Raw genomic sequence first — 72,089 nt, 5'->3', positions numbered from 1 at the left:
TACTATTTATATCATGTTTTTGTCTTTTTCCTCTATCCCCCAATTAATATAAGTATCCCCTAATCGCGCGTTCTTTATATACCATTTCATTTGTCAATAGTAGAAATAAAAACAAATATTAATTAATTATTTAATTTTAACTTTTTGTTCTTTTTTATTGTAAAGTGAATTATTTTTATTAAATTATCAATTAAATGCTAAAGGAAATACATCACTCCATGACGGGTTCTTTCAAGAAGTTGGTTGGCACACGAGACACAAGTTGTGTGCCGATCTCTTTCTGATATTTTATCAAACACACCTTGATTGTTTTTTTAATCAGCTTTAACTGTAATTAATTAATTTTTTACTAAACGTCTAACTATTTTTTTCTCACAACACTGCATAACGCACTTCAGAATAGTACCTTTATAAAAGCCACAACGATACCAAACTAAGCCTGAATCAGTATCGGGGGTACCATTGAATCGTATCTGTATCTGTAAGGGCCAATGCTATCCGGATATGGTAAACCGTGATTTAGATTACCAACATGTGGTTTTTCTAGAAGTTCTTTTAGTTAAATTAATTACGTTTTTTTTTAAAAGGGACGTCAACTTTTGAATTAAAAATAGAGTGCACCTCGATTAATATAGTTAGATGGAAATTTTTGATTTTTTGTGGTTGTGGTATTACCAATAGATCTGCGCAAAATATGATTTTTTTTGGATGGCGACTGCATTGAGGTTTGTGATTCCATTCAGCACTGCATAAGTAACCTTATTAAGCTTGGACATGGCTATTCAAAACTTTGAAAGGGCATCTCCTCTTTTCGCTTTCATGATATTTCTATTGTTTAAATTTTGTTTATGTCTTCGCTAGAGTCTTAGACGTTTTAATCAAAACTAGTCCCGAGTTAACTAATGGCTTTGTTTGGCAAAATTTATGATTATCTATTTATGATTATAGATAATCAAAAATAGATAAATGATTTTAGTATAATTATTTTTATAATAAATTTTCACAAACACCTTTATCAAATAATTGATTATCTTTAAAAAATGCTCCCTAAAAGTAGTGGAAAAAATAATGATCTAGAACTTTTTTCTAAGTTCCCTAGTGTTTTTTTAACCCTCTCTTGATAGTTTATAGGAAATAAGAGGAATAAACACAACTCAATTTTATTAAGAAAAAATAATTGATTATAATAATTTTTAAACAACTTTTTTCTGTTTATGGAAATAATGGATTTTTTCAATTATAATTAAAATAAGCAATTATTATAATGGTTACCAAACGCATATATAATCCATTATAATCTGCATAATGGATTATGGGATGATAATCCATTACAGGACTGTATACGGTGCAGTGCACGTATGACCTAGTCATTTGTTGCACCACCCTATCAGCTTAAATTTATAATTATAACAAGCCAACACTATTAATTTCGTAATGTTGTGGCTTTTGTAAAAGCGCTTTTTGTTGTATTTTGCTGTGCTGTGCAAAAAAAAGTTGTAGGTAAACCACATATTAAAAGTTAAAGCTGATTAAAAAAATGACCAAATTGTGTTTGGTAAAATATAGGTTCATTTATTATAGGCTAATTTAGCCTAGATAAAGAGTGGTCAAGATTTATCTAGGAAAAAGATAAATTTATGGTTGTGGTTTGTTCAACTTAACAATTATAAATGCTTTATTAATTAGTGTCTCATTAATTAAAAAAAAGTTTGTCTCATTAATTGCTTATAATGAATGATTAGTTAATGTTTTATTATAAACGTCCCCTTAGTCTCATAAATACATGTTTTTATTAATCATTAATTTTACAAAAAAGCATACTATTACTAAATGGTGGTAGTGGAAGAAGTAACAGGTGGTAGAAATGGCGGCGGGTGTTTGTGAGTGTTGGAGGCGGTAAATTACTGGTGGTGGAAGAAATGGTGGCGGTGGCTGGTTTTTATGGTGGTAGGTATTGGTGAATAGTAGTGGACAATAATTGTTTTGTGTACGTCTTTACAAAACATGCAATATTATATTGTGAAAGATGTGGTTGACTGCTTTTAGCACGATTGTTAAGGACAAAAACCAAATATTCGATGATGGTACCGGGTCATGACCGCTTTATCACCCAAATGGTATCCCTACTATATATGGTACCCGATCGAATATGACAATATAAAATAAAATAAAAATAAAATTGATTACAATATAAAAAAAGAATGTGACAAAAAATAAATAATGGAATAAATTGATTGGCGACTTCAGTTTGTTCAGTCTTGATATTATACATGACGTTTGTGATTAAAAATTAAAAGCATGCCCAAGTGCGGAGGGTGGCAGCGGTGGTGGTGGAGGAAAAAAGTGGTATCAGGTGATTTCGTGGTGGTGGCGGGTGATGGTGAGTAATAATATATTATGTTAATTATGTGTCGCCACAACTCAGTTAACATTATAAAGCAAAGAAGATGTGATTGATTGTCTTAATGATAAAATAAATTCGGTTAGAATACATGAAAATTAAAAAAACATTGGAATGCCACGTTATATAACTGCTGCAAACGATCGGTATGAGTCAAAATCAGTACACAATAAAGTAGCTTATTATTGAGTCGTACTGTTACGACACGATTTATATCCTATCTAGGTGATCTTTTTTCTGTTTCTTTGTTCTGTATTATAAAACAAAGTTGGCCTAAGTTAGTCAACATAAAATGCAATCTTGATTTGCCTTCCAATTGATAAATCCATGGTTGTGGTCGATTCTATGAATACACGCTTTAACTGAGAAATAATGCATTACATGTTCTCTTTTTACCATCACAAAAGTCAGAAACAAAGCGGAGAATTTGATCGACTGAAAATAATAAACCTACATTCCCATAAAACTAAAGAATTGATTCTCTCACTCTCATCCGGTATGAGAAGTGGATTGAAAAACTTATATACTCACTTTCGTGCAAACCTAAATCAGAAATAAATTTGGGAAGGAGATATAGGCTATAGAAACAGAAGAACTTAAATCTAAGAACATACTTCCGCTCCACCTTCTTTCCTTGATGATTTAGTATCATCCTCGAAATATTTGATATTTGTCTTAATTTATCAATTGTTTTTGGTATCGTCCTCAAGATTTGTTTAGTGAGAAGATAAATCAATGGTTCTTTACGTAAGTGTTTATAAGTGACTGTATGATTGAATGTTAGGAATTCATCCATCGGTCTAAATCTTTGATTGTGTATATCATCATTGTCTCATTAATTTCTCATAATAAATATTTTGTTAATCCCTCATAATAAATGTCTTATTAATTATCATAATAAATATATACTACCAATAAACAACTTTGTTAATAATTACATCAATATATATTAGGGATGATCAGGGTGGAATTTGTGAGTGGTGGTGCATGGAGCCGGTGGCGATAATGATGCTGGTGGAAAAGGTAGTGGTAATGGGTGGTTATGGTGGTGGTACTACAGTTGGTCAATGTAATAGTGTGCGATGTTTAGTGTCGCCATGACACTAGCAACACCATATTATGGAAGTTGTGCTTGACTTTTTTAGTGTTAAAATAAGCTCGGTTATTATATAAAGAAAAAAATAATAAAAAATTATGAATAATAATTGTGACTTTATATAGTAACAACAAATGAATGACACCAGTCGAAATTGACATAAGTTTTTTTACTTATTTTCGAAGTCGTGCCGTTACGGCACGGGTCAAGTTCTAGTAAACAAATATAATATAGTTTTATTCTATTTTATGGGATTTAAACATAATTAGATATTTATATATATATTGTGAGTAACTATTTTTTATTATACGATAAAAAACATTAAACTAAAATCAAATATTTATTTAATGTTGGCTCTTATTTTTATTTTTCTAACTGAAATGATATACAAAATATAATTTGAAAGTGAAAATAATAATCTTTAAAGAATGTGACATAATTAAAATAACAATCTTTAAAGAATATGATATGGAGAATAAGAAATTGATTATCAAAAATTTAAGGGTAATTTTGGTCATTTATATAATATAGTAGGGATATAAAACAAAAATCATTCATTAAAATAAGATGGGACCAAAACTTATGCTTTTAGAGCTTTTAAAAGGCTCCTCTCCCCAGCTTTTAGAAGTTGGGGAATTTTGGAAATGTTTTAGGTTAAAAGCACTTTAAAAATATTTTACCAAACACCATTATGAAAAGTAATTACTATGTATATATTTTTTGAAAGTGCTTTCTGAAGAAAAAAAAAAGCATTACCAAACCCAACCACTATGATAAGGTTGTTTCGCTTAGCAATAGCTTAATTGTAGCCAAGAGATAACCAAGCAAAAAACGATCAGGTCCTTTTTTCTTTTAGCTAATAGAGTTTCGGTTTATAAGAATTTTGGGTCTACACAATGAAGAGCAGAAATAGAGATTTAAATTATGGGCCCTAAAGCAAATTTTTAAATGGAAACGTAGCTTAAGGATGGGATCAAATGTGATCCACTCTTTAGTTAAGCGAAGGAATTTCGCCACACTAAGACTAAACGAAGCCCCATAACATTTGGTTTTCTCTATAAATAAGCTATAGCTAAGCGAAACTACTTATCATTGTGCTTGGCTTTAGGGATAACATCACGACAAGTTGTATAATCTGCAAACAAATTTACCATTTAAGATTAAAAAAAATCCGAAAGTAAACAGTTAATCACATTCATGCATAAACACAAAAACAACAATAAATAAATTTGGAACTTATATCAGCGAAGAAACAATTATACTTTGGGTTAATTGACGTTTGGTACTCAGATTTTGTCCAAAATTAGTGTTTGGTCCAACTTTTGTCCAACTTAGGGGTTGGTACCTGGACTTCACATTGACCATCTCTGACCAGATTTTAATTATTTTTGTAAACGGTCTGCGAGTTATAACTCCAGAGGTGTCACCATCCTTCCACAAAAAACCCATCAAAACAAAACTAACACAAAAACCCAACAAAACAAAATTAACACAAAAACCCCAAAATAAAATTTGATGAGACCAACATTTAAATTTGGGATTTTTGTATCAATTTTGTTTACGGTGGAGTTTTAATGGATCCCAACATTTGAGTGAGGTTTTTGTACCACAAGTTTGGTCACCTTGGGTTTTTATGACTAGTTTTGTTTCGTAAAATAAATTATACTGAGTTACAAATGTGCCCTTGGCGTGGCTTAGGATCCAACGACTCTAACAAAGCAACGAGCCAACGGTCTGGATAATTTAAGAAGAGATGCTATTGTAGGAAACCCTAAATCCCCCGTCTGTTCTTCTCTCAAAACCACTTGCAGCCATTACTGTTGCTTCTCTTTTCTTCAACCATTTTCAGAAACCTTCATTGTTGTTTATGTTTTCAGAACCACTATAGAGAAGGAAAACAACCCTACTCCATGGTATATAGATTCAAACCCAAATGATGTTAAAGCTTTAGCAGGAACGGAAGTAAAAAATCAAATCTGGAAAGAGAAACAAAAAAAAAAAGAAGAAGTTTTCCACCTAAAATCAAAATCTAAGGTTCTTTTACAAATTGAATCGTCAATCAGATTACTGGCGTCATCTTTTTCCGAGGATAAATCGAAGTTGAAATTACATTTACAGAAACAAATATTTGAAAAAGTTGTTTCCTCTATCAAATCTATGCTCATCGAAAATTATTTCTCTGCTTCTCCATCTCTTCGTAAATTGGTAAGTCAGACATCAATTTTTGTAGTAAACGTTGAAAAATTCTGGCAAATTTCAATTCGTTGTATGGAAAATTGAAATCAAGACGAAAATTAAATGATGGTAGAGCTTAATTTGTATGCAGTTGTGTAATTTAGAATTTGGGGATTAGGGATGAAATAGGTGTGATTGAGATGAATATTACATGGTTTGATCCAAGATATGGGGGTTACTTTTGAAGATTCTGGTTGAAATTAGTGTATGCGCTTCTTTAATGGACGAAATTGGTTTACTTGGAGTGATTGCATAGTGGATGCATTTTACGTTTACTTTTTTCTTTCTATTGTGTAATAGATGTTATATCGTTGTTCGTCAATGAGTTTTCTATAATATTCAGTCGACTCTGTAGAGGTGGAAGATAAAGTAGATAGATAAGTAAATGTTGGAAAAATAAAGGGCATTACAGTAAACTTTATAGTGATTTTTTTATATAATGTTTTTTTAATAATTATTGAACGGAAGTCAAAATTTTAACAAGTCAACGAGGGTCAACGTTATTTCCAAGTACCAACCCCTAAATTGGACAAAAGTTACACCAAATGCTAATATTGGACAAGATTGAAAAAGCGAGGGTTTAACAACAACACCCAACAATTCGTTTGGTAATCTGAGAGGACTTACTCCAATACACTTTCTAGAGAATCAACTAGACTAGGGATGCACAAGACCCCCCACGATACCCAAACCCATTCGTACCCGCTAAATCCGTGGGTTTTTAGTCCATACCCGCCCGCTGTGGGTGCGGGGTTGGTTATGGAAAAAAAACCCGTTGTCTGTGGGTGCGAGGTTGGTTGAAGCTAATACCCGCCCATACACGCCCAAAAAACCTGCAGATTATATACCATTAGATAAAACTAATCCTAGCCGTCCATTATGAAACCCTAATACTAGTAGATAGGATAACTGATAACCCTCATTCACTTTATACACTCTTCTCTCTGTTCGGCCTCTCCTCTTCTTCCTCCTCAGTTCTTCTTCTTCACCTACGAGCGACAATTACCAGAAATCTTCGCTAGAAATCGACAACAACAACTTCGAATCTTCACCAGAAATCGACAACAATCGAAAAATCAACAGATTCAACACTTAATCTTCATCTGTGAACTTCCTGGGTATGAATATTTTGGGGGTTTTGGTTTTTTTTCTCACTTAATCAAGGAGAATAGAAGTTACTCTAAATACTTGAATATAAAGCGGGTTTAAACCCGTTTAAACCCATACCCGCCCAACCCGTAGCGGGAGGGTGACAAAACCCGCCAGATGTTTGTGGGTGCGGGGTTGGTTATGAAAAAAAAACCCGCAGTTTGTGGGTGCGAGGTTGATTTTAGCTTATACCCGCCCATGTGCAGCCCTAAACTAGACAGTCAAACTCAATCTAGATAAAAGTATATCAAGGAGTTTAATATCTCTAACTCTTAATTCAATCCGTAATCAGCAAATAGAAATCTGCGAGCCCGATTGAATATAAGAGGAGTTAACTTGAACGGTACCAAAGACCAATATTCAAGTGTCAATCAATGTAAATCAACAAACAAAGGTTGGATATTCTAATTGATTGATCTTAACGCACAACCTGTATTATTTCAATTATATAAAATATAATGCGGAAAAGAAATAACACAGACACCAGAATTTTGTTAACGAGGAAACCGCAAATGCAGAAAAACCCCGGGACCTAGTCCAGATTGAACACCACACTATATTAAGCCTCTACATACACTAGCCTACTACCAATGAACTTCAGACTGGATTGTAGTTGAACCCTAATCAATCTCACACTAATTCAAGGTACAGTTGCGCTCCTTACGTCTCTGTTCCAGCAGGATACTACGCACTTGACTCCCTTAGTTGATCTCACTCACAAGCAAGAGTTGCTACGACCCAAAGTCGAAGACTTGATAAACAAATCTGTCTCATACATAAAAGTCTATAGGATTGAATAAATCTGTCTCCCACAGAAATACCCAAGAGTTTTTTTTTCCGTCTTTTGATAAATCAAGGTGAACAGGAACCAATTACTAAACCAGACTTATATTCCCGAAGAACAGCTTAGTATTATCAATCACCTCACAATAATCTAAATCGTATGATGGCGAAACTAGATATTATGGAATCACAAACCATGAGACGAAGATGTTTGTGATCACGTTTTATCTTGCCTATCGGAGAAATTAATCTCGAGCAAATCTTATAGAAGACAATACTCAAACGATAGAATCGGGCAAGATCAGAACACGCAATTACAAGAGAAATAGTTGGGTCTGGCTTCACAATCCCAATGAAGTCTTTCAAGTCATTAACCTACAAGGTTTAGGAAAACCTAAGGTTAAAGGAGAATCGACTCTAGCTTATGCAACTAGTAACACACAGAAGTGTGGTAATTAGGTTTCCCAGTTGCTAGAGTTCTCCTTTATATAGTTTTCAAATCAGGGTTTGCAATCCAAGTTACCTTGGTAACAAAGCATTCAATATTCACCGTTAGATGAAAAAACTGATTCAACCAAGCTAAAATTTTTCAACCGTTAGATCGAACTTAGTTTGTTACACGCAAATGAAATGTACCCTCATCTAGGTTTATGAAACGTACCCAAACGTGTACACCCATGTTGGCTCAACAATGGTCAACCGAAGTTAGCCATATGATAAGTCGCATATCAACTGTATTCATCTTATCCATAACTAGTTCAAATGACTCAAATGAAACTAGTTAAAAGAGTCGTTCAATTGTTATATTCTCATAGAAGTATACAAGAGCACAACTGAAACAAAATCGCTTTGATTCGCTCGAATCAATTCATGAACATTATAGCCACGGTTTGCAAAGATTGCATTCCTTATTATATAAATGTTTAAGTTCATGTACACAATCGATTTTAGAAAGTAACCCACTCAAGTACGCAAACGGGTACGCATACTTGAGTAGCCGGACTTGAGTTTGGTTACGCCAGTACGCGTACGGGTGTGCATACTTCAACACATTCCAAACTCCAGCATATTTTCACGGACGTGAACTTTCCGCCGGTATGTTTATGGGTACGCATACTTGCCCAGACATCAGTAACCACCAGTACGCGTACGGGTACGCATACTTCAGGTTCCCGGTTTTGGACTTGTACACTAATGTGATTAACACACTATGCTTATATCCAAACATGGTTACATGATTCTAAAATCTTTATTTCAATCATTGAAAATTTCTTGGAGGACTTTATATAGTTGTTGTTCACAAACTATTTTTCGTCAAAGCGATTTTCAAGTTATTGAAATTATCATAATGAAACATTCCAAGACAACACCAAATGATTGTATCACACAAACCATGTAAGATGTGACTCGACAATTTTCATATGATCTTATTCGGACTTTCATCACAAATGTAAGATGAATTCGGCCGAAGCGAAAGCTTGTCAACACATATTCCGATAAATATATAAGTGAAATAAACTCAACTCGAAATCTCAAATGTGTATAATAGAAAACTATATCGTAACACGACTTATGTCTCAATATAGGAGATAACGTAGAAATAGACTTTCCAAGTGATAGATAAGCTTCAGTCTCCATATACCTTTTGTCGATGAAGTTCCACAAGATCCCTTTAGTAGTTCTTCTTCTTCAAGAGATGAACGCCGTGAAGTCTAAAGCTCAACTACACAATCTATGTCCTAGTTCCGAGACATCTAAATAGGCTAGAAATCAAGACTTATAGTTTTGATCACTAACATTGACAAACATGCTTGAGATAGCAACGCATGCGAGTTCGACCGAGCAATGCTCTAACAAAAATGTAAGTATCAGATGTCAATTAACTGTTATGCTTTTCCAATTTGATTATATGATAATAAAATATCCAAATAATACAAGGACTCTAAATTAGACATGCAAGTGCAAATTTGTCACTTAGGACTCTAAATATGTTTTCTTCAACATTTATTTCATGACTTAATATTTTTCTCATGATATAAAAATCCACCATTGTTCTCGTGATCCAAATTTGTTTAACAACCTGAAATCTGCATGGTGACCCAGTTAACAAATTAGTTATCATGACAAAAAAATTACACCCAGTGTGATATTTCCTAATTAACCAAATCTTTCATTTGATTTGACACGGAGTCTGAGTTGTCCAAATTTTGCATGGTGACCCAAATCCCGGTTGTTACCTAAAATCAATTTCATGACTGAAAATCTGCTGCTTAACCAAAATACTTCATGTTATCTAGAATACGTAGTGTGATTTGAAATCTGTCATTATGTTCCAAAATTTGTTCCATAGATTTCGTGGCCCCAAAATTCCATTGTGACCTTAAAACTTCCGTAAAGGCTGAAATATACTTCATGACCCAAAATTCACATAGTAACCTAGATCCTACATCTTGCAAAAACTATTGAACATTGAGTTGGTATATATAATCATGAATATGTCTTGGAACTCAAAATACACATCTTAATCCAAAAGGTGAGTGTAACACTTTAAGAGCACAAATTTTCCTTAATTTATTTCTGGTGTTATGTGTTTGTTAATTGGAATGATAGTGTAATTGTCACACAAATGCGTGGAGCAATGAGGCAATCAGTTATACAAGTATATGATCGAATCAATTGACAACAATAAAGCAGTCCGTTCCACAAGTGATTTCTCAAAGATCTTCCAGGGTTGAAGATGCAACAATAAAAATGTCATTAAGAACTGGAGTCCAAAATAGAAGACATTGATACGTTGAAGATGATTTTCCTACTGTATGAAAACGAAGATATTCATAACTAGATTATCTCAATAAAAGAACATAAAGACTTTTAGGACTACATGGAAGAATCATATGAATCATAAGAATATGCATAAGTTAAGTAGTGTTTTATGGATAACAAGTTCAATGTAACATATGGAAAGGGTATGAACTAAAAAGGCATTGCAAAGACTTGAAATTGGACAGTCTAGAAACTATGAATGATGCGAAGCCAACTAGCAGTGCTGCAACTAGAATTGAACATTGGTTAAAAGTGTCGATGCATTTTCTAGAAGAACGTCATACCACTGAAACGCGAATTGATACTGATTTGACATGAGCGATCCCACTTCTAGGGGTCATAATGGATGCCGAAAAGGTCGACTCAGAATTCTCAGAGATAATCTGTGGAATATCTTTAACATATAGTTTTCATACTCTAATATATCTTTACAATTGAGAAACCATATTATGAAAAACTACGTATATAAGACAAGTTTTAGGTTTAAAGTCCTTCTAAAATACAATTTATAAGATGGAAGGCAAGCACTACAAGTGGCAAGGAAAGCTGAAAAACCAGGTTGACAGAAACACCCAAATTTAAGTTGTTACTGGCATTTTATCCCAATTCTGAAGGGATATTTTGCGATGCCTCAAAAATATAGAAAGGAGAAAGCTTATATTCAAATAAAATACGGTGAAACAAGAGCAAGAATGGCAAAGGAAAGTATATCAAATTTTGGAAATATATTTATGACCAAAGAAATGGGTGGTTACTACACCATATCATGTATTGTGCAACATTTCAAATTCGGGAGTGTGCAACGGATATTGACGTTACACTCTTTGAAACGTCTATATCCGTTGCACACTCGGATATACGTTGCGCAAAATAAATAGTATAGGTTTATTAAATGAAATTAATGGAGCAACGTTCTGAAGCGTGCAAAAACGTTGTACATAAATGGTAATTACGCAATATAAGCTATATTGACGGGTTATTAGGATTGAAAATATTTATTTGTTTTCTGATTTCAGTTTTAGTTAAAAAAAAAAACTTAGATAATTTGGAACTGAGTTCTTTCTCTCCAAAAACCCTTATTTTGAAAACCCGAGAACAACTCTTGAATCTGTTATGATTTCAGCTCAAAAACGAAAAATCGAAACATCATCCTTATATAGCTTAATTTGTAAACAACACTCATATACCAGAAATCTAGATCTATAAACCCAAGCTTTGCAATTTTTGTAACCCTAGAAAAATAAATCCTGAAATCGGAAACCTATGTACCAAAAATATGATAGCTGGTTGTGCTTACAACAATTTGTTTATCATCAGGTATGCTTTAATTTCAGTTTCATAAATTCTTAGGTTTAGTTTGTTTTGTTTTTATGAAGTTGTTCTGATTTTAGTGGTTACTTTGACCTAAATCTAAAGTTTAGGTTCGATTTCTCTTTTATTCCCTTATGCATCACTATAAATTCATATAAATCAATAGTTCTTTTTGTATTAGATTTATAGCTACTGATTTATGAAATTTGGGAGATAAATATATTTTGCTGGTGCAATAAGATTGATTTGGAAACCCTTGTTTTTTCAACTATAAGGTTTGTTGGGTTTGACATCTTTTGACCTGTTGATTCCTTCTTTACTCTCTTTTGGTTAATATTTCACAATTTATCAAGCCAAGGTTTTACATATTATGATCAATAATGTTTTTTTTTTTGGTTCGGTTGTTGTGAAGTAATTCACTGAGGCGCGACAGAAAAAGGAAGCTTCATTTTCTAGAGGATTTCGTTTTACCGACAACAGCTGCTAAAGGTATTACTATTAGGTGGTGACGATGGTGAGATTTGGTGGTGCAGATAGTCTAGGTAATTCACCCATGCTTCTTTTCTTTCTGCTGTTAATCTTGAGTTTTCGATAAATATAGATTTTGACTTGGGAAATGTATTTTTTTAAGGAAGGATTCGTGAACTAATTATAGAAGTTATGCCATATATGCTTGGCACTTTAACCACTCGGGAATGTATTATGTTTAAGGAATGAGACCTGAAATTTCATAACTAGCCTCGGATTTTTAAAGAAATCCTTAGGGGAGCACTAGTATGTATACATCTTTCGACTACAACTTTCTACCCCCACCAGGCATATATTTATCTGTATATTATTTTTCGGGGATCAACTAGAAGGGAGTTTAAAGGTCACTATGATGGTGTGGCATTCCTGGTGTCATGGAAATCACATCTCACATTTTCTTATACATAATTATGACCTGAGAAACTTTGTTTATATAGTTGCACTATTTATGTAGCTCTGCAGTAAGGCATAGAAGAAATCATAGGGAAACTGCAGATCTTTCTAGCGTTTAAGATCTCTTAAGCGAGGTTGATAGTAACTGTCATTCTGGTGAGTTACTTATTTTCTTGGAATTTGATCGGTTACAAGTTCAGGGTGTTTATGTTAGCTCTTCTTTTGTATAATTTCAGGTTTGCTGGACATCATCAAGCAATCGACATATGTCGGAATAATATATAGTGTCTTGGCTTTGCTTCAGCACAACAACCGCATGTATCTTGTTAATATAGTGAAATTGAGGTTAATTTTTATTAATAACTGCTCCATTATTAATGAATATTTACTGATTTTTTTTCCAAGAGATTCAACCAAGTTAATAAACCTGAAACTAGCGTTTTTTTTCTGTTTACTTATCTACTTCGACGTGTTAAACTATTTCCACGAGCAAAGCTAACAATTTGTAATCTAATAACATGTCTGTGCTACATCTCTTCTTTGGCCTTGTTATCCTCTTAATTATCAGAAGTTAATTAAATATTTTTTGTTGGTTGTGCTATAGCTTTGCGCAGCAAAGAGCTCATGTATCAGCAAGTTCAACGTCGATTCACCCATTTCAATGTTATTCAACTTAGTGATCCCTCCTTCCTTTTAAAACTATTGCATTAAAAGAAAAAGATATGGATTTTGAATCCAAAGCCGGTGAAGTGAAGCAGAAGATAGCAGAAGTAAGATACAATATTTTATGTTTGCAGTTGCTAGCTTTAATGATGTCATCAAAATTTCTATTTATCATTCCATTATATGCTGATGTTGGTGAGGGTTATAAGAACTTTAAATGAAGACTGGAGTTTTTAGAGCATTGCTCGGTCGAACTCACAAGTATTGTTATCTCAAGCTTGTTGTCCAATTTAGTTGTCAAAACTATATCTTGATTTCTATTCAACATTTAGTCAGTCTCGGATTAGGATAGAAATGTGTAGTTGAGATTTGGATATCATTGTGTTCTATCGTTTGAAGGAGAAGATCAACTGGAGCTCTGGAGAACTTCTTCAACAAAGGTAAGTAAAGACTGAACCACCTATTTCTCAAGTTTTCACCTTTCTATCTACGATACATTATCACATGACTAAACTAGACAGTTCATGCATAACAGAAATTTCGAGTCAAGTTTATCTTGAATATCATTCTCAAAATATGTTAAGCTTAAGAACGTTTGTTCATACTTGATAAGTTTGGTGAAAAGCAATTTATTGCTTATGACCTAATTATGACTCAAGATTTAATCATTTGAAATAGCGTGGAACCTGATATGTGTCATTGATGTTATTCAGGAATGTTTCATATTGATTATTAGAGAGATATATAACTACTGCAAATCTGGATACACGGCAGTATGCATACCAGTTCACATACTAGGAGAATTGTTATAGGTCCGGAGCCTCAGTACATGTACCCGGTACACATACCAGCGTAGCTATAGTTCGGCAACGACTTTTTGGTACGCATACCTGGTATCCATACCATAAAAATTTTGTGAACTCGTGAACTAGGAAAGGTACGCATACATAGTATTCAAACCGGAAAAGATCTGTTGGTTTCAAAACCAAATAAGGTACACATACCATAAAAGATCTGTGAGTTCCTGAACTCGTTTTTGTCTTAAGGGTACACATAGACAAGAATATTCACGAACCAGTATATTACACGTACCCGGTACACGTACTTACCTTGTCGAATATTTTCAGATGCATCAGAATTATTTCTATAAGATAATCGGCAGTTGAATAACTCTCTAAAAATACTATCTAGACATTTCTGATCATATGTGTGATTCAAGAAAAGTCTTAAAGTGTTATATGAAAAAGATTAAGCTTATTGTTCAAGTGGCTAGTATTGGCTAACCGTACATGAACAAGTCTTTGTACACGGTTCGATTATGGTTCATCGTAACCAAAGTGTTTATTCTTCTATGTTAATCTCAAGTATAGTTTTTCATCAAACAATGATTTTGATTCTTGGTTCCAAAGCTATCTTAGCTTAAAACCTAAAGCAAACTTGATCTTGAAAGTCCATATAAGGAGAAACTCAAACAACTGGGGATATTTGAATCCCTGGCACTATTCTTGTGTGTCCTAGTTGTAAGCTAGAGTATCCCTCTCCTTAAAACCCTTTTAGGGTTTAACGACTAAAAATACTTCATCTAGGGATTCGTGAATCTAGGTCCAACCATCTTTATCTTGATAATTTGTGTATCCTGATCTTGTTTTGATTGTCGAGCTTGATCCAACAAACAAGATAGATAGAAATCACAAAGTTTATTCGTCTCAGACTTTGTGATTCCACAAATTTATATTTTTTAGGTGAATAGTAATCTAGGATGCTCTTTAGAAGTCATAAGATCGGATTTTGAGGTTATCTAGACTTTATCTATTGCCATCGATTTTCTACCTCACCTTGATCTTTGATTTGAACAGAAATCACATATAGGCTTATATGTGGGAGGCATATTGGTTTAAAGTCTTCAATTAAGTTGAAGCAACTCTTAAGCTATAAAGGACGTCAATTAAGGGAATTAATTGCGCAGAGTCCTACTGGGATGCAAGAGGCGTAGGGAGCGCGACTGTAATTGAATTTCTATGACCGTTTAATTTGGTCTCAACTACATTCCAGTCCGAAGTTCTGATAGTAGGCTAGTGTCTGTAGTGGCTTAATATAGTTTGGTGTTCAAGTATGGACTAGGTCCCTGGGTTTTTCTGCATTTGCGGTTTCCTCATTAACAAAATTTTTGGTGTCTGTGTTATTTCTTTTCCGCATTATATTATTTATCTTTATAATTGAAATATCACAGGTTGTACGTAAATCAATCAAAGTAGATATATTCATCCTTGTTTGTTGGATACGACTTGATTGATTCTTGGATATTGATCTTTGAAATCGTCCAAGTACTCTCACACATAATTAGGTTCACGGACTTGGTTCTGTAAATATTCTAATTGTGTGTGTGTGAAAGAGAAATATAATCTCTTCATATATTTCCTGATTGAGATTCTTTAAGTTGAACTCTCAGAATTATATTTGAGTTTAGTTCATATAGGTTTCCTAAGAAAAGTTTGTGGTGTATTTTGGTACCCCCAACGTTTTCAATTGGTATTAGAGAAGGAAAACACGTTTAAGACCTAATAAGTCTGTGTTTGAAGCAATTTGACTATATGGACAGGAGTATAATCTCGATAAACGTACCAACAACCTTTGATGGCACAAATTACTTATGGTGGAAAATGGCTATGCATTTGATAAGTGCCTAAAATATATCATTTGTATATCAATTTCTCATGCTTTTTCTTAGTTATTTCTCTTGTATTTTTGTATATTACGCTTTGTTTACATTTTATAGGTATTTTGGAGTCATGTGACACGAAAGAAGGCAAATAAAGGTCGAATACATTGCTTGAGAAGCTTTGGCGTTGTTGGAGCTGAAGTTAAGAGGAGAGTACAAGTCTGGTGGCTTTGAAAACCAATAAGTGCTAAAGACAGACGTGAAGCTGATCAGGGCCACCATCCCCCTTATAATGTCAGAACAAGACCTAGCTCGAGCAACACTGGTTCATTCATGATTTTCTTTTTACATAGCCAGGCTCTGCACCAAGTCCTTCCGCCATCCAGCCATGGTTCGTGATATTCTCAATGGGTTAGGCACCAGGGAAAGTGTGAGAGTTTTGGTTCGGTTTGATTTATCACTGAAATACAGAAAAGAAGCACTGAAGTTTCTGCCATGGTTTAGGTTGTTTTCAGAAGGGTTTTGATTGATTTTTGATTCCTATAAACAAGGTTGAAATGAATGAGCTGATGCCATTGATTTGCAGTCAACTAAGAAGATATTCGAGTCCGTCATTGGGTTAGGATAAATGGGCTTCCCTGAATTCGCACTCTCAATCGAAAATTCAGTTGAAGAAAGAATCAGGAGTTGGTGTTGTACAGGTTCATTCCGTGAAATCAGTTGGACAATGGATTGTTGGTTTGTGATGAATGTCTTAGAGTTTGTGTTGAATTGCTTACAGGGAAGGAGATGGAATGATTTTAAGAATCAACAGCAAGTTTAATGTGTATCACCAGCTTCTAGCATACAAAGTGTTTGTAGAAAAGCCTCAGTGACCAGTTTCAGCCAAGCTTCTTGGCCTCTGCACCAAGTTCTTTGCGTCGGAATTACAGGGGTTGTGTTCAACTGGTCGGGACAGAATTTGAAGTTGATAAAGACACGGACTTTATGCGTCAGATTTGATAGAGTTTTGGGTCTCTCTTTGTGATTGGAAAACAGGGAAGAATACAAGTTTGCTGCCATTGAATCCCAAGTAAATAGAGGAGATAATTCATGAATTTGAGAAGATTTTGGAGATGGGTTTGTATCGAAAATATTGAACTTGCAAGCCCTGAAGTTAGAGAAGAAGAACAGTGAGAAAAGCTGCTGCAGATTGAAGTGTATTTCAGAGTATCAAGGTTGAGGAATTTGAATACAAGAGCAACACAAAGCCTTTGATAACCGAGTATGCGGGGAAGGAGGAATGGGTTTATATGCATCTGTCAATTGTTTGAAACACAGAAAGCAGGTGAGAAGAAAACAAGTCTTGCCATTGAAGATCTCAGACTCGCAATTATTTTTTTTTGCCATAAGTATCATGGTTGTTGGTCTGTGCCAAGGGTCAGAAGACAGGGTTTTGAGTTTGAGAACAACACGGAGTTATTGGTGTGAGTAATCTGTTAAGCTAGTTGTGTTGTTGCCGTGACCTTTGTGGGTTTGTACCAAGGGTTTGGATACGGTTCAGAGTCTGAGATGAACGCGGAGCAGGGAATTCGAGTTACAGATACGAGTGTTTTCTTGGCCGACAAAACAGGATCAGGAAAGTTGAAAGTTGAGTTTAAAAGGGAGCTGAAACCTACAGGAAGAGAAGATCCCATACCCCAGACCTCTCGCGATTGTTTTCATCTCAACAGAGAGTAGCTTTGCTCCTCTCCAAACCCTATAACCATCTGCATAATCACTCCATCAGCACAACACCTTCACAACACTTCATATCATCTTTTACATATCCACCTGCATCTCACTTTGCATCCCCAATACCATCTGCATCTCTATCCACCAGCACTCCACCTGTTCGCAGCAACTCCAGCAGCACTGGTTCAGTCCATATTCATCTCTACAGCAGCAGCATCCTACCACCAGACCGCAGTTCACATACCAGCTGCTGTTCCATCTATCTCCATCTCCTGCATCCCACCACGCCACAGCAACGAGGCAGCTTACTACAGGCAACAACATCAGCAGCAGTTTTACATCGCCATCACCATTCCGTTTATCGTCCAGTTGACTAGCTCGCGCCACTTTCGTTCCTCTTCAGCCACGACAATCCATCTTCACATCCACAAATCCACCTGCTGTTTGGTTTGCTTGTTTAGTATTGTTTTGCTTTGTTTTGCCATGAACTCTAGTAGCTAATTGCACCTTGATTAGGGACAATTTTGACGTCCGAACTTGAATTCACAATTGATATTTAAAATGCCTGTCTTCTTGCAATTATATTGTTATTGCTCATTCTCTACTATGCTAAAAGTGTTTATGAATTTATTTCTCAATCGTTTAAGTTGCGAATCGAATGGTTGTTTGATGATTCTATTGCTAGTTTTGGTTTTCTTCGACCCGTAATTGTATAGAGAATACAAACACAAGTAGTGATATATGGGTATTGACGATGGGACTTTGTTAAGTATCCATATGTGGAAATTGACACTAATAGGTAATTCATGCTTTTGATTTTATCACTAGGAGCGACCTTATCTCATAAAACTTAAAGCATTTGTTTAAGTCACACCTAGAGAGCGTACTTCTAGGAAACTTGGCAAGTAAAATCCGGTAGTCGAGCGCTTCCGTATCCGGTGAGCTTAGGAGATAATAACGGAATAGTTGGGCGTACTAATTATTCTAGGGTTGTTAGTAACAAGATACTTCGCAGAAACATAGCTATATTGATAAGATTCATGTTTTGTGGCTTAGAAAAAGTCCTTGATCATTCATCCTCATATTTGCATTATTCTTATTCAGAAATTGAGTTGGCAACTTAGACTCAACTCTCCCTTAGGAACGAACCTGCTTGTCATTGTACTACTAGTTAGTGTAAGAAAAGTAAGGAATTTATTTTTGCGAGTTCGACACCTCGTCAAAATTGGCGCCGCTGCCGGGGAGCAGTCGGTAGTTTGAGTTGTTATTTAATTTTCTGTTTTTGCATTTAGTTTTAATTATTTGCATTTACTAATTTATCTTTTTAGATTTTTATTTCCAGGTACAAACAATCATTCTTTTGGTGTGTGCACAATTGGGAACAAGAGGTAAGTCTCTAAACGAGTTTTGTGCATAATATTTCAAGATATTTCCTTTTAGGAACAACACATATGGTTCACAAGACCGTACATTTTATGGTGAGCAATTGAATTCTCATTCTTATGACTTCCAACCATACTTGGGATATAATCAAAACCAATCTTTTGGATATGATGAACGATCACAAGGATGGGAGGATAGTTGTACTTTTAATCAGTTTAATTCTTGAATGTGCAGATGCTCGATCACATTCTCTATGAGCTAAAGGGAGTGGGACAACTTGGTAGACAACCAACCGGACCTTGTTTCAATGAGTCTATCCCAACTCCTGATCGTATTTATGATCATTCACCCATTCAAAGGGATGAGACTTGGGCTGGAAACTATGAAAGTGGTGTGTATCCAAGTTTGGAGGAGGAATCTTCAAATCAGAAATTTGATAGTTTTGTTGAATCTGCTATTCCCGTGATGCAACAGATACTTCAAACAACAAAACAATTTTGTGAATTTCAGCTGAGCTACAATGAATCACTCCAAGAATTTCAACAGAATATAGACAACATCAGAAATGGCATGAATCAAATACAAGAAGATCGGAACAAGGAAGAGGTTCAAACTCATTCTAACATTCCCATGGAAGCCAATATTAAGTATGATGATTCCGAAGAAGACGAATACTTAAATATTGATAATGGTGGTGTAACTAGCTCAACTCTTGATCGTAATAATGATCATTCACCTATACAAAAGGAAGAAGTTGAGTCTAGAAATGCTAAAGTTATTAATGGTAAGACTTATGTTGTGTATGAGAGCGATGATGATGACTTCTTTGTGAATAACACCCCTAATTCAGAGATTGTGAATACTTTGAATGAGAAGTCTACTTGTGATGAAAACCGTAAGGATTACGATGACTTACTTGGAGCAAATTTCGATTCTGATGATGAAGATTTGGAAGTTATAGAAGAAACTGATGAAGAATGCTCGTAAAGAGTTTGAATGAGAATTGTCATACTTGTGATGTAGGAGAATCAATGGACTTTTTCAGAAGTACCGAGGATCCCGTAGTGCGTGAGATTATGCAAGGTTTGTCTAACCCTTTACATGAATCTTTATCTAATGATGATCCTCCCAAAATTGAAGTAGTTTCTCAAAGAGTTGGGAATCCATCTTTTAGGAAAATACCCCATTTGGGGCTAAAATTATGTGCTTCTAAAGTTCTTTCCGAATTTCTTGCTTCCAAGTATCCACTATGTGCGTTTGAGTTTCATACCATGCAGGTTTGCCAAGAGGAACGAATAGAAGTGCCTTCCTCTTATGTTTTGTATACACTTCCGAGTGTGGAAAATACTAAGTGTGGGGGTGACTCTCGTGGGATGATAGTTTCAATTTTCCCACTATTTGCTAATATTCGTGTGAAGCTTTTGCTATATATGCAGATTGTTTTGTGTGTGGATCCTCAAATTTTCAGATTGTTGATATATGGGGAGTCTATTTTGAATGTTATCCTTATGCGTCAATTAGGTGAACAATTCCAATTCTTATTTCCTTGTCTTTTTCAAGTATTCCTCTTATTCTTTTTGCAATGGTTTGAAACATTGAGGACAATGTTTGATTTAAGTGTGGGGGTAGGGTTCCATAAGACAAAAATTGACGTATACAAAAACTCTAACTTTTAGAGATTTTTGAACAATTTAAAATGAACACTAGCCTTTATAAGTAGATGACATTTTTTATTGACAATGAGGTATATTTTAGCTGAGTCGGGATTAGATGCCAACTAAATAGCTAGTTTAGTGCTTATTCTCTATTGTTCATAAGTAGCTATGAGTTGGAGTATCGGTTTATATAATTTGTATGTAATTTGTAGAGTTTGATGCCTTTAGTTATCAATAAATAAATAAATTTGTTTTATAAACTCCGAAATCTAGAAACTTGTGCCTTTAGGATGACACTACCAATTTTAGTGGATGGAACCATCTTGATTGCAGAAGTTGAGGAACCCGAAAATAGACTAAAAGGACAGAGCTCAGTTTTTAGAAATAACATGATAGTTGTTACCATATCTCGGAATCGTCACCATATCACTTTCTGTTTTTATTTTTGCAAATTTTTTGTTTCACTAACTGATTTGGTGGGTCACTAACATCGAGTTGTAATTGCTGTTAGGATGAAATAGAGTGATTGAGTTACTAAAAAAAAAAGGAGAGACCAGATAATTTGACCAATCAGAGTATATATACAAAAAAAAAATGACACTTGGATCACACTTGGATCAAAGTGTGGAATGCAGGATCCCTGTCTCCATCGCCTAAACAAGCGTGGAATGCAGGATCTACGGGAATTACCATGCAATCTGTTGACAAGAATCATGCGCTTGAATCAAAAGATCTAATCATGTTGTCAATTCGAAAAAAGAAAAAGAAAAAAAAAGTTATTATTATTATTGTTCAATTAATAAATCGACCGCTGGTTCCCTTGTATTTGCCAGTCGAGTTGATCTAGAATTAGGATTATCAATCACTGGTTCCCGTGTATATGCCAGTTGAGTTGATATTAGTATTCAGACCAGTATCTCAATCCATTAGGATTCATAGGTTCATCTTGGAAGTGACCTTCAGACAGATATAGGAAACACCGATCATTTTAGTCGACACTCGCAAACATCTACATTTATATCCATCTTCTTAATCTATTCATGTGTGATTGTGGTTAGTTAGATTCCGAGTATTGTGGTTTGTTCGACTTTCTGAGTAGAACTTTGTCACCTATATATGAATTTGATTTGCATCAAGGTACCTCCTCCTGTAGTCATTTTGGATTCGTTCATAGATTCTTCACAGGTAGTTGGAATTTGGAGTAAAAGGTTTTGTAGGTACACCTTTTGTAAACCTTCACGAGACTAAAACTCGTCCACTAGGGACACCTAGGGGTTTAAAGGCTTGTTGTTTATGCTAAAAGTAACCGTAGCCTTGACGACACGAAGTTGTTGTATTTTTGTTTTGTTTTGTTTGCTCGAGGACTAGCAAAGATTAAGTGTGGGGGAATTTGATAAGTGCCTAAAATATATCATTTGTATATCAATTTCTTATGTTTTTCTTAGTTATTTCTCTTGTATTTTTGTATATTACGCTTTGTTTATATTTTGTAGGTATTTTGGAATCATGTGACATGAAAGATGGAAAATAAAGGACGAATACATTGCTTGAGAAGCTTTGGCGTTGTTGGAGCTGAAGTTAAGAGGAGAGTACAAGTCTGGTGGCTTTGAAAACCAATAAGTGCTAAAGACAGACGTGAAGCTGATCAGGGCCACCATCCCCCTTATAATGCCAGAACAAGACCTAGCTCGAGCAAAACTGGTTCATTCATGATTTTCTTTTTACATAGCCAGGCTCTGCACCAAGTCCTTCCGCCATCCATCCATGGTTCGTGATATTCTCAATGGGTTAGGCACCAGGGAAAGTGTGAGAGTTTTGGTTCGGTTTGATTTATCACTGAAATACATAAAAGAAGCACTGAAGTTTTTTCCATGGTTTAGGTTGTTTTCAGAAGGGTTTTGATTGATTTTTGATGCCTAGAAACAAGGTTGAAATGAATGAGTTGATGCCATTGATTTGCAGTCAACTAAGAAGATATTCGAGTCCGTCATTGGGTTAGGATAAATGGGCTTCACTGAATTCGCACTCTCAATCGAAAATTCAGTTGGAGAAAGAATCAAGAGTTGGTGTTGTACAGGTTCATTCCGTGAAATCAGTTGGACAATGGATTGTTGGTTTGTGATGAATGTCTCAGAGTTTGTGTTGAATTGCTTACAGGGAAGGAGATGGAATGATTTTAAGAATCAACAACAAGTTTAATGTGTATCGCCAGCTTCTAGCATACAAAGTGTTTGTTGAAAAGCCTCAGTGACCAGTTTCAGCCAAGCTTCTTAGCCTCTGCACCAAGTTCTTTGCGTCGGAATTACAGGGGTTGTGTTCAACTGGTCGGGACATAATTTGAAGTTGATAAAGACACGGACTTTATGCGTCAGATTTGATAGAGTTTTGGGTCTCGCTTTGTGATTGGAAAACAGGGAAGAATACAAGTTTGCTGCCATTGAATCCCAAGTAAATGGAGGAGATAATTCATGAATTTGAGAAGATTTTGGAGATGGGTTTGTATCGAAAATATTGAACTTGCAATCCCTGAAGTTAGAAAAGAAGAACAGTGAGAAAAGCTGCTGCAGATTGAAGTGTATTTCAGAGTATCAAGGTTGAGGAATTTGAATACAAGAGCAATACAGAGCCTTTGATAACCGAGTATGCGGGGAAGGAGGAATGGGTTTATATGCATCTGTCAATTGTTTGAAACACAGAAAGCAGGTGAGAAGAAAAAAAGTCCTGCCATTGAAGATCTCAGAAGACAGGGTTTTGAGTTTGAGAAGGGTCAGAAGACAGGGTTTTGAGTTTGAGAACAACCTCTGATGTCAGCAAAGCCACATAATCGTGTTCCAGTGAAAAACACAGACAAAAAATATTCTGACGATGAGGATATGCCAGAGAGCTTCAAGTGTAAAGGGTTCAGCCACTTTTCCAATGAGTGCACAAATTGAAAGAAATACACTGGTAACAAGAGTTTTGCTGTAACGCTTGATGAAACATCTAACCATTATGATTCCAAAGAGGAGGATGGATCAAGTGTAGCACTCTTTGGTGAAATTATCAATCTTGATGGATGTAGCAATACTTATATCAATATTGATAATTTAGTTGATGAATCTTCATCAAAATCATTGGAGGATGTAATGGATTTTTCGTATATTAATGAAAACTCTGTTAATGTTTCAGGTATACTCTTTGTTTAGATGCTACTATCGTTCCTGAATCGATCTCCAAACCGACATGTCCTTATAGTACCATTGAGGGTCACATACTCACACAATGTTTCAAATAAAAACACAAACTAAGGTATGTCAACAAACTACAACGGAGGGCTAGTCGTTTGGCAAATGTGCTTAAACTTGTTCAAAAGTCCAACCCTGAGGTACCGTAAGTTAACTCTTGATAAGTGCATAATTTAATATTATTTTGTTATCAGTTCCATGCTTTTAGTTGCTATATTTCTTGCAATATACCTTGTATTACTATTATTTTCTTTTGTTTGTCTTATTTAGGTAGAAACATCCAAAATGAGCGAAAAGAGTGCTAAAGCGGACATAAAACGTGATCTTGGACTAAGAACCAGGAGGAACTCGACCAAATTCATGAGTATTCAACTTTATATTGTAGAGAATGAAGAGACAAAATAACACAAAAATAATGAGGTCATTCCGAGTTCGTATGCAAAAGTTATGAGCAAAACCGATTGGATCAAATAGGGCCCAATCCCTACCTACGTCTGGGAATAGGGTAGGACCGATCCATACCTCAAACAAGTGACGAAAATACTTGCCAAAATTGGTTTTCTTAGTTCCGAAATATTTCCAAACCCAAATATTCTTAGGTATATTTAAGGATACTTCCAAATATTTTTCAAGAGAGTTCCGAACAGAGATTTTATCAAGATGCGGAAGGGGAGACAAGAAGACAAGGAGCGACAGCTTGGGTTTTGGGGTTCTTACATTACCGAAAATATTTATCTTTGATTTTATCATATGTATATCATGGGTTTCACTAAATCCATGAGTAGCTAAACTCCTATGTGATTGAGAATGAATTCTAAGTTCTAAACATGATTTGATTTAATATATGAATCTATTTTGATTTCTTCATATGATTATCGTTTGTTTCCACTATGATGAATATTTATGATTGATTTATTGATTTATTTAGGAGACCTATTAAATTAATCCCTTAATTGATTTATTTTGTAACGGGTTAGGATATCCGTAATCGTTGAATAACCCTTACACAAGTAGAAAACGTGAGACCTTGCAGATGGATTCGGTAGAGAAATCGCGTGTAGGAACAATACTAGTAAGTGAATCGATCGTACTGAGTTTAATTGCTAGGACTGAACCTATATTCATAAACCATAAAACATTCGATTAAGTTATATCTTGTAAGTGTACCTCAAGGTGGATCAGATGGATAGAATCTGGTAGCTAAGCATACCTGTTAGCCAGTGATATTAGGATTCTTGGGGGTTGCTAAGTGTACATGTTACCCTATGGTTGGTGATAATCTATGATTAATGACAAATATATAATTATATTACTTTGATGAATGTTTAGTAACGAAAAAGGATTCCTCGATCATACTCCTCATTCTTGATTACATCTTAATTTGTTTGATTTATTTACTTTGTTGTATTTGCAATCTATAAACAAAACCCGCCATTTGTGATATTTGAAAACGGAAAATTCCATGCTCTTCGTATGAACGATCATTGCTTCGATTATATTACCAGTTAATTGTGTGGAAATAAGTGATTTAATGTGTTGCACTCACGACATGCACCAACTCTTCTTCTCCTAAAAGATTGAATGTTTCAAAGGAAAAGGTAAAATATTAAATGAAGAGAAGAGTTCGTGCTAAACGTTTTGTAAAGAAGGGTATTACAAATTCCATGCAGGAACCTAGTGGTGAGCACTTAACTGCTCACCTCAACACAAGTTAATTGTGTTGAAATGTGTATCTTGTCTCATGTGCCCTTAAAAAAGATAATAATTATGCACATTAAGGATTCATATCAAATTTTAATATTATTACTTGGATGTCCACCTTTTATTTGTTCATCCTAATATGTGTCTCAAGTAATGGCATTGAAAAATTTGATATATGTAGAAACTTAAGGAAGGATAAAAGTGACATTTCATTCTTCTTAGGTTTTATGTATGGTAAATATCTTCTTCATCAATACTCGTATCTCTTTCACAATAATTTGGCTTGTTGAGCAATATATTTGTGTTTTCACAAATCCATTTTATTCTTACAAATCATGGGGACTCCAAGCACAACATCTTCTCGTGAAATCTATGCTCCAATGGTTGTTGATGTTCATCCAACTAAAAAGGAACAAGAGATCTCCTATCCTTTTGACTCATCTCTTAAAAGGAAAAAGAGGAATATGAAGAAACCGAGAGCTGACCGCTCCAATAAGAAATGCTTTGCAACTCTTCTTGAAGAACTTAAGAAAACCAAGAAGGAGGTGCAGAGACTGAAAGTGATTCTACAAAAATCTCTTGAACTACAAGAAACAATTTCCAAATAATAACCTAACAGGTTTGGTGGAGTTAACTCTTTTCTTCATGAACCGTATGTTCCAATGCCTATTTTTGATAAGGAGTTCGGAGATGATAAAGAATTTTTCAAGGATTTTAAGTACTAGGAAACTTTTTGTGAGAATTTATTCTTGTGTTCAAGGACGATAACTAGGGTGTGGTATAGCAAATTGTGATTACGCAAGCTATTTCCAACGATCTTTCATCTTGCATGTTTTTAGATTTATTTATTTAAATTCTAGAGTTTTTGGAAGTTGAAGTTGCAGTAATTTTTGGAAGTTGAAGTTGCAGTATATAATCGTTATTGGTTTAATATATTGCAAAGTCTTATGAGATATATACGTCATTTAATTTTTGTAAATTTAACTGGTATCTCATATATGATCAAAAGTTAAATATATTGAGTTTTATAGACTGAAAATAGAACAGCTTTGTGAGAATTTTTCACAGTATTGATCTACTCTTGATCACAATTTTGTGAAATTACTGTACTATTCACTCTGTAATATTTTCTTATGTTGAGTCATACCGATTAAAATTATCTTTTTGTTCGTAACTGGCATTGAGGTTAATTTATGTCGATGTTCAGTATACAAATCCATGTGATTTGTAAATGTCCCACAAAATTCTTCTTTTTCATTAAAGTAATGTCGCTCATGTTGTTCTCTTGGGAATGACAACAAATGGGGGAGAGTTCTTAAATGAACTTGTGCTTAATCTTTATATCTTTGTGGGTGTGTGGCTGTGGAATTTACAGAGGATGCTTGCATCTTAAATCTCCTGGATGAGCACTAAGTATTTTATACTATGTGATATCGTCTAAATAAAAGTTGATACGTAATTCCTTTAAGTCTTGAAGTATCTTTTGATTGAATTCATTACGATCCCATAGTTTTCGTACCTTTGCCAATTTTTATTGACAAAAAAGGGGGAGAATTAATTAGTATTTTCGCACTACATACATATGGTTACGGATCATTATGTAAGGGGGAGTGCATCAATATCTATAGGTTTCACCTATTATGCAAAAGATGTAAGTATTGATTAAGGGGGAGAAACATATCACCATAGTATTACTTCGAAGTTGTGATACAATTGAACTTTGGAGAAGATAATAATACTATGTTTCTGTATAACGACAATTACAAATCTCTTTTCAAAGTTTTTATCCCTTCAACAACAACGATGTTGAGTTGAACACGTTCAAAATCATTGCAACTTAGAGTAACGAATAATTTAAGGAGTTGAAGAACCAAGGAAATCATGCATGGTGGATTTTGGAGTTTTGAAGCTTTATTTTATAAGCCATATGTATTGATAGTTTTGTCACTAAAATTGACAAAAGGGGAGATTGTTAGAGCTTTGGTCGGTCGAACTCACAAGTGTTGCTATATCAATCTTGTTGTCTAATCTAGTTGTCAAAACGATATCTTGATTTCTAGTCTACATTTAGTCAGTCTCAGATTAGGATAGAAATATGTAGTTGAGATTCGGATATCACTGCGTTCTACCATTTGAAGGCGAAGATCAACTGGAGATCTAGAGAACTTCTTCAATAAAGGTAAGTGAAGACTATACCACCTATTTCTCAAATCTTCACCTTTGTATCTATGATATATTGTCACATGACTAAACCATACAGTATATGCATAACAGAAATTTCGAGTCAAGTTTATCTTGAATATCATTCTGAAAATATGCTAAGATTAAGAACATTTGTTCATACTTGATGAATTTGGTGAAAAGCAATTTATTGCTTATGACCTAATTATGACTCAAGATTTAATCATTTGAAAATTAGTCTGGAACCTGATATGTGTTATTGATGTTATTCAGGAATGTTCCATATTGATTATTAGAGAGATGTATAACTACTGTAAATCTGGATACACGACAATATGCATGCCGGTTCACATACTAGGAGAACTACTATAGGTCCGTAGCCGCAGTACATGTACCAAGTACACGTACCGGCGTAGCTATAGTTCGTAAGTGACTTTTTGGTACGCATACCCGGTATCCATACCATATAAATTCTGTAAACTCGTGAACTAAGAAAGGTACGCATACCTAATATGCAAACCAGAAAACATTTGTTGGTTTCAAAACCAAATAAGGTACGCATACCATAAAAGATCTGTGAGTTCCTGAACTCGTTTTTGTCTTAAGGATACACATACCCGGTATACATACTATGACAAGAATATTGACGAACAAGTATAGTACACGTACTTACTCTGTCAAATATTTTCAAATGCATCAGAATTAATTCTATGAGATAATCGGCATTTGAATAACTCTTTAAAAACACTATCTAGACATTTTTGATCATATGTGTGATTCAAGAAAAGTCGTAAAGTGTTACATGAAAATGATTAAGCTTATTGTTCAAGTGGTTAGTATTGGCTAACCGTACATGAACAAGTCTTTGTACACGATTCGGTTATATATGGTTCATCGTAACCAAAGTGTATATTATTCTATGTTAATCTCAAGTAAAGTTTTTCATCTAACAATGATTATTGATTCTTGGTTCCAAAACTACTTAGCTTAAAAACCTAAAGCAAACTTGATCTTGAAAGTCTATATAAGGAGAAACTCAAACAACATGGATCTTTGAATCCATTCTTGTGTGTCATAGTTGTAAGCTAGAGTAGCCCTCTCTTTAAAACCATTTTAGGGTTTAGCGACTAAAAATACTTCATCTAGGGATTCGTGAAGCCATGTCCAACTATCTTTATCTTGATAGTTTGTGTATTCTGATCTTGTTTTGATTGTCGAGCTTTCTCCAACAAACAAGATAGATAGAAATCACAAAGTTTCTTCGTCTCAGACTTTATGATTCCACAAGTTTATACTTTTTCATAAAACCGGATTTTGAGGTTAGCTAGACTTTTTCTATTGCTATCGATTTCCTACCTCACCCTGATCTTTGATCAGAATGGAAATCACATATAGGCTTATCTATGGGAGGCAGATTGGTTTAAAGTCTTCAATTAAGTTGAATCAACTCTTTGGTTGTAAAGAATGTCAGCTAAGGGAATCAATTGCTCAGAGTAATGTTGGGATTCAAGAGGCGTAAAGAGCGCGCCTGTAACTGAATTGCTATGACGGTTTTAATTTGGTCTCAACTACATTCCAGTCCAAAGTTCTGATAGTAGGATAGTGTCTGTAGTGGCTTAATATAGTTTGGTGTTCAAGTCTGGATTAGGTCCCTGGGTTTTGTTGCATTTGCGGTTTCCCCGTTAACAAAATTTATGGTGTCTATGTTATTTCTTTTCCGCACTATATTTTTTATCTTTATAATTGAAGTATCACAGGTTGTACGTAAATCAATCAAAGTAGATATATCCATCCTTGTTTGTTGGATACGACTTGATTAATTCTTGGATATTGATCTTTGGACTTTCCCAAGTACTCTCGCACATAATTAGGTTCACAGACTTGGTTCTGTAAACATTCTAATTGTGTGTGAGAGAGAGAGATATAATCTCTTCATATCTTTCCTGATTGGGATTCATTAAGTTGAACTCTCGGAATTATATTTGAGTTTAATCCATATAGGTTGCCTAAGAAAAAGTTGGTGGTGTATTTTGGTACCCCCACGTTCTTAGAAGTTATCCTACAAAGCTTGCTTGAATATTAGTAAATGAAAAATGATGTTGTTTGGGTTCAAGTCCTCGAAGAAAAATACTTCTAAAATACTGATCCTTTGAAGAGTGATACAAAAATTGAAGGTATTTGGGAAGAGCATATGTGTTAGTCTGGACTGGATCAAAAAATTCTCTATTTGGAAGATTGGTAATGGAGTTAACATACACGTTTAGAGAGACAAATGGTTATCTGAAGAATATATAAATTGGGATAATTAGGACATAAATAATAATTGAAATATGGAGCTAAATGTAATAGAATTGGAAGACGAACACACCAAATTCTGGAATATCCAAATGTTGAACCAAACTCTTCAATCATGATATGCGAACCAATAAATTAAGCATTAAGCTAGTTGTGGATAAAAAAGATATTCTTAAATGATCACCTACAAAAACAGGTAACTTCACCATCAAGTCTATTTACAATGCAATTTTATATGATTAGGTAAATCAGTCAGCATGACATGGAAGACAGCAAAGATTGTCATCTCAAGATCTCTTACATGTGACAACTATGTTTATGAAGTTATCCTTTGATACCATTCATGTCAATATAAGAATTAGCATAAATGTGCGTAATCAAGAGACCACATGCAACATACCGTACGTAATGAAGATGATGAAATTACAACTCATCAGATCATCAATAGCCAATATAGTCGAAGTCTGGAGTTAGATCAAAACATCAGTAAGAGTATAAGCCAGGTGGAAAATTTGCAACCTTGGATAAAAACTTGGACTTATAGAGAATCCTGAATCTCCTTCATCAATCTTCATGCCATTAATATCATTTCCATCACAATGTGATGTCAATAGAAAACCAGATGTGAACTGGTCTTTAAGGATTCTCAAAAAAATCCTAGAAACTCACCACATGATTATGGAATTCTGCAGTAGCACTAAAATTAGTATAATTCAGCAAAACAGTAGACTAGTCAATAACAAGAATATTACACTGCAGAATGCTAGGAGAAACATAACATGAAGAAGACCCTTATATAACTGGGGAAAAAAATGAATGTAGATGCTTTTTACATTGATGATAACAATATTTGTTAAACGACTATAACTTTAAGGTACTTTTCAGGGAAATTGGTGGGGGCGAGAGTTCTGGTGAATTGAAGCAAATATTTTTAGCAACCTGAAGTTCAGATTATATTGGAAGCTGTTAAATAGTTGTTGTAGGTGTCAAAAAAAAAACAAAGTAAAAATGGGGGTATTACGTGAGTTCGGGATATCAAACTTGTACGAAACTCTTTTAAACCTAGAAATGGTCGTCCGAGCACCGCTTCAGTCACAAAGAGATGAGATGGGTTGATCTTAGTGGGAAAAGCAGATTAAGAGTGGGAAATCACGGTGGTGGTGTGATGATATGTGGTTTCCTCGAACTATGAGTATCAAGTTCTTAAACTTAGTTATTACTATATTGAGAATTCTCTGATCTTGATGAGAGATTGCTTGTTGTGAGATAACTTGGTATGTTCAAGATGATTTGTGAATAGATGGAGCTTCCAATTTATAGTAGTAGTAGCACATCAGTCTCCGTAAGAAGTGAAAAGCGTGTTGAAAATAGAAGAATCAAGAAGATGTGAAAAAAGTGGTAAAATCCTTTTTGTATTGCTGGAAGATTGATTACTACTTCTTCATTTATCCTTTCTTTCTCTCAATGTTTACAAGACTTAGTTTCTTTATGTTTTCAGTATGAATTAGCCATAATATCTGTAATAGACCGTAAGATACCCTAAAGAATATCCCCATATGTGACATGTTTGATGAATCAACATGTAGAGTCAATATGCTACTACTGTTGAGTTGACAGAGTTGTATAAGACTACTTGATCAAGTAATTGACTGATGAGTCTCACTGAGACTCAATGATCACTATCAAGTCGAGTAGAGTAGACTACTAGTAGTGATAAGCAATGATCTACAAACAATAAGACTGCGTGACGAGCTCTAACCAATACGATGTGAGCGATGATGTTTAAAAATGAGCTCTAAGCAATAAGGTGTGAGCAATGGGCTCTAATGATGCCAGTCGCGGGAAATTGAGTATATTGAGTGCTATGACACTTCATGGCACTGCACATGACTATGAAGGAATCAATAAGTGATGATCCAAAATGTTGAGATATATAGTTGAAATAGTTAGTAGTTGATGCTCTTAGACCGGGGTATCAAATCAGAGTACCAATAGCTTACGACATCAAATAGAGAGGTTAAAGCATCGAGACGTGGGCAATACATCATACAAATGTGGTGCCAAAAAAGGTAAAGACTACTGCACCAGCAAAATGGAGGAACCAGTACTGGCAAGTAATAATGCTGCCTCATGGATCCAGTGTCAGTGCTGGTATGAGAGTGGTGTAGGCGCATGCACACAAGCATTGGCATTCCAGCACTGGGATGGGCGATGTGCTGGTGCAATATGTACTAGTGATAGAAAGTGTCAGCGTTGGCTTATCAACGCTGGAGAGGCAATGATGTCGTAGTCATGGACATACCAATGACGTTTGGCTTTGTACTGTTAACATACTTTGTGTCTTATGCATTTGTATTCATACACAAGAGGCATTTTGTATCGTGCCACCAATATTGATATCTGACGTCGAGAGGGGATATAATCAAATTTCTTTATAATAGTATGATACCCATCTAGAAGCTTAATATTTATTTGATGACAAGATCGGGGAATAGAATAACACAATAATATGTTACGAGTATATATATATATATATATATTTTTTTTTTTGTAGAATCATAACATCTGGAAAGAATTACAACAAGCACCAGCGTCACTTTGTGGATTTAATGTGTTGTAGAATACTTATATATATATACGAATGTTGAGAGTTCATCTAGATAAATCTCTAGCCTATACACGTATATATAAAAGGTATAATGATGGTGTTGAACACTTTAACCATTAAAGTATGTATTGTTAATTTCTGAGATTAGATATACAAATCGTATATATTTCTGTTATGGGACCATTGATATTTTACGATTTTCGTCTTTGGAGAAAATCACCATCAACAATGAGTAGACAGCTAAAGCTCGAGTATCTCATCATGGAAGGTGACAATAAGTCTATGGTGGATGATATTTGTAATGACTTTATGTATGTCATGTGGGAAGATCAATACATCACTGATGATGCTAAGGTTTTATTGCATTCAGTATTAATGTGTGTTTTAGTCATAGAGATAGTAACAAGGCGGCTGATAAAATTACCAATAAGTATAGAAGAGTTAATACTTGTACCATGGATTTTGGGGAGGATCTTCCTCAAGTTGTTAGGAATCAAATAGTTCGGGATTATTTTCTTTTTAGTGTGCAAAATGGTGTCATGTTTCAAGCAGTCAATATGAGGATCGAGTCCATTTTAAGGTTTGTGTGTTGTTACTTTTAGTTTGTTTCTGCTTGCTTTTGTTTCAGTTTGTAATACTCTTTGCGCTTAATAAAATCCATGGTTTTTCTTTAAAATAAATAAATAAACAGGTTAAACATGCAAGCCAGCAAAGAGGAAAGCATAAAAAATCCTCTAAAAAACCTAGTGTTCAAAAGCGAAGAAGGTTTGGTGAAATCTTCTCAAAAATACAGATATGTATGACTCGTGGTTGCGGAATACTGAACCGATTAAGCAATATACGTAAATCCATCAAATTTTTAATCGATGGACGTGTAAGGGAATCACTAAGGACGGCTTAGAAAAAGGGTTGGTTGTTTGACTTGTATCAATCGTGAATATTATATTTACTAATCATAAATATCTTAGTATATTTTCTTACACGAGTGAGTCCAAAAAGTTTATTTTGTAAACTATTTTTCTTGTAAAAAAAATTAAACCCCGATGTGAGTGTTTGTGCTTCTTTCCATATTTAAATTGTATAAACATATTAAGGGATGCTTGTTGAAATATGAGTTTCTTTATTAGTGGTTATGAGCTCGCATATGACATTCCATATATTGTGACCTAAGTAGGTGTATAGGTCACAAGCCCTTGTACAAGATCTGAAGTTCAAACTAAAACGAACGCTTAAGTAATAATTACAAGACTTCAAAATAGAAAATCTCAATGCCTAATAGAAGAATTCCATCTATAAATAACCTGATCAGCTGGAACCCTAGAAAAACATCCAAATTATAACGCAATAACGTCATGACACACACAACGAAAAAATTCCCTCTAAATTGTGATTCAAAGTGTATTATCAAGTTTACCCATTTATTTCCTTTGTCTCTTTCAAATTCTAGCTTTTGTTGCTAAAGAAATACAGAAAAATATGAAGAGTTTTTTATGGGGTTCATCTTTGAATACAAAGAAGATAAGTTGGGTTTCATGGTCCAACGTGGTGTTACCTAAAGCGAGGGGAGGTTTAGGTATAAAAAAGTTGAGAAATTAAGAACTCCCAACTGTAAGAGAGTGTCTACGGCTATATTTTCCTAGCTATAACTTGAACTTTCGGCTTGAAAACCTAGTCGTAATTGTTTCTGATACTTATTAAAAAAAAAAATCGGCTGGGAGTTGTTCATTTCCCAACCGAGAAAGTAATTTACGGTTGGGAGATATTCAATTTCGTGTCGTAAATTATTATTCACGATTGGGTCGACAATATTTCCCAATCGTAACTACAAAAAAGCCCAGATTTTTCCTGATTTCTATCGGTACTGAATCAATAAAATTGTTATTGGAAATCAAGTATAAGGTTCTCCTGAGTGTTTCAAAAAAAAAAAATCAAAACATTTTCAAAATCATCTTATTGAATAAAAAGAAATAGAGAAAAAACTTGATGATTTTTTTATCTTCTGATTTCCAGAGAATTAGTTGCATGATACTAAATCTTATTCTATATACTAATCAAGTTTAGTTAATGACCATAATTAACGCTAATCAAACAAGGGGTACTTTAGCAATTATTGAAAATAGTTGGATAAAAGGTTATAAAAATTACTACGAATGACCTAGTGAAGCCCCCAAAATCCCATCCGGTGTGCAGCCCCAATAATAAGATTTTTGTTTTTGCCCTGCATCTTATTTTTCCCGCATGCAATGAAATGAAATTATCTTCAATGAAAAACTCATTTTACCTTTAAAATGCCGGTAAAAAATAATTCCATATCCACCAGGTGAACTTACATTAGAAAAAAAAATGACCACACTTTCGGTTTCAGGAGGATTTTAACTGGCCGATCCAATTCGGTTTTCAAAGCATATGGGAAGATGAAGACGAGAGAAATTGGGTCTAAGTTTTTGATACACTAATAATCAAGGGAAAATCTCTTGCATACATCATCAGGGAAACTTAGATGAACAACTTCAAACAGTTTTTTTTTTGCTGAGAAACACACCTTTAAATTAAGAAAGAAAAGAGTTACAGATTACATTTAGGTTTCCATCCCTAATAATAGAATTCAAAAAAGAAGGAATAGAGACCCAATAACCCTTAAGACTAAGTCTCCTAGCCTGTAGAGCTAGACGATCTGCTAAGATATTATTCACACGCTTTATATACATAACTTAAAAAGACAAATAACTAGAAATTAAACGCCGACAATGCTCGACAAGATCACTGCTTCTCCAAGCTACATTGATATTGTCTTCATTGCTGAACTGAACAAGCTGTAGACAGTCACTAACGATAACGACTCTGGTAAGATGCATCTCTTATGCCCAAGAGATGGCCAAAATTAGAGCAGCTGCCTCAGCACCTACTGCATCTGACATCAACCCAAAGTCGGAAGGAGATATTTTTACATTACTTGCAATGTCACACCAAATAACACCCAAACCCATATTATAGTCTTTGAAAGAACCATCAATAAACATAATATGATCCACCTCTACTCTAGGGATCTTATTATCTGGAAGAGAAAAACTTGAAGTAGCCAGAGGAGAGATATAAGTATTAATCATCCTCTTCGTATCCAAAATAACCTTATTCAGGTCAAAAGAAATATTCTTGAACATCACATCACATCTAAGCTTCCATATACACCACATTACAGTAGCTCCAATACTAGGACAAGAAACATTATTAGGGGAAACACCTAACTCAGAATCATGCCAATACAGGAAATAATCGTCTAACCATTCCATATCCATGTTAATCAAGTGAAGTAAAGAAAGACCAAACCAAATGTGTTTAGCAACAGAACAATTTATAAAAAGATGCATAACTGTTTCTTCATGCAGCTGACAAAGAGGACAGAGAACATCCACTTCATGTTTATAGAACTTAATCAAAGAGTTAACTGATAGCATAAGCAAAGATTTTCCATTGAAAGAATTTAATTTTGGGCAGACAGTCTATAGCCCACACTTTCCTCTAAAAAGCAGAATCTTCAGAAGAAGGGAAGTCATTCATATATACTCTGTATGCAGATTTAATGGTAAACTCACCATTCCTAGTGTGAGACCACATCAAGGAATCACTCTGATTAAGATTTAATCTAATTGTCTTAATCCTAGTAACTTCGTTAGCAGAGAAAAGGGATGAAAGCAAACTATCATTCCAACAACCATTTTGAATATCGAAGAGTTCATTAACAAAAATATAATCACTATGATAAGAAAGCCTGGCACCGGAGGTTTTAAATTCCCTGAGATCCAGTTTGTAGACCAAATACGAGTAGAGACACCATCATTTATATTTACCACTGAGTTGGCTTTAATAAACTGAATACCATTAACAATGCTTTTCCAGATCCATGAAGAGGTATTAGCCGCTTTATCTATTTCTAATAAGTTTTGATAAGGAAAATACTTGTCTTTCATAAAACGAGAGATTAAGAAATTGGGATTTTTAACAATCCTCCAGCCAAGCTTACAAATAAATACTCTATTTGTTGGATAAGTGTTTCTAATACCTAATCCTCCATTAGATTTAGACTTACTTATATCACCCCAAGACCTAAAATAAGCAGAACGCTTAGGGTTCTTCTTAGACCACCAGAAACTTCTTTGAATAAAATCAATTTTCGATGTAATAGTCTTAGGAAGAGGGAAACAAGCCATATGATAGACTGCTAAACTGGACAGCACATGTTTAGTGACAATGGTTCTACCAGCCGCATTAAGATTGGTCTTTTTTGTGGTATTTAATCTAGAATAAAGATTTTCAACTAGAAAATTAAAAGAATTCGTTTTATCCTTACCAACAAAGAGGGGAGTTCCTAGATATTTTTCTGAATTACACAGGAATTTCATTTTAAGAGTTCTAGCTAACATTTTAACATGTCTATGATGCATCTTCTTACTAGTAATAAAACCAGACTTTTCAAAATTGATTGCCTGACCTGAAACTTTAGGAAAAAAAATATTTTCTTGAGGAGATTCCTAGCATAAGTGACAGAAGCTTTTATAAACAACATGCAATCATCTGCGAAAAAAATATGTGATATAGACGGACTATCCTTTTTGAACCTGAAACCTTGTATCAATTTTTCTTCTTCAGTATTTAAGAGCAATTGAGACAAGACTTCCATACAAAGAATGAAGATGTAAAGGGAAATACAATCCCCTTGCCTAGTACCACGAGTAGGGAAAAATTCATCACCAGGAGCACCATTCACCAAGACCGAATACGACACAGTAGAAATACACTGAGATATCAATTGACACCAATCATTCGAGATACCTAGTTTTTTAAAAACAGTTAGGATGAAAGGACATTGCAATCTATCAAAGGCCTTAGAAAGATCTAGCTTAATAGCGAGGTACCATTCTTAGAATTTTCCTTTTTCCTTCTAAAAAAATGCAAAATTTCATGAGTGATGAACACATTATCATGTATTTGACGATTAGCTACAAAAGCATACTGAAAAGGCGAAACTAAGGTGCTCATAAGAGGTTTCAAACGATTAGTTAAGATTTTTCAAATAATTTTATACACACAATTAGATAAACTAATAGGCCTAAAATCATGAGGAGAAGAAGGATTTTTGATTTTGGGAATTAAAGAAATAAAGGAGAAATTGATTTGTTTAAGAAGAAATCTATTTTTGAAAAAACTCTGCACATGAGAAATCACTTCAGATTGCACAATTTCCTAATTATCCTGAAAGAAACCATCCTGAAACCCATCAGGACCCGGTGAGCTCCAGGAAGCCAGATTATAAACCATATCTCTAATTTCTTGAAGGATGGGAATGGCAGTCAAGGAAGAGTTTAACTCATCAGAAATAATAGGTTTGACAAACTTTAAAGCTTCTTCAATGGCATTATTACCAGGACATGAAGTAGAGAAAATCTTTTTGAAATGGTTAGAGAGCAACTGAACAACCTGGACTTTATCTTCAATCCAATTACCTTGCTCATCTCTAATGGTATGAATAGTGTTGTACGTATTTCTTAGCTTAACAGTATTATGAAAGAAATGCGTGTTCCTATCATACTAAGTAAAATAGCTAATCGTCGATTTTTGTTTATAGAAACTATGCTCTATTTCATACTAGTAATCAAGTTGATTAGAATAGTTCAAGATATACTGTCCCACCTGAGGAGAAAAGGGCAAAGCTTGCAACCTTTCTAACTCAGAATTGAGTCTAGCTATTGTAGTCTTAATATGCCCAAAAAAATTAATATTCCATTTGCATAAATCAAATTTCACATATTTGAGTTTATTTACAACAACAAAAGTAGGAGACCCAGAAATTTTTTTGGACCAGGAATTACTTAAAATATCTTTGAATTCCGGATTAAGTTGCCAGCATTTAAAGAATTCATACGGAATATTTAAGTTACGCAAACCATGAAAACAATTAACCAAAACAGGACTATGATCAGAATAAATCCTTCCTAAGTTAATGGCACGAGTTTGTGGAAGAACTGTGACCCAATTATCATTCAAACAATTAATAATACTAAATTAAATGTGGAATCTTTGATTCACCCTATCGTAAGCCTTTATTAAACTTTTTTTTTTGGATGGAATTATTTCAAACTTAACTAGCTAGGCGTGTACGTATCTAGTTGGACGATTTTATTACAGTTTTAGTCTGAATTTCTTCTGTTTCCAATGATATATGTCTGTCTTTCACGGCTTCTTGAGGGAGGGATAACTGACCTTTGGTTTAAGCTGTCAATCGCAATGAACATGCACCATCAGTTGTTGTTCTACTTGACACTGATTTCTTATCGTCATTCATTCTATGGGCGCGTGCCACCCCCACGCCAAGACCTCATCTTATGGCGTGTGCCACCCCCACGACTCCAAGAAGATGGCGATTGAAAAGGCAGCTAGCTACAGCAAGTAGACTAAGGCCCAGATAGATATAGATGTTGCAGGGAAACAAATTCAGAGATGCCATTAATATGCCACCACCATCAAGTTGTTGTTTTCCCAAAAGGATAATATCTTTGCGTAGGGAATTGGGAAGACAATTATCCGCATCACTATTATTGGTATCCGCTGCTGACCTTCAAATAATGATGCTTGTAATTTGTTAATGGCAAATGTACAGTGCAACAATTGGACTTTCTACCGTTTGTTTACGTTGGTTGAATTGTTCATCCGATGGCATTACTAATGCTTCCAGTATTTAGTTAATATTTAAAGGACTAAGAAGTTTGTTAAACGCAAGTAACCAAAAACTATCAAGACTATGACGATGGCATTATATTGATTCTTGCTTCCATATTGTTTAATGTCTTCAAAACACAAGGAAATCGATCTTCTTGCTCTTCCATGTTTTGTTTTATCATTACAGTACAGTGATACCAATTAGTTACTATTTAATTTGAAGCAAAGACAAATTATTCGTGAACTGAGATTTGGCAACACATGTTCTTGAGATTTGGCAACTTATATGTTGCATCAATGCCAAACTAGGATTTAGATTTAGTTTTAGTCATTACCACAAATAAGTGAGTAGCTATTATTTATGTTGGTTATATTATTGGTCACAAATAAAGTAGGAAAAATGCATAAATCTAATTGACAATATACACAACCACAAGTTCCACTCCTTTAAGCAATTCCCATTCACACACTAGCACATGCATCACCACCTTAGAACTATTCATACTTCAATTATATTCCTTGTGAGAGTTGTGTTCATACTTGAATACGGTATCTATCTCTATAATCTGTATTCTTGTAATTGTAATCGGAGATCTTATCTAGGGTTATATATTTTAATTTACATGCCTTGTTGTGGTACCCACTCAGTATGTTAATAAATAACAACACTCTATAGCTGTTTTAAGCATAAACAAAAAAGAAACCATCTCCTCATTCTCATTGGAGGTTGTGTTCATAGTGTCGACATTTTTAGATCGAATTTTTACACAAAAACCCTAATCTTACTATTCAAACCATGAGTTGCCAACAGCAAGAAGAGATTCTAGTGAAAACAGTATGTGAGATTTATGACAACATCTCAAAGCTAGATAGTCTGAAACCTTGTAAAGATGTCGACATGCTGTTTACTCAACTAGTACTCACATGCATGCCTCCAAACCCTATTGATACAACCAAGTTATGTCAAAAGCTTCAGGATATTAGGTCTCACTTAATACAGCTTTGTGGTGTAGCCGAAGGCTTACTAGAAACCCACTTCTCTACTAACTTAGGTTCATATGAAAACCCACTTGATCATATCGAAGAATTCCCATACTTCTCAAATTACATCAAACTTGGTCTGCTAGAGTTCACAATACTTAGTGACCATACCAAGAGTGATGGTCATGTTCCTGAGAGGATTGCTTTTGTGGGTTCAGGTCCACTTCCTCTTACTTCAATTGTTTTGGCATCAAATCACCTGAGGAACACATCATTTCACAACTACGACATCGATGAGTCGGCTAATTCTTTGGCGACTCGACTGGTTTCTGCTGATCCAGACTTATCGAAACGGATGTTCTTTCACACAACTGATATCTTGGATGTTACTGATGAATTGAGTGAGTATGAAGTTGTTTTCTTGGCAGCTTTAGTTGGCATGAACAAGGATGACAAGGTTAAAGTTATTGATCATTTGGCCAAGTACATGGCTCCTAATTCCATTTTGATGCTTAGGAGTGCTCACGGTGCTCGCGGGTTCTTATACCCAATCGTCGATCCTACTGATCTTCAAGGGTTTGAAGTTTTACAAGTTTTTCATCCGACCGATGAGGTAATCAATTCGGTTATCATCGCTCGGAAGTCTCCGAGTAGTACACCACCACCTCAGTACTCGTCAGTGGACAGAATGATTGATCACCCAGTGATTCGGACTTGCAAATGCTTCGAGACGCAGCAGGATTTCAATCATCTCACTCATGGGATCAATTGCATGATCGAATGAAGAACTTGGCAATTGATGGTGCTAGACAACACAAGTCACTGATAACATATTTCAATAATTACTTACCTATGACCTTCTTCATAGGAAAAAGTATGTGTTTGTTTCCTCATATTTGTCATACTTGTTGTCTTGGTAGTACTTGCTGTTAAATGGTGTGTGTGTTGCGGAGGTGCTGCTGTCCTCCCTAAACATAGTGAACCCTTTGGGTGAATGATGCCACCTAGTAGTATAGTATAGGGAGGAGAGTAGTGGAGGTGCGTTTAGGAAGGTGAACATCATTTCCGGAGGTCGGTCGGTGTTCTATATTCTAGTTACTTGTTCGTGTGTACCTTATATAATTAGATCCATAATACAACCTAGTTTGTGATACATACAGATCAAATAAATGTAATCACTAAACAATGGGTGCATCTTTTAATGTAAACCCTAGTTCATTATAAGGTTTCTTGTTGTCATTTCTAGTCTCTCTTTTTGAATAGGGTATAAATATGTATGTTGTGTAGCTCTCTCATTCTGTTGCAGTTTCTAATACTATGGAATATGGTTGTGGTACCACAATAAAAGATCTCCATGACCAGCGCCGCAACCTATATCTACTAACGGTATGTAGGCAATAGCAATGAATGTGTGTGTGTGTTGTGTGTTGTTTGATTTGGTTACTTCTCTCATGAGTATCAAGACCTCATCCTTCCATTGATATCATTGTTCAGATCAACATCTAGTCCTTGGTGTCGCATCATTTGTAAGTTCTAACTTTACAGAAAAAAACAAGCCTTGGAACATATTTTCTATATCTGTCGTTTCAAATTTCATAGGGTTATTTGACTTTAGGTATCGGAAGAAGATTGATTAGAATTTATCTAGATACTGGAAAATTAAGAAAGTGAACAATATTTTTGGGGAATTCCCATTCATATATCTGCAAGTAAGTTGATTTTAGATGCTCAGATAAAAATTGTTTTATGTTGCTATTGTAGCTACCCAGGCCCAGCCATTCATGATGAGAGCAACCGATGAAAGTGTGGGTCTTCAGACGGCTTCCAATGTCGTTTCCTCTGGTTGATAAACCAGTTGGTAATCTGTTTATGGTCTAGTCCAGTCTCTTCAATTAACTTCATTTTCTCCTCTTCCTGTACACGTAAATCCGTCAAAACTATGTTCATCACACAATTCAACGCAAAGTATAAAGCAATGACATTACCGTGGGATAAGGCCATCTAGAGTGGGTTTTCCACCAGTCTAGCAGTGTGGTTCTGGAATCCTTGGGCAGTTTTGCTTTCTTTCTTTTCTTGGTAAATTCTTTCCTGAGATCACAAAGATAACCACCGTACTTGTTCAGGAGGATGTCTTTAAGTCCCCTATCCGCCCCGATGTACATACACGACATAGCATTTAATTCACTGGTACCACTTTTTGATGCTTCCAAAGAATAACAGCTTTGTTCTTCCGAAGACATTGTGGTAGTTGCTATTAAAAACACAAACAAGAAAAACCATAATCATTCATTAGCTAGTATATAACGTAATTAAAGACCCTCCCACTACTGCTCTAAATTTTATATTTTCACCATTAACAATATTAAAACTTATTTTCTAGAATATAGTATTTGAATCAGGATTTAAGTTGTCAATAAAGTAAAATACTGGGCAAGATATAGATGTAAGTATCGTCGCACTTATAGATATATGGAGGAATTAAGCACCCAAAAAGCATCTTTTATCTTGTTTGTATGGCCAAAAAATATAAACTAGCTAGATGGGACTGGCCATGGACCCAAGATAGGAACCTATCTTTTGTAATGGAGTGAATGACCATATGCATTAAAGAGTACTGAGAGATTGAGAGAGATGCCTTTGATGGCGATAGCAACGTCATTCATACTTGACACTGTGGGAGCCGAGGGATACGGGCAGTCATATATATATAAGACGCAAAAAATGGGGTTCTATGGCTCCCATTTTACTGGTTAATTCATTCTGTGTACATTAAAGGAAAACTAACCGACACCTCTTCAGTCGTAATCGATACCTTTATAGTCTCGCAGAAAACAAAACTGTTCAACTATGGACCTCAACCTTAACATCACATATAAATAGCAGTAAAAAGAAATTAGAGTAGATAAAAAATGTGGAGTACTGGTACTATTTCATACCCGGAGGATAATTGAAGGAAGAAGTAGCAGTAGTAGTTGTCAAGGTGGTTGATGTAGTGTCACTATAAAGTAGCAGTGTACTAAGCTGTCTTTCGATATCGGTCAAGAAAGTCGTTGCTTCCTTGAATGGCTTGGACAATTCATCCTTGTAATTGCGTAAAACCAGGCAGTATAATTCCTGTAATAAGATTGCATTTATCAAACAAACAACAAGAAAATAAAAAAGTTGTAGTAGAAATCTAAATATTGCGAAGACGGAGGTTTATTAACGGCAGAAGTCCATGTAACTGCCTAAACAACATAGAAATATTTGCACAAAAATGAATTGGTCGTTTAGTACCATGAATTGGTCGAGTTCAGAATCTGGGCTAGCGGTAGGGTCATGGTAATTATCACCGGTAGTAATAAAAGCACGTTGTTGTTGCTGCTGGATGGAGACCTTGTCAATAAGCGAACATGTCTCTGGTGGTGCCCCGACCTGTAAAACAAAACGATTGTGTTTTCATTCTCCTATTTTACCTGGCTAGATCGGAATGAATATGGTGGTAAATGTATGCATACCTTACGACATTGTAAGAAGGCGTGTACCAAGCTTGGATAAAGAGGATGACTAGCAATCTTTGCTTTGATAGCATCATATACCTCATCATTGTGATCATTAGATCCAACGATCATTGATGTCTCTGTGCTGATCAGCATTCTCAAAGATTCTTCCAACATTAGTTGATGATCGTTATCATTGTTACTGACACTATTATTCTCACAAAAACCTTCTAATACCGAAGTGAAGGTCGGAGCAGTAGAATTCATTCCATAGAACATATCTTCCATAAAGACCGGTGAACCGATAGAAAGTAATGAATGCCGAAAAGTCTATAGTGAGAAGGAAAATGATAATTTGTCAAAATGGATGCATAAAATGAACTAGAACATGCACCAAAACATACACAGTAACCTAGTATAACTAACTAGAAACTATAGACATATATATATAGATACTGACATAGATATGAGAACACTTCCATTTAAGATTAAGCCACGGAAAATAACCAAAAAAGAAAGTTTTGTTCTTTCTCTCTATAGACGATGAATGAATGAAGAAAGAAAGAAATTAGATGATCGAGAAGAAGTAAAGATTGAAGACTAGAGCAACTCATAGAGAGTACCACTACTACTACTACTATAAATCACTAGTGAAAGGAAGTGTATTGAATAGACGAGACTTCTTCAAGTAAAAAGAGGAAAACGTACACCACAAAAGTGAGAAATTACTACTAAATGAGCAAGTACACATATAGCATGCTACCTTCAATTTTGCATCATCGGCTTATACGACTCACAAGTCACAATATAAGTCTCAATATTGCTAAGGAAACTGAAAAATATGGGTCTGTATAGAATGATGATATGCTTTCTAGGCCGTCTGACTAACGAATTCAGCCCTAAGAACATGATCAGCGCATTAAGAGTCCCTTGGAACTGTGCCTAGTGCAGTGAACTCTCGCTAATTCAAAGGAATGTTTAGAATGGCTCTACACAACAGAAATGCGGGATGCAAGTCACATTCATGTTAATGGCCCCGTTTTTCGTAGGCTTTATCGATCGATTTCTAAACAGAGATCAGTCATCATTCAAAAGAGAGAGAGACAGAGAGAGAGAGTTTAACCTTCTTCTCATCATCAATCATGAATTGATGATCCATCCTTGTTCAACAGTAAGCAAGGACCAGATCCCTCTTTGATACGTTTCGATTTCTGATTGGCTAACAGCACTTAACATCTTACTCTCCGTACCTCCTTAACTCGTACACACTATTTATACCCCACAGTACCCACAGTTTTAAATTCACTGCCAGAGACACATTTGACTGTTTTACTATCATCATTTATCACATGATCTTAACTGTTTGTGAAATTCTCAACTTCTAGCCTAGGTCAGACTATTGGAGGTTCTATAGAATGTTTCGAATTCTTTTGGCCCTAAATTTATTTTTCTAAAAATATAAAACCATTATCTCCTGGAATTTGTAACTCCATCGTCATACTGACAGAACAAATGGTAAAAACCAATGCTGTTTTCAATGGAAAACCAACCTCTAGTTCATCTTAATCAAAATGAAGCAGTGGCCTAGCCTGATAGTTCTCCAGAGTTAAAAGAAGGCTCCTACCTACATAGATATACAAATCTACAATACTATGCAGGACGAGAACACTTCCACATTTACAAAATCCCAAAGGTGAGATACCCCACTCATATACATACGGCCTTTTCTGTTCATTGAACTGAATCATTACTATGTCTGTCTCACCTCCCTGTCTGCTGGAACAAAAGTTACAAATGCATTTATAATAAGGAAATGCTGGTGGTACCATAATAACATCAGTGGGTACTTACTGAGTAGACTCCCTTTACTACAGAGTCATTGAAGGTCCAAACATCATTTGGATTTGTTTCCTATGAATGATTGCTTATCATTAATCACGTCTCTTAATTTCAACAAAAAACAACACAAAATGTTCACAAATCAGAAGTTATGATGATGATTCTTAAAAGAGTACCAATATGAAATTATTACATCTACCTAGATCATGGCAAAACCTAGCCATGTTCCAAATTTTCCAATCATATTCTGCAACTTCAACAATTTTGAAAGACAAAAGAGAGTAGCATTAAATATATGGCATGGAGTAGATATGCAAAATTGAAAAGAGTTAACAAGACTACTCCTCTTCTGCAACTACACCAATTTCACCCTTTTCTAGAAGGTCATAAAACTGCCTAACTTTCCTCTGCTCATTCCAATGATGCATCTTCCACATGCCTCCAGCAACCAAACCCAACGCAATTCCAATGCAGATCTCCTTAACGACACTAGGCCCTTTCAAGGTGGCATGAGCTATCTTATGACCAGCCATATATACATCAGAAGTTGAAAACTAAGTAAACCTGGCACAATCAGCAAAGTTAACAGTTAACTTCATGAGCTGAGTTAATAACATGAACATAAGCGACAAAACAATTTGCCAATGCAAGTGTAAAACTTCAAAACTTGAATAATATTTGAACTACAAAAATACAACCATAATGCAAACCCCAGCCATCCAAACAATGCTTGCCTAGGGCTAGGATCTTAGCCTCCTGATTGCATTTCATTGTTCTTTGGAGTTCAAATAGCACAGTTGTTAATAAGGTGTTCAAACTCAATAAGGTGTTCAAACTTCAAAGTCAAACTTGAATGTTGTTAAAATTGGCAATTCGGAAATAACTTGTATTAATAACGTCAGATAGACCATTTTACTATAACACCCACCATATGACAGGGAAGGGGAACCACATCACATGGTAGGATACTGTTGTCAGAAACAACAATGGCAAACCACTAGCCCGTCGTATTCTGTCATTCACATCTGAACAACACTCTTTAGCTAATCTAGGATTTTAATAACAATCAAGAAGCATGATTTTACCACCATGGTTCAGTACTCATCTTAATAATAAATGCACTGAAATCACCGACCTAAACCAGAACACAACAAAAAATTAATGTCGTGCGACTATGCAATGTACCCAAGAAGGTTAGCTGTAGAGTTTTCAAGATGCAATATGATTCCTAAGTTTTTACAAATACTAAATAACCAAATTGCGTTCACGGATTCACATGCATATATATGAACTAGCCATTATCATGAAGATAAAACTTTCCTTCCAAAATTCAGATGTAGAAGCACACAAGTAATACAGAAATAAGGTTCTCCCGAGTAACTAACAAAACCATCAGTCATCAGTCAACCGGACCCTAATAACCTAATTAACAGCCCAATTCCACAAAGCATAACTTTACCGCTATATTGATGAAGTAAAAGAGAACACCTAACAGAAAAATTCCATAAGAAACCACACACCTAACTATAAGAAGTAACAAAAAAAAAATCAAAGCCTAGTTTAAACGACAGCAACTGATTGTCGTTTTGATGGCTCCATATTTTTGTTATTCAAATCTCCAATGAAGTCTTCCATATTATAAATGACTGTTATATAAAGGGAACAACTAGGGCACCGCGCAATTTCTTCTCCAATACTCAACTCTTCTTTGGTAATTTGAAATAGATCCCCACATGGGCATGGATAAGTGAAAGATTTTAGTTCTTCGTTCCATTCCATATCTTCGATTTCAACGTCATCGTAAGACATCTAGAAATGATATGTGGCAGTCATGTCAGCACCCACGTCATCTATAACAGTTACAAATTCAATTGCAAAGACACCTATGTATCTCGCTGAATATAAATGTCAAAAGAAATGACACTTTTGGATGGTTAGCTCAAAAACACAGAATCCTTGGCCAAATGTGTAAATGCCTTTAAAAAAAATAGGCGACAACAATCTAAATATAAAGATTAGAAAAAAAAATAATAAAAAAAAAACAAACGAAACTCATTTTGCGATAATCCTCATAAGAAAAAGTTTTTTTTTATTGGTCTTATGACTCTTTATCTCTTAGTCGAACACCATGTTCCGCACAAGATATAGGATTTCAAGTGCACTACACGAGAAGAGAATGTATATTGAAGTTGATAATGGCAATCCCCAAATTTACAAATAATGAGGTTCCTTACAGTCTCTTAAAACAATAAACCTAACTTCCAGGCATATCCATTCATGCTTCTAGGATGTTCTTGTCTTTTACCAATATGCCCAAAGAATCCACAAATGTCAACATAAAACCTAAAACTAAACCTTAAACCGAATTTCTCATTTGGTCTTATTTCTTGTTCAGACTCAGTGCTGGGTAAAAGAACAAATATACAGAATGTTTGGTGGTGCACAGAGTGCTAAGGTGATGGACATTAAAGTGGATAAAAAATAACCCCAAAGTTACAGATAATGAGGTTTCCTTACTATCTTCTATAACATATATAAATCTATCTTTGAAGCCGAAAAAATCTCACTAAAACCATTTTTACACCAGGTAAAACACACATAATCACATTTGTAGGTCAGCAATACACAAATAAATCATTAGGTCTAGTGTCTTAGCCAAAACCCTTGCTTAGAACAAGATTAAGTTTAAGGATGCTTGATACACTACTGCACTACACCATAAGGTAATGAACATTCTGTTATTCTTACTGTCTAACAGAATACAAACCTAATTTTCAAGTGGACGAAATCCCACCAAAACCAAGTAGCATACTCTAACCACAGTTGTGGTAATAGCTCAAAATCAACATAACAATAAACCACCAAATTCTGATACAGTCCATAATCAAGAAGATTTGCATAGTCTAATACACGACATGCCAGTTACTCACAGAGAGGTGAAAAAAAGATCCATCCATACCGTTATTATATAGTCACTTAAACCCTAACTATTCTACATCACTTTCAGTTTCACATGTCACAACAACATTAAAACAAAATAAACTCAGATTCGACAACCCTAATTATTCTCATGTTATTACATAGTTTTTCACAAAATGAAACCAAAATGATTCAATAAAAAACCTAGGGCGCAAAGCTGTAATCTTATATACAAGCAAAAGATAGAGGAACCAAAGAATGATTTTAACAAACAAACCTCGAGTTGAAGAAATCTGTCTTCTCCTTCTCCTTGTTTGCCCCTAATTTGAAGAACAGGTGGAAAAAATTGTGTAGCACAATTTTGTGATGAGATATCCTTTATCGGGGTCGTTCTGCATTTGGTAGTTTCAGATGGACATTATAACCGTATAAATCTAGCTTTATTACGTTGGTGCCATTATAAAACACTTGCACGAACAACGAACCCATCACACGGCACTTAGATATGTAGTAACTTTGTTTTGTTTATTTTTAATTTTTACCTACCTTTTTACTAATGAAAAATATAAGTCACTGTAATAACTTTTTTTTTTTAAAAAATTTATTATTATTATTACATAATTAACTAATTGGAAGCCTAACAAGCTAAACTCCAAGCAGAGTACTACTACATTAGTTGAACAGGTTGTCGTGCTAGCCTACCATCGAGCCTCATGAGGAACAAAGCCGAGGAGCCGAAGCGGATAGTGTGGCTAATGTCTTCGCAAGAGGGGAAAACTAACTCTACCGTCCATGTCAAAATCTGTAATATTACGCCATCTGGGACTCGAACCTGGGACCTCCTAGCGCATGAAACCTCTGTGGAGGGCATGAAACCAGCTGAGCTACAAGCCGAGTTTTTTTTTTGGACAACCACGTACAAAGACATGGATGTATGTATCAACGCATTCAAATTACATAACATGGTAGACAAAGATAAACCTGAGAACATATCAGACTTCAAACCCCAATTAAACATCAAATAATTGATATCAACTATCAAATGTTTCAAATCTTTGCTCACATTATTATGAATTCTCGCATTTCTCTCTCTCCAAGCACACTACCATATGGTAAAAGGCAAAATACTCCAGACTTTTTTATTATTTTTAAATTTTTTTCCTGCTCGTGTCACCCCATTCCTATAAATTAGAGCTTACATAATTAGCTAAGACCCATTTGATCTCAAAACTGTCAATGAAGTAAGACCAAACATCAATCACAAATTGCATTGAAGGAAAAGATGTTCATTTGTCTCTACAGAATTACCATAGAATACACAAGTAGGATCTTGCTTTATACATGCGTTATATAGATAGTCGAAAGTAGGGGCGTCACTGAAACACAATGTCCAGACCATGAAGGAGATTTTCAATGGCACATTTGAATTCCACGGCTTCTTTGAAGGAAAAACTAATAAGCCACCAGTTTACAACGCTTCATGCGCATTAGCCACAAAGAAATCTTCCACCTAGGTCACCAATTAGTTGTAATAAATTTGCTACCTCCAACATCTCTGTATCATTCAAATGTCGTGCAAAATTGAAATTCCATTTACCATCAAGATAAATCGAATCACTTACCATTGCATTCTTCTATTTGGCAAGGTGATAGAGAGCCAGAAAGAGTTGCTTGAGAGGATATTCACCAGTCCAGACATCTTCCCAGAATTGAATGCACAAACCAGGCCCAGGAGTCATTATATTAACTTGAATTATTAATGTTATCCAACAATAACTGCCTTCTCAATTTTTATTTTTATTTTAGCGAAAGGAACCACAATCTCCTAAATAGGAAATTGGTTGTTGTAAAATGCTATAGTGTTAACTTCCTGTTCGGAGATGATTGATCAAGTTTTCGAGTTTTTCGTCTTTCCAACTACCCATAGTGATAATTTTTTTAATATAATGAAATATTTGCATCAACGGAATTATGTTTTATGTTTACAAGATTAAAAGACATAGCCTTGAAATTAACGAATTTATTGGTCGGACTTCCAAAGTAGTCATTGTTTTGAATCTCTCCTCTTAAGCTTTGGCATATATTCCAACTAGAAACAGCAGGACCGGTTCGGAATCACTTTGAAACTTCATCCACTTAGCTCTGTTACCTATTGGAAAGCGACCTCTGCTCCATTCATCTCAAGTAGCTCTAGGAAACTTTACCTTGATGATTCACATCTTGCTTCTTTACATGTCCCTATGTCATCAACCAAAGTTAATGATATTGTTAAATCACAGATATTAGGAATTATAGATGTTGCATTGTTGATTATGTATATAATAAAACCTAGTTAATGTCATATATTCAATTTTGAAATGTATAGGTGTTCGTCTTGCATTGGATTATAGTATAAACTTTGGTTTAGATTGTAGCCTTTGTCCTCCACATGCAGCACTGTGTTTATGTAATTTACAATGGTCTTTGCAGTGCTCTAGATGTTTTGATCTTTCTTATTAAGGACTGTGTTCCATCGTGCTTTCCATAAGTGCCATGTTATGGTACTGCAAATCTCTGTCCATCCCATTTCAGTACCACTTTTCCTGTTGTAATGAACCAGTTGTTGATCCACTCGCTCCAAGTTGTGTCATTTTCTTTCACGTATGACATATTGAATTCAAGTAATTCCATATTTGAGAAGCAAAATTACAATACATAAAAAGATCAATTAATGTTCATCATGTTCATTACATATTGTGCAAGCAGTGTTGAAGTTTGAGATTTATTGTTGCCACTCGCATACTACAAGGAAGTATTGAGAGAGCAGTTTTCCATATAAACATTTTTATGGAAGGAACCACTTTGAGATTCCAGATTCTTGTCGATCTTTTGTCTTCAGGTTGTGTATTATTGAGGCATTTGTATAAAGAACTGGATGTGTGTATGTACCATGTTGTGTGAGATTATAGACAGCTTTGTCTTCTCTATTCTTTGTAGGTATTATCATGTGTTTTACTTCCGTTGCAGTCTCTCTATCAAAACAAGTTTGAAGTTTTTGTGTGTTCTAAATATTATCATGGTTGAAGAGGTCTTTTATATGAATTATGTTGTTAGCTTCTGTGTTTGGTTTGAGTAAGGGTGTCTTTTTTCCTGGTAGCTAGTGATCTGTCCAAACTCTAATCTTATCTCATTTTCCTAGATACCTGAAACAATTTTCTTGTATTTGATTTATTCCACTCTTTATCCCTTTCCAAATCCAGATATCAATGTTTTGGTTTTGTATCTATATGCAGTACTCTGAGTTTGGAAAGTAGTTAGATTTCATAATAATTCCCCAAAAAGAATTTGGGTTTTCTTTTAGTCTCCAGCCTATTTCGATATCATGGAAGTATCAAAATAATGTATATTTTGGACTCCTACGCCACCATTTTCCATAGGTTTGCATACCGAATCCCAAGCCTTTACATAAATGCCTTTAAGATTCTCGATATCTTTTCCTCGTCATAATTCTCTTTGGAATTTATTGATATCCTTACAAGTTTTCATTGGTATGTAAAAACAATTCATTTGGTAAGTGCTCATAGAGGATGTGATAGTTTTTAGTAGAATTTTTTAGAGCATTGCTCGGTTGAACCCACTAAGCGTTGGTATGTCAAGTTTGTTTGTCATAGTTTAGTGAACCAAAATTCATCTAAAGAGTCGCTTGATTATGCACTAGAGTCAACTTCGTATAGGTTAACTAGAAATTTATTAGGATATGAGACATACAAGTATTACTCGAAGACTTGAAGAATGTGAAGAAGTAAAGATCTACATCGACAATATCAACTTCCTCTTGAGGTTAGTAATATTTCGACTTGAGCTGTTTCATTCCTAACGTATCTTTCAAGTCGTGCTATATTGAAAACATAATTGCGAAGCTGTGAATGATTATACTCTAGTTAGACGTAGTATTAAGGAATTATAATACGAAGTATAACGCTTATCTTTTGAACTTCGTATGTAAGACATCGACATAATCGTATGAATATTATTGTGATTATGTGTATGGGTAAAGGTGAAGATTTCATCATAGAAAACAATGTTTACATTTTTTTAAAGGAAGTACATTCATGAACTTGTTTTATGAATCGAACGGGAAATCACTAGGCTTATTGGTATTGTTATTCATTGCATATCTTCGGATTACCAATATGTGTGAGTTAGTAGAGCCGATCATAATTAGTTATGTATCTTGGTAAAACTAGTCACAATGCCTGACTTATGTATTGGTATGACTTTTATTAGTGTAACTGATCCTAAGTAATCACCTAAGATGGTATGATCGATATTTGTAATTGGTGTAACTGATCCTGGTAATTGGTATGACCAATCACAAAAGAGTTTTGTAATCGATCCTTGTAATTGGCGCAACCGGTCCTGGTAATTGGTGTAACCGATCCTAGTGACTAGTGTGACCAATCACAAGTAATACCATAAGAATATGGTAACCGGTCCTGGTAATTGACGTAACCAATCCTGGTAACTGACGTAACCGTCAGTAACCATATTAAGGTAGAACCGATCCTTGTGTTTGGTAGAACCATAAACCCATGATTAGTGTATTTATATTTGATCAATCACATAGTTCTTGTAATTCAGATGAACTAGTTCTAACTTGTTTGGAAGTGTGGTATAATCGGTTCCAAGATTGTAAGTATGAAAAAGGATTTACAAAGAAAAAGATGTCGACATACTTTGAACATGTTTAGTAACTCTTATCTTTTATTGTTCAAAGATATTCCTCAATAACTCAAGGAGATCTCAGACCAAAATAAGTTGAGAATCTTTTAATTAAGGTTGTTAATTTTATATGCTTTTAATTACCAGCAATTAAATGCATATCTCTGGAAAATAAAAATTGGTAATGTGCATTTACTAATTGGAGATTTTCTAGTGATTCGGTTATTTTGGACAAAGCATTTCCAGGAATTATGAAAACCGATTTTGGAAATATAATGCATATCTTGAGAATATTCAGTTTTGGAAATTCCTTGGTGTCCAAATTTCCTTGGTTTATAAATACCCAAGTTTGCATTTCGAGCAAACTATCCTAAGATCCAGCAAAACTACCTTGTTGTGTTGTTACTGGTGGAGCCATCTATTCGGAGAGGAAAGTACCCTAATTAGGCGAAATCTCTTACGACCGTTCGTTTAAATAATTCTATGGGATCAAGAAGATCTACGAGTACCGTTGATGGGAAACTAGATAATTGCAGTATTATTAGTTTTCGATTTGATTTGATTAAATAACAGTTGTTGAACTTTGATTGCACCTAGTTTGTTTATTCTTGAGAATCTTCTCTTATGATATAAGATTCACTCAAACTAGATCGAAGTATCGACGGGATCTTTAGAACTATTTGTAGATCTAAAGACGTCTTGTGATAATCCATTGTTAACATACTTCGTTTTGTGCGTGATTGATCACAAGAGATTCAAGTTGTGGTGTGCAGGTGTTTATTGAAGATCTAAGAAGATTTGAAGACAAATGAGATTTCTTATTGGTTTCATAATCTTTGGTGTGGACAAAACTTGATCGGCTGGGATTCAACTATAATCGGTTTATCTTGATAGACTTGATTGATTAGTAGTGTAGATCGGCATCAATATATAGTATCTTTGTGATTTATATATTTGATTGCAAAATCTAAACCCAACTACTTTGGTAGTTGAATATTAGATAGATCTAAGACCCGACAAAGGAGTTTATTGGTTAAACGGAAGAGCATTTGTCAAACTCAAATCACTAAGATTGAAAAGAGTTGTTACCGAACAGATTTGTTGTTCCTTTACTGTTTGGGATACGAACCAGAGGAATTGTTCCAGTGCGTGCACTTATTGAATGTCGGAAGCGCAGGGATACTGAAGAAACTAGGTGAACTATAAGTTTAAATGCTTGGTCTCAACTATACGAAGTTAATTTTATTTTGTATAGCGGCTTAATTCTGAGAGTATTCAATTATGGACTAGGTCCCGGGGTTTTTCTGCATTTTCGGTTTCCTCGTTAACAAAATCTTGTTGTGTAATTTACTTTTGTTCTCCGCAATTATAATTGTTGTTATTATAATTTAAAGTAAATTACACAAAAGTTAACTCCGTATTACTTGATAGTGATCCTATAGAGTTTGGTTAAGTCTGAACCTATTATCAAGTAATCACACTTTGATTGTTGTATTGTCTCGATCTCATATCCATAGACAATCATACAAAGTGTGAATACCGATTCGTTGTATTGTCTCGACTTAGTCCATAGACAATCACTTTCGGTAAGAGGACTTATAGGTGGAAAAGTTTAAGATTGTGGTACATATGGGTACCCTCGTCTTTTCATAATTATTTTCCCTGCGGTAGTTAGATTATTCATTCTCCACCCAAGTAATATATTTTTCATGTTCTTAATTTATTATTGGTTCAAAGTTTTTTATGTTTAATTTGTGTGTAAAAAATCAAGATCCTAAGTATTTATATTCTAGGGGTATAGGTTGGACTCCTAAAGTGGATCAAATTACAGAGGCTAAAGTTGGGTCTATTTTTAGACTAAAAAATACTCCCGATTTTCCGAGATTGATTAGATATCCAGGAAAATCACCAAAATCCTAAAGAAGTGTTAGAGCATTGCTCGGTCGAACTCGCATGCGTTACTATCTCAAGCATGTTTGTCAATGTTAGTGATCAAAACTATAAGTCTTGATTTCTAGCCTACATAGCTAAAGGTCTCGGACTAGGATAGAAAGCGTATTTGAGCTCAAGACTCAATGGCAATCATCATACAAGACAAAGGACTACTCAAGGAACTGATGGATCTTCATCGACTAAAAGGTATGTGGAGACTTAAACTTATCTGTCACTCAAAAGTCTATCTATTCTATCTCCTACTCTTGAGACAAAAGTCGTGCTGATGTATAGACTTTCATTATATACATTTGCTATTTCGAGACGAGTTTAACTCGCCTATCTATTTCTCAAAATATGTGTTGGTAAGCTTTCGCTTTAGCCAAATTCATCTTTACCTAGTGACGAATGTCATGATATGTTTCAATCACTTTGAAAACTGCTCTGATGAAAGATGGTCTGTGAATAACGACTATATAACGTTCTCTGAGAATGTTTCAATGATTGAAATGAGAGTTTAGATTACATAACCATTGGTAGGATATAAGCATTTTTGTGGAAACACATATATGTATAAGTCCTTATTCCTTGAACCAAAGTTTGCGAACTTTGTTGATCAAGAGAAACGGAATGTGGCGTGAGCCAAGTCCGCAAATTGGCGGAAGTTCTCGACCCGAGAATTTCTGCTGGAGTTTGTGAACTCCTTCCGTGAGCTTAAGTCCGTGAACCCAGTCCGCGAACTTGAGCAGGTTATATCTAAAACCGGTTGTTCTTGAACTCATGTTTATATAAACTAAGGAATGCTTTTGAAAACCGTGGCTATAAAGTTCATGAACCGATTCGAGTGAATCAAACCGTTTTTGCTTCGATTGTGTCTTGTGTAGTTACGTAAGATCTAAGCAATTGAACAACTCTCTAACTAGTTCATTTGAGTCATTTGAACTAGTTATGGTGAAGAATAATATGGTTGATATGAAAGTGAGCATATGGCTAACCATTTGGTTAACTATTGTTGAACCAACAAATGTTAATGTTTGGGAACAGTTCATAAACCCAAAATTGGACATTTCATTTGTGTGTAACAAGCTAAGTTTTCGATCTAATGGTTGAGAAATATTAGCTTGAATCTAATCAGGTTTTCATCTAACAGTGAATATTGAATGCTTTGTTACCAAGCTAACATTGATTGCAAACCCTGATTTGAAAGACTATATAAAGGAGAACTGTAGCAACTGGGAAACCTAATCCCCACACCTTACGCGTGATACTAGTTGCATAGCTAGAGTCGATTCTTCTTTAACCTTTGGTTTCTTCTTATAAAACCAGGTTAATTACTTAAAGACTTCATTGAGATTGTGAAGCCAGACTGATACTACTTTTCTTGTAGTTGTGTGATTTGATCTTGCATCTTCTATCGTTACGAGTACGATTATAATAATTGGCTCGAGATTTATATCTCTGATAGGAAAGATAGAAAAGTAATCACAAACACTTCGTCTCATCGTTTGTGATTCCACAATATCTTTTTTCGCTGCGTCGATTAGGATTATTGTGAGGTGATTGATAATACTAGGCTGTTCTTCGGGAATATAAGTTCGGTTTATCAATTGGTTCCTGTTCACCTTGATTTATCAAAAGACGAAACAAAACTTATAGGTATATTCGTGGGATACGATTTATCTATCACCGTAGACTTTTCTGTGTGATACAGATTTTTTTATTAAAGTCTTCGACTTTGGATCGTAGCAACTCTTAGTTGTGGGTGAGGTCAGCTAAGGGAATCAAGTACGTAGTATCCTGCTGGGATCAGAGGCGTAGGAGCATAACTGTACCTTGGATCAGTGTGAGATTGATTGGGGTTCAACTACAGTCCAGACCGAAGTTAGTTTGGAGTAGGCTAGTGTTTGTAGCGGCTTAATACAGTGTATGTTTAATCTGGACTAGGTCCCGGGGTTTTTCTGCATTTGCGGTTTCTTCGTTAGCAAAATTCTGGTGTCTGTATTATTTCTTTTCCGCATTATATTTTGTTATATAATTGAAATATCACAGGTGGTGCGTTGTTAAATCAATTAGAATATCCGACCTTTTGGTTGTTGATTTAAATTGATTGTCACTTGGATATTGGTCTTTGGTACCATCCAAGTTGTCTCTCTAGTATTTGATAAAGACTCGCAGATTTCTATTTGCTTGAGTATATATCAAATTGAGAGATTGACATATAAACTCTTTGATATACTTTTTATCTAGATTGAGTCTGACTATATAGTTGATTCTCTAAAAATTATATTGGAGTTTGTCCATACGGATTTCTAAGCGAAATATTGGGTGTAGATCTTGTACCCCCACTTTTCAATTGGTATCAGAGCAGGCAAACACGTTTAAGACCTTACAAGTCTGTGTTTGTAGAAATATGACTCTATGGACAGAGGTGATATCTCAATATACGTACCACCAGTCATCGATGAAGGAAATAACCTCAACACCCTCTCCAAAAAGACCTCTCTTGGAAAGGTAAAAATACTTGATTTCAAAGTCTGTTCAAACCTTTGCATTCAATGCTATTTCTGACACAAGTGAAACCTCTAACTTGTCTTGGGCTGATGAATGTTGTTCAAATAATGATTGGTTTGACAAACCATTGATAACAGAAAGGATCAAGGATTTTGTAAAAAGAAGCATGAGATGTGATAAACATCCTCAGTCAGCTTTTGCTGCTAATGATTCTGAGAAAGAAAAATCTTTAAGTGTCAACGTTTTGAATACGTCTGATGGATGTGATGAACCCGTAGCTCTCACAGCATAAACATCAACATACTCAAAGTATGATTCAGAAATTGAGTCTGACACGGAGATTTTTGAATTCTTGAATAAAGAGGTTCTTCAAGAAAATCTTCAGTTAAAAGCTTCGTTGAAGAAATTAGAATCATTAATCAAGGTGAAAGATCTTGAGATAGACTATCTCAATGATAAACTCACCAGAAAAATTGTTCTAAAGGAAAAAGAGATTAATACTCTCAAAGATGATTTACAACGATTGTCTGGAAGTTCTGACAAAATCTCAGCAATGTTATTTGGTCAGAAATCCTTTGGAAACACAAATGGTTTAGGATTTAAAACCAAGACTGCAAGTATTGTCAACCCTATTTCGAAATGTCATGGAAAATTAAAGGTTGACAGTTGTGATAAACAGAAGGCACTTCAACAAGACAAAGGATCCTCGATTTGTTCGTTTTGTGGAAGTGTGAATCATGTTCAAAGCACGTGTTGGAGGTTCAAGAGGATTAACAAAAGAATGTCCAGTCTACAAAAGAACATGCAAAAGATGAATCTGGATAATCAACATAGGTCTCATAAAACCAATGCTTCTAGAATCAGAAGAGGTAAGAAACTTGTTTATACAACAAACGTTGGTAAATCACTATGTGATAAACAGGGGGAGCGTTTAGCTCACAATATCTCTGTCTAGTCCCAGAGACGTTCCCATCCTCATTTTTAACTTGAGAAAATGAGGCTTTGCATTGTTGTGGCTCAAGTATTTTTAATATATATATATGTATATATATATATGTATATATTCTCCTAACAATATAGATATTGAATCTTTAAACAATGGAAGACTTTTTCTTTTAGGGTTTAGAGTTCACAAGTCTATTTATTTCATTTGTAGACTCATTTCTTTTCTTAAAAAGATACAGTTTCATGGCTCCTGTAACTAGAGGCATCACGAGCAGAGATACAGTCGAAGCAATCAACGTGTATCTTTGTAAAGGAATCTCTTCCTCTAGGGTAAAGAAAGTGAAGACTACAAACTGTGGAGAAGGTTCTTCCTCTAACTACCTCTTGTCTTTTTATCATCATGATAACTTCAGGGGTTTGGTGAAAGATTTCATCAACAGAAGAAACAATTTAAAATCTCAAATTGTTTCATCTTTAGAAGAGATAGCTCACTATGAACAAATGTTGTCTCTAACCAAGAACACCTTGCGTGAGCTAAAAAGAGAACTTAGTGAGTTGACTGATATTTCTGAAGATTTGGAGGAATTGAACGATCCCATAATCAATGGGTTTTTCAACAATGAGAAGGAATTCTCAGTAGAGGCTCTGAGAAAGATCTACAACGATAGTAAGTCTTCGGATGAGAATTCTATTTTCTTGTTTCTATTTGAAGAATAACAAGAGTTTGGAATAGCCATTATTGTGATGTCCAATGTTTTCATCTTCATATTTTTAGATTTATTGGTCTAAATTCTAAATTTGTTTGGAAGATGATTTTTGCAGCATTAATCTTTATTATTTTATATATTGCAATATTGTTATGGGATGTGTGTGTTTACGTCCGTGAACTTGACCGTCCCATATCTTGTCAAAAGTAAAGTCTTTCGAATGTCGATATTCATATGTTGATAAAAGAATGAATGGACTTTTGACAAATACAAAAGTTAAGCCTATTATGTCAATTGTTTATGGAAGATAGGTTAAAATCTTTTGTTTGCGAGGATTATGTCTATTAAATTTCGTTATGCAAATAGTGATGGAAAATAGAATGAATCCTTGTATATTCCGCAGTAATTGATCTTCCCTGATCCATATTTTATGTATTACTGTGAGGCTCCGTGAAGTGTCTTATGTTGACCATTGAACGACCAAGTTGATTATTTTCATGATTAACACTGTTTTTTTCCGTAAGGTACTTTATGTCGAGCATATTCAACTAAATTGATCATCTTGTTTGGTTATTTAGTTGTTGCTCCGTAAGTTTTCTTATGTCGAGCACGACCAATTAAATTGATTACTTTTGTAATTAGTTTGGTTGTGCATTTCAATTAGATTAATTATGGGTTCTCTTGTGATTAATCTAATTGTATATTTTGAGTCTCCATAAGTTCACTTATGTTGAGCATTTGTCGATTAAATTAATCATGGATTCTCTTGTGGTTAGTTTAATTGAATATTTTGGATTCAAATTCATACTTGTATGTGATTTGTTATGTCCAAAGAAATCCTTCTTTTCCTTCGAAATTAAGGTCGTTCTTGTTGTTCTCCCGAGAATGACATTTTATGGGGGAGAGTTCTTTTGAACTTGTGCTTAATTGCCAAATCTTTGTGGGGAGTGCGGCTGTGGAATATTATAGGGGTTATCTTGTATCTTTACAAACTCCTTGATGAATGCATTTAGCTTCGGCTTTACATATGGCTAACCTCAGTTAACTATTTGTGAACCAACATGGTGTACACGTTTAGGTACGGTTACATAAACCTAAATGAGGGTACATTTCATTTCTGTGTAACAAGCTAAGTTCGATCTAACGGTTGGAATATATTAGCTTGGTTGAATCAGGTTTTTCATCTAACGGTGAATATTGAATGCTTTGTTACCAAGGTAACTTGGATTGCAAACCCTGATTTGAAAACTATATAAAGGAGAACTCTAGCAACTGAGAAAGGTAATCCCACACCTCATCTGTGTTACTAGTTGCATAACTAGATTCGATTCTCCTTTAACCTTAGGTTTCTTCTCGAGACCCTATAGGTTAACGACTTGAAGACTTCATTGGGATTGTGAAGCCAGACGCAACTATTATCTTTGTAGTTGCGTGATCTGATCTTGCTGTTTCTATCGTGTTGAGTGCAATTGAAATAATTGGTTTGAGATTATATATCTCCGATAGGCAAGATAGAAAAGTAATCACAAACAAACTTCGTCTCATCGTTTGTGATTCCACAATAACTTGTTTCGCTAGTCGATTAAGTTTATTGTGAGTTGATTGATAATAATAGGTTGTTCTTCGGTAATATAAGTCTGGTTTATCAATTGGTTCTTGTTCACCTTGATTTATCAAAAGACGGAACAAAACTCTTGGGTATTTCTGTGGGAGACAGATTTATTCAATCCTATGCACTTTTCTGTGTGAGACAGATTTGTTTATCAAGTCTTCGACTTTGGGTCGTAGCAACGCTTAGTTGTGGGTGAGATCAGCTAAGGGAATCAAGTGCGTAGTATCCTGCTGGGATCAGAGACGTAAGGAGCGCAACTGTACCTTGAATCAGTGTGACATTGATTAGGGTTCAACTACAGTCCAGTCTGAAGTTAATTGGTAGTAGGCTAGTGTCTGTAGCGTCTTAATACAGTATGGTGTTCAATCTGGACTAGGTCCCGGGGTTTTTCTGCATTTGCGGTTTCCTCGTTAACAAAATTCTGGTGTCTGTGTTATTTCTTTTCTGCATTATATTTTGTTATATAATTGAAATATCACAGGTTGTGCGTTAAGATCAATCAATTAGAATATCCAACCTTTGGTTGTTGATTTACATTGATTGACACTTGAACATTGGTCTTTGGTACCGTCCAAATAACTCCTCTTATATTCAATCAAGCTCGCAGATTTCTATTTGCTGATTGCGAATTGAATTAAGAGTTAGAGATATTAAACTCTTTGATATACCTTAATCTAGATTGAGTCTGACTATCTAGTTGATTCTCTAGAAAGTGTACTGGAGTAAGTACTCTCAGATTTCCAAACGAATTGTTGGGTGTGGTTGTTCGACCCCCGCATTTTCACCGTATATGTCCATGGGCCTCGCACAGATGCTGAACGAACTCCTGGCTTCAAAGAAAGGAATACCTAATCGGTATTAGAGTACGACACTAAATTGTCTTGGTCCAACAGCTTGGTTTAAACCGGCAATAAGAATGGCATTCAAGAAATCCATGCTGTGTTTCACCATGTTGTGTTTCAACAAAATAGATTCTTTGTTTGTTAGATCAAAGCATGAGGGTAAATTTTCCTTAACAACATCAAAGTATTTTGCTGCCAGGGACTTCATGAAATGGGGGGCAGTGTCGTTGATATTGAATTTGGATCCTGTTGAACCACATGCTTGATTAAAGGTCTGCAGAGCTTGTTCAAAACACAGACGTGGATCATATGAGGATGTTGTAGGATACTATGTTGTAAGTGTTGAGTTTGCAAATAGGAGGCCAACTAACAATATTTTCCGGTGTCCTCCATTGTGTAAACACCAAAGCCACAATATTTAAAGGGTAAGGTGGCCAACCTTTGTTGCGTGGGGCCGAAACCTGCTCCATCTCCAACCACTAATTGTCGTAAGTATTGAAGTAGATGCTGGTCATAAAGAGATGTCGCAGAGTGTATGGCCATAGGAATGGTGGTTTGCAATGTGAAATATAACTTGGAAACGCCGATACAGTTGTGTAATAATAATAACTCACATTGTGTATCCTGAAGCTTTTGTACCTTGGTCATTAAGTGAATTGTCTTCTCAACCCTGCTGATCACGATATTGCTGCAAAATTATTTATTTAAACTGAATGCCCCCCCCCCCCCCAATAATTTTACACCAAGCTCAGGCATGCCAATGTTGGAAGGAAATATATCTTCTACATAGCTTCTAGGATCAGTTATAGGCCAAAGGATTTCAGTTTTAGTAATATTCAAGAACAAACCTCGTACTGGTCCCTCTTGTTTAATGATCTGCAAGGCTTTGGCTACTTCAAATGTATCACCAGCGATGGTCCCATCATCGAGATACCAAGCATGAAAATTCAGTGTGCACTTATTTTCAATTTTGATGGCTAGAGGATGTAAATTCAGGGCAAAAAGGAGGGGACCAAGTGGGTCTCACTGTTGAACACCCTTAGATGAGGAGAGTACATGCTCATTGTAGTAAAGTCTAGCCGGGTTTGAGTAGAAAAACTCAACCCATTTTGAGATGTTAGGGAAGTGCAGACTGACCTCTTTAAGCATAGATGATCTGTCGACGAGATTAAAGGCGTTGGTGAAATCGATTAACATCATTGTTTGAGTAGCGCAATCCCCTTGTAATTCTAACAATCTATTGGCAGCATGTAATATGCTTTCACCACCACAAGATGTTCCCACTCCAAACTGTAAATTGCCCAAATATGAAGATAACTGCTTACAAGCTGAAGTTTCTGCAAGTTTAGAGTAAAGTCGCCTCCAGATTGTTCCTAAGCGATAGGTCTCACTCCTCCTCCTGGCTTGAGAAGTGGTGTTAAAGGAGCGCTTGTAATGAATTCTCCAAGGGATGGAGAGCAGTTACCACCTAACCACAAATTAACTACGCATGTGACTGAAAGTAGCAGCTCGTCAGAAACCGTGGCAACAGTATCACTGATTGCATCTAGCAGATGATGTGCCCTAAGGCCATCCCTCCCACAGGAGGTTCCTTTGGGAAAGCTTTTAATGGCCGAGAGTACTTCAGTAACATCAACTTCTAAAGACGGTGTAGTGGTGTCATATGTAGGGATAGACGGAGGTGGTGCGGGTGGGTATTTAAGTTGTAGGTCTTGTAATGTATCAGGAATAGGAGTTGCCAAGCCATTAGAAGATAGTACGCGGATAGCAGCCGCGTAATGGCCATAACTAATCTTTTTCTTACAGGCAACGATGTTGGCGCTAATCTTTTTCCTTTTCTTCTTGTTGGTTGGTTTGCGATTTGCTTTTGATTGCTTGGAAAGACTCAGTAATTGTTGAACCAAAGCTGCACAGCCGCTAGGCTCTCTCCAAACACTCAAGTTTTGATTGATTGCAGCAATCTGCAATTTCTTGCGTGTACCAGATCTCTCGTCAATAGGGCATTTGGGTGCATATAGATTAAGTGTGCAAGTGGGAAGAAACAACAGTTGTATCCAAGCTTGCAGATCACCAGGTTTGGCAAGGACTTTATCCAAGGCTGCCTTTAGTGTTCGAGAAAATTGCAGTCTGCAGGGAGGGGGTATGCTTGCAATGGTTGTAATGCGTCTTTGAAAAACAGTGTCCAACATGTCCAAAGTTAAACCAACTGATGCATCGTTTGTATATGTACTGCCTGATTCCATATTGTTGCTCAGTGCATCAATATGTGGTTTCGTGACACCGTGGATGAGGAAATCAGCGATAACATCAGAAGGATGTGATTTTGAAGTACACGCCTTATTCCATGCATGGATATGAAGACACTGAATGCACAACCACATTTGCATATCAAGTAAGACACTTTCCCAAGCAATCAAGACTACTTCTTATACGTTCTCTGCATATTTCTTTGTCCTTCTCAGTGGGGAAGTGCTTATCAGTTATATGTCTATAGATTGAGCTCTTGGCATAACCCCTGCCACAAACACCATCACCGCAACTATCATAGCCTTTGAAAGGGCAGTGAACCTTATCACCCTGTGAAGTTGATGTTGATGGAACCTGAGACAAGGATGAGGGAGAGGAAGGATAATGTGACCCATGTAAAGCTGGTTTAGAAGATAATGTATCATCAAAACCAGAAATTGAAACCACATAAGATGACGACGATCTGGTTGTTGGCATATTCCTGCAGATGAAGAAAAAAAAACTGCCCCAAATGTTTTCTACAGGTGATGGACAAGGGGAAAAACAAAACCCAATAACAAGAATTAGAGTTTAGTGTATGGGAATTCAAGGTTTTAACACCAATGAAAGCTCAAATTACTATACAAAAAACACTAATCAAATCCTCACAGATAATGGGAATCAAACACAGTCAACACAAGCAACTGGTTCAAAATTCTGAAAGAAACACATAACAACAACATCCAATTCTTCAAATTTGCTCAAGGAAAAACACCCAATTCAGATACTAAGAATTTCCGAAACCCACTGCCTTGAAACAATTTCCGAAAACTAATCTACAAAAATTTCTCAAAGAAAAATCTCTAAAAAACTGGAGTCTTCAAAAATAGATCAAGGAAAATCCTTAAAACCATCTCTTCAGATACACAGAGGAAAACCTAGAATCAAATTACTACAACACTGATTCTGAAACAACAAACACTCACAATTTCAAAACCCCCTCTACCAATTGAGAAAAACAGGATTTCAGAACCCTAAAAGATAGAACAGAACTCTAACTCTAATCGACGAAATCCACACTACAAACATTGAAAAAGAGTGTTCAGAAACCTAATTGAAACACCAAAAACGATGAAAAATCGAAGAAAACAAACCTTGATTTAGATAATTCAATCGCCACGGAGAGAATTGGTGGTGGTGAATGAGAGAGATGAAAAAAAACGAGAGGTTAAATTTATTATTAATAATATGATTTGAGGTGATTTTCCTTTGCTGTGGTTAAAAGCTGAATCAAGCTCTCTTCTTAGAGCTTCTGGCCCCACCAGAGAATATTTAAACCAATAAAATCTTTTGAAAAAATTTAGACCAATAGGAAATAAGAGTTTCTGACCCGACCATAAATAATTTTGTAAATATAAAAAAAAAATAAGTAAAAATATCTTACCGGCCCCACCTGAAAATAATTTTTAAGTAAAAAAAAAAATCATGGGTAAAAGAAAAATAAATATTGAATAAAAACAATACTTTGCGGATAATTTTTTTTTTATCATGTAATTTTTTTTTTATGTCTTTTTATCCTTTTATTAATTTATTCTTTTGGAAAAAGACATATTTTTTGAGTTAAAAAAAACATATGCACGGGTAAAAGGAAAAAATATCTTGAGTAACAGAAGAATACTTCACGAGTAAGAAAATAATCTCGAGTGAAAAAAATATTTCACCGGCAAAAAAGAATCTATTTTTATTTTACGGGAAGCAAAATATTTAAAAAAATCTAACCATGAACCATAAACCTATTTTTATTCACCAATACCTATTGTTCTACAAATATCTGGTCCGGTGCAGAGCACGGGCGTCACACCTAGTTATTATTATAAAAAAAATTATTATATTATTGGATAACGATTATTGCATGAAACTAGTTGGAAGCCTAACAAGCTAAGCTCTAACGACATACAACTACATTAATTGAACAGGTTGCTGTCCTAGCCTACCAGCGAGCCTCATGGGTAACCTAGCCAAAGGAGTCGAAGCGGATGGGGGATGAGATTGTGTCATAAGTGGGGCAAACTAACTCTACCTTCCATGTTAATTTCTGCAATATTATGCCATTGGGGGCTCGAACCTGGGACCTCCTGGAACGCATGAAACTTTGGGGAACGGGGATGACCAGCTGAGCTAGGTGCCCGTTTTTATTCTTATTATTCTTATTATTATTAATTTTTTATTAATAATAAATATTATGAATTCACTCTCTCATCTTCCAAAGAATTTCAACAAGGTGATCCTCTTGGTGCTTTACTTTTCTCATTAATCTTACACCCACTTGTTTGTAAAATACAGTCACAATGCACTTTAGACCTTCATGCATGGTACTTGGATGATGGAACCATCATCGGTTACACCATGGAAGTTTCCAATGCTTTGAAGTTTATTCAGGCTGAAGGTGCAGGCAGGGGGCTGGTTTTGAACATTAATAAAACGGAAGTTTTTTGGCCAATCACGTACCCTCGGAGTATGGCAGATGGTGTTTTTCCGAATGGTATTGGTAGGCCAGTTGGAGGGGTCAAATTATTGGGTGGACCAGTAAGTTTGGATGCCCAATTCTGTAGTGATACAGTCATTGCTAGAGTTGGGAAAACTACACAGCTTATGGATACAATCAAAAAACTTAAAGATCCACAGAGTGAGCTTTTATTATTGCGTAATTGTGCTGGAGTTTCCAAACTATATTTCACAATGCGCACCACTAACCTTTAGTCTATGTAGTCTGCTCAGATTCAGTATGATCAATATCTGTTCCGTTTCATGAGATACTTGATCACCGGTGATGGCCCTGGTTTTGGACCATTTCAACAGCGCATTGCCACTCTTCCTATGAAAGACGGTGGCTTGGGTGTTTATACAATGGAAGATACAATTCATTAATGCTATCTAGCTTCATGCTTTCAAACTTCACACCTACAGAATACCATCTTACAAGGTACATCTGACTTAAGTCCTAATTTCCAGATTGCTTTGGATCACTATATGCAAGTGTGTTGTTTATCTTCGTCTACTTTCAATATCCAAGAAACTGCCCCATAGCCCATGCATCTACTGGCAGTTCATTTCTTTGATGTGTAAGAAGAATATCAACAACAACTTCACCTTGTCAGAACGTGACTCCATTTTATGACAAAACAACAGACTACCTCATGCGCAAGATTATCTTAAGGTCATTCCCATTTCTGGACTTAATCAAGCCGTTGGGCCGCGTCATTTCAGGTCTGTGCTACAATACAGGTTGGGTAGCCCTCTTTTTGGTGAAGACAGTACATCCCCCTGTTGTAAAAGAGTTATGGATCGTTTTGGTGACCATGCTGTCCACTGCGCCAGCGAGGTTGGTCAGAAATTTCGACATGATATGGTAAGAGACTTGCTTGCCGACATATGTTACAAATATGATATTGCTGCCAGAAAAGAAGCCCCTTTGGGTTTTCTATCTGATACGAACACCCCTCTTAGACCAGCTGATATTATGATTTATAATTGGGAGAATGACCAGAATGTATGCTTCGATGTTCCCGGTGTTTCGCCGTTTTCTAAAGGCGGAAACCGTAGTTACACGCCAGGTCAAGCTATTTCGGCTGCTATTACTCGTAAGAGGAACAAATATGCGGACAAATGCTCGTCTCATGGATACGGTTTTGGTGTTTTAGCTTTCACAACTTTGGGTGAATTAGGTGATGATTTTGTTGTCTTGTTGAAACGATTGAAAAATTGTATGGACAGTCGTGATGTTAACAACAAAAAAGGTTTTATCTTTTTCATAGGTTAGGTATTATTATTCAAAAAGGGGTTGGAGCGAAGATTGTCGCGCGCCTACCCTCCATTCTTGTATAAAACGATATCTGATTTAATTACTATAATAATAATAATAATAAATGCCTTAGTGGCTCCCTTTTATAATAATAATAATAATAATAATAATAACAATAATAATAATAAATCAAAACTTTATTAGAAACAAAGAAAAACTTAGACAGATTTGGTTGGTAGTCGGGCAACAAGTTGTGCTCTGACTCCTTTTTGGATAGCCAACCCTACCCTTTGAAAAAGAAAACTACCTACTTTACTATTTACATCATGACTACCAATGTAATTCTTCAAACGCTGCAAAAAGACAATCATATCGTCACCCAACTCGCCCAATGTAGTAAAATCTAGTACTCTAAACTCAAAACCATGTGATATGCATTGTGAGAGGTATTTACTATTTTTGCGAGTAACAACTGCATAAATGGCATGGCCTGGGGGTAGATGAGTTTGACGACAAGCCAAGAGAGACTTCCTTCCGTGCAACTACACCTCCCTTGTAGCATATGTCTGCGAAGACATCTTTCACCATGTCATGTCTGTATTTTTTCCCGACTTCTCCTGCACAATGGACGACATGATCTTCATAAATGTCCATGTTCCTATCACAGCATGGGCATACATCGCCTTCTTTAAAAATGGGTATACCAAAGCGGTACATGAGCACAGATCGAAACTGCCTGGGGCCAATAGACTGGTTAAGTCCTTGAATGGGGATGGCCTTAAGAAAACCCATAGCATGCGGTAGTCTGTTGCTAAGCCAAAAAGTTGTGTCACGTTGTGTTAATGAGTATTCAGTGGGGAGGTTTTCCTTTACGACGCCAAAGTAGATGACTGCCAATTTTTTCATAAACTGGGGGGCAGCATCGTTGATGTCGAAAGTATTGTTGAGACCACAAGTCTGAATGAAAGCTTGTAATGCGTGCTGATATCGAGGGCTTGTGTCCAGAACTGAAGGCTGCTGAAGGATCAAGTTTTGTAAGTGTCGAGTCTGTACACTTGATGCCAGGAAACAATACTGACATGTATCCTTCATGGTGTACACCCCATAGACCTCCATCTTTAATGGGGATTGTAGCAAGACGTTGTTGAAGCGGACCAAATCCAGCTCCGTCACCGACAATAATGTTCTGAAGGTACTGCATGAGATGCTTGTCATAGAAGGAAGCAGCATTCTGAATTGCACGGGGGTCTGTAGTCCTGAGTGTAAAATAAAGCTTGGAAACTCCACTGTAATTTCTCAGAAGAAATAGCTCACTTTGCGGGTCACGCAGTTTCTTAACTCTGTCCATGAGGAGAACTGTCTTCTCGACTCTAGCCTGTACTGTATCCATGCAGAATTGCACATTTGAGCTGACAGGGCCATCAAGAATATTTACCCCAACAACTGGATGGATAATTGCAGCAGGAAAGGTACCTGCAACGTCTCTCCTTGGGTCGAACGAAGGCCATAATAATTCCGTTTTTGTGATATTCAAGTGTATCCCTCTCATAGGGTCATCGTCTTGAATAATCCTAAGATCCTTAGCAACTTCCAAGGTATCACCTGCGATAGTCCCATCGTCTAGGTACCACGCGTGTAGACCTAAGGTACATTCAGCTGCAATTTTCAGCGCAATTGGGTGTAATACAAGAGCAAATAGCAGGGGACCTAGAGGGTCTCCCTGTTGTACCCCCTAGGTTGATAGTAGAATAGATTCATTGTAGTATAGGCGCGTTGGTTTTGAATAACAACTCGATCCAGCGAGAAATGCATGGACAGTGAGTGTGTACCTCTTTGATGAGTGTGGACCTGTCAACCAAGTTGAATGCGTTCATAAAGTCTATGAGCAGCATGGACTTTGTGGTATCAGCACCATTCAATTCCAGAAGTCGGTTAGATGAGTGCATAATGCCTTCACCGCCGCAAGGGATACCAACTCCATATTGATGAGTACCCAAATATGAGAGCATATCTATGGTAACAACAGAGGCAGCGAGTTTGGAGCACAATCTTCTCCAAATTGTGCTACGGCTATGGGTCTGATGCCGCCCCCAGGTTTGAGAAAGGGAGTTAATGGATCGCTTGCGACAAATTATCCAAGAATGAGAGGAAACATACCTTCTAACCACATATTAACCACGTCGGTGATCGAATTCACCAAGTCCTCACTTACAACAGCTGCAGCACCGCTTAAAGCATCTAAAAGATGTTGAGCTTTTAGTCCATCACGCCCTCCTGAGGTTCCTTTGGGAAAGCATTGCAAAGCTTTGAGTACTGCAGTGGAGTCCACTGATAATCGTGGGGTTGCAATGACTTCTGTGGGTATGGAGGGGGGGTCTGCATATGGATGTTTTTGCTCTATTTCGATTAAAGTGTCTGATGACGGTTGAACAATGCCATTTGAGGAGATAATACGTACTGCTGCCGAAAAGTGACCCTTCGCAATCTTCCTTTTACAGGCCTCAAGGTTAGGGTCTTCCTTCTTTTTCTGCTTCTTGTTAGGTTGCTTTGGAGGAGGTTTTTGTTGTGAGAGCAAGTTGTGAATCATGCAAGAACATCCATTGGGTTCGTTCCAAGTCTGAATAGCTTGGTTAATGGCAGCAACCTGAAGTCTTTTCCGATTACCGGAGCGCTCCTCCGTAGATCATTTAGGTATTTAAATATTCAAAATACAGATTGGAAGGAGCAGTAGTTGCAACCAAGCATGAAGGTTGGCAGGTTGCAGAATTACCTTGTCCAGGGCAGACTTCAGTGTGCGAGAGAATTGTAATCTACACTGGTGTGGTATGCTTGCAATGGTTCTTACTTGTTTCTGGAAAATTAGGTTTAACAAGTCAACTGTGAGATCGATTGCAGCATTGGTTGGAGTGCTTTCTTCTAACAGATCTGAACTGGCTAATGGTTTCGCAGTTCCATGGATAAGAAAGTTTGCACAACTAGCTTCATTGAGAGGGCCTGCAATGATCTCAGCAGGGTCGGACTTAGATGCACATGGTTTTTTCCAGGCGTGAACTTGTAAGCATTTGATGCATAACCACATTTGCATGCAAGTCAAGGAATGCTCCCATACGCTGAAACAAGCAGCGTTTTTTTGAATTCTCTCCCTGCAGATGTTCTTTGCTTATGTGGTAGGGAAGTGCTTATCTGTAAGATGCTTGTAGATTGAACTTTTAGCGTACCCTCCACCCTTGATACCACCGAGGCATCCATCAAAACCTTTGAATGGACATGGAATTTTATCACCCTGGGAAGACACCAAATGAGACGGCAATGGAGATGGGGATGACGGAAGGCATGGTGATGCTGAATGCTGTGATGAAGAGGGACATGATGACTGAGTAGACAAAGGTATAGATGTTGAAGCTTTACATCGTGAAGAAACCCTTGAGGAAGAACGTGCTCGGGTTCTGGGCATGATGGTAACCGTCGATAACCCCCTTTCTTTGTTATTATTTTTTTTATTTTTTTATTTTTTTTTGGAACGGGGATGACCAGCTGATGTAGGTGGTCGTTTATTATTATTATTATTATTATGAAAGGGGGACGCGAAGGCTTTTATTAACAAAGAAAAATATAAGCAATTTACAAAGATTTGGCAGGCTTTTGTTATTATTATTATTATTATTTTAAAATTTATTATATTATTGGATGAATATTATTACATGAAACTAGTTGGAAGCCTAACAAGCTAAGCTCCAACGACATACTAATACATTAATTGAACAGGTTGCTGTGCTAATCTACCAGCGAGCCTCATGGGTAACCTAGCCAAGGGAGCCGAAACGGCGGGAGGGGGGCTGAGATTGTGTCACAAGGGGGGCAAACTAACACTACCTTCCATGTTATTATTATTATTATATTATAAAAAAAATTTAATAAAAAAAAGAATCAATACAAGTCGGTAGAAGGTAGCCGAGCGACAAGCTGGGCACCCACACCTTTTTGAATAGTAATCCATATTCTATGAAACAAAGAGCCACCAACTTTATAGTTAGCATCATGATGAATAAAGCAATTTCTCAATCTCTTCATGAATATG

General features: G+C 35.6%; 4 protein-coding genes across 7 annotated transcripts; 1 reads left to right on the top strand and 3 right to left on the bottom strand.

The window, feature by feature from the left end:
* Positions 1–40,158: 40,158 nt before the first annotated feature.
* On the top strand, positions 40,159–41,744 carry LOC113358139 (nicotianamine synthase-like). Its single transcript, XM_026601666.1, has one exon. The coding sequence runs from the start codon at positions 40,312–40,314 to the stop codon at positions 41,278–41,280; it is 969 nt and encodes a 322-aa protein (XP_026457451.1). The 5' UTR covers positions 40,159–40,311; the 3' UTR covers positions 41,281–41,744.
* A 368-nt stretch (positions 41,745–42,112) lies between these two features.
* Positions 42,113–45,209, bottom strand: LOC113358138 (homeobox protein knotted-1-like 1). Of its 2 annotated transcripts, none has more exons than XM_026601664.1 (6): positions 45,099–45,209; positions 43,994–44,305; positions 43,773–43,910; positions 43,433–43,610; positions 42,482–42,747; positions 42,113–42,410 (listed from the first exon to the last, which is right to left on the bottom strand). In XM_026601664.1, exons 1-6 carry the CDS (start codon positions 45,132–45,134, stop codon positions 42,276–42,278), a joined length of 1,065 nt encoding a protein of 354 aa, XP_026457449.1. In that variant the 5' UTR covers positions 45,135–45,209; the 3' UTR covers positions 42,113–42,275. The 2 variants fall into 2 exon arrangements, with proteins under 2 accessions (XP_026457449.1, XP_026457450.1); XM_026601665.1 differs by lacking the exon at positions 45,099–45,209 and adding an exon at positions 44,739–45,012.
* A 691-nt stretch (positions 45,210–45,900) lies between these two features.
* LOC113358137 (cytochrome c oxidase subunit 5C-2) lies at positions 45,901–49,144 on the bottom strand. Of its 2 annotated transcripts, none has more exons than XR_003364221.1 (2): positions 49,011–49,144; positions 45,901–46,378 (listed from the first exon to the last, which is right to left on the bottom strand). XR_003364221.1 is itself a non-coding variant. In XM_026601663.1 (2 exons), the coding sequence occupies exon 2, from the start codon at positions 46,345–46,347 to the stop codon at positions 46,153–46,155; it is 195 nt and encodes a 64-aa protein (XP_026457448.1). In that variant the 5' UTR covers positions 46,348–46,378; positions 47,517–47,610; the 3' UTR covers positions 45,901–46,152. The 2 variants fall into 2 exon arrangements, 1 of the variants encoding a protein (XP_026457448.1); XM_026601663.1 differs by lacking the exon at positions 49,011–49,144 and adding an exon at positions 47,517–47,610.
* A 12,721-nt stretch (positions 49,145–61,865) lies between these two features.
* LOC113358136 lies at positions 61,866–65,420 on the bottom strand. Of its 2 annotated transcripts, none has more exons than XM_026601662.1 (2): positions 65,364–65,420; positions 61,866–64,584 (listed from the first exon to the last, which is right to left on the bottom strand). In XM_026601662.1, the coding sequence occupies exon 2, from the start codon at positions 64,368–64,370 to the stop codon at positions 63,357–63,359; it is 1,014 nt and encodes a 337-aa protein (XP_026457447.1). In that variant the 5' UTR covers positions 64,371–64,584; positions 65,364–65,420; the 3' UTR covers positions 61,866–63,356. The 2 variants fall into 2 exon arrangements, with proteins under 2 accessions (XP_026457447.1, XP_026457446.1); XM_026601661.1 differs by having other exon boundaries at positions 61,866–64,748; positions 65,364–65,402.
* Positions 65,421–72,089: the final 6,669 nt, after the last annotated feature.

This window comes from Papaver somniferum, chromosome 3, assembly GCF_003573695.1.
Source record: "Papaver somniferum cultivar HN1 chromosome 3, ASM357369v1, whole genome shotgun sequence".
NCBI lineage: Eukaryota > Viridiplantae > Streptophyta > Magnoliopsida > Ranunculales > Papaveraceae > Papaver > Papaver somniferum.
This window is presented reverse-complemented; position numbering and strand designations above follow the sequence as displayed.

Excerpts from the sequence above, each read along its gene's own strand:
- LOC113358139 (XM_026601666.1), top strand. The coding sequence starts at position 40,312 with ATGAGTTGCCAACAGCAAGAAGAGATTCTAGTGAAAACAGTATGTGAG.
- LOC113358136 (XM_026601662.1), bottom strand. The coding sequence starts at position 64,370 with ATGCAAATGTGGTTGTGCATTCAGTGTCTTCATATCCATGCATGGAAT.
- LOC113358138 (XM_026601664.1), bottom strand. The coding sequence starts at position 45,134 with ATGGATCATCAATTCATGATTGATGATGAGAAGAAG. Across the intron at positions 42,748-43,432 it reads TTCCTTCAATTATCCTCCGG|CAACTACCACAATGTCTTCG; the intron begins GTATGAAATAGT and ends TGTTTTTAATAG. Across the intron at positions 42,411-42,481 it reads CTAGATGGCCTTATCCCACG|GAAGAGGAGAAAATGAAGTT; the intron begins GTAATGTCATTG and ends TTACGTGTACAG.
- LOC113358137 (XM_026601663.1), bottom strand. The coding sequence starts at position 46,347 with ATGGCTGGTCATAAGATAGCTCATGCCACCTTGAAAGGGCCTAGTGTC.